Source organism: Wolffia australiana, chromosome 2, assembly GCF_029677425.1.
Source record: "Wolffia australiana isolate 7733 chromosome 2, ASM2967742v1".
In the NCBI taxonomy this organism is placed as follows: domain Eukaryota; kingdom Viridiplantae; phylum Streptophyta; class Magnoliopsida; order Alismatales; family Araceae; genus Wolffia; species Wolffia australiana.
The window spans coordinates 7,111,875-7,183,963 of NC_135836.1; the positions used below are offsets into that span (position 1 = coordinate 7,111,875).

The 72,089-nt window shown below is 43.2% G+C and overlaps 3 protein-coding genes and 1 pseudogene across 8 annotated transcripts; all 4 read right to left on the reverse strand.

Moving 5' to 3' along the window:
* Nucleotides 1-2,728: 2,728 nt before the first annotated feature.
* Nucleotides 2,729-29,070, reverse strand: LOC144716663 (uncharacterized). Of its 5 annotated transcripts, XM_078591858.1 has the most exons (16): nt 28,935-29,070; nt 28,753-28,860; nt 22,976-23,042; nt 20,236-20,279; nt 20,061-20,150; nt 19,699-19,877; nt 19,518-19,626; nt 18,970-19,068; nt 18,755-18,898; nt 18,483-18,653; nt 12,569-12,784; nt 12,253-12,452; nt 11,804-11,900; nt 4,540-4,719; nt 3,040-3,222; nt 2,729-2,931 (listed from the first exon to the last, which is right to left on the reverse strand). In XM_078591858.1, exons 1-16 carry the CDS (start codon nt 28,950-28,952, stop codon nt 2,821-2,823), a joined length of 2,016 nt encoding a protein of 671 aa, XP_078447984.1. In that variant the 5' UTR covers nt 28,953-29,070; the 3' UTR covers nt 2,729-2,820. The 5 variants fall into 5 exon arrangements, with proteins under 5 accessions (XP_078447984.1, XP_078447985.1, XP_078447988.1 ...); XM_078591859.1 differs by lacking the exons at nt 28,753-28,860; nt 28,935-29,070 and adding an exon at nt 23,159-27,899; XM_078591860.1 differs by lacking the exons at nt 2,729-2,931; nt 3,040-3,222 and adding an exon at nt 3,272-3,900.
* LOC144716662 (uncharacterized) lies at nt 7,754-11,772 on the reverse strand (annotated as a pseudogene). The gene is made up of 2 exons (XR_013584965.1): nt 10,973-11,772; nt 7,754-10,887 (listed from the first exon to the last, which is right to left on the reverse strand). The product of XR_013584965.1 is annotated as an uncharacterized LOC144716662 (transcript).
* A 6-nt stretch (nt 29,071-29,076) lies between the features above and the next one.
* On the reverse strand, nt 29,077-43,240 carry LOC144716664 (uncharacterized). The gene is made up of 10 exons (XM_078591863.1): nt 43,132-43,240; nt 42,773-43,041; nt 42,338-42,687; nt 40,623-40,740; nt 40,406-40,529; nt 40,236-40,316; nt 29,856-30,075; nt 29,373-29,429; nt 29,206-29,274; nt 29,077-29,108 (listed from the first exon to the last, which is right to left on the reverse strand). The coding sequence occupies exons 1-9, from the start codon at nt 43,136-43,138 to the stop codon at nt 29,268-29,270; spliced, it is 1,233 nt and encodes a 410-aa protein (XP_078447989.1). The 5' UTR covers nt 43,139-43,240; the 3' UTR covers nt 29,077-29,108; nt 29,206-29,267.
* Nucleotides 43,241-67,106: 23,866 nt separating this feature from the next.
* LOC144715062 (LOB domain-containing protein 30-like) lies at nt 67,107-69,560 on the reverse strand. Its single transcript, XM_078589934.1, has 2 exons — nt 68,824-69,560; nt 67,107-67,479 (listed from the first exon to the last, which is right to left on the reverse strand). Exons 1-2 carry the CDS (start codon nt 69,124-69,126, stop codon nt 67,150-67,152), a joined length of 633 nt encoding a protein of 210 aa, XP_078446060.1. The 5' UTR covers nt 69,127-69,560; the 3' UTR covers nt 67,107-67,149.
* Nucleotides 69,561-72,089: the final 2,529 nt, after the last annotated feature.

Here is a 72,089-nt window from a genome sequence, read left to right on the forward strand (position 1 = left end):
GCCGAGCTCCATGCTTCGAAGGGGTCGTCGGGTGATGGTGACAGTGGCCTCTCGGACCTCTTCAGAGGGGACGACGACGTCTACGGGCGGAACAGAATCAATCCGCAGGGCTTGCATGTAACGAACGGACTCCTCCAAACCGGTAAAGACGTTCAATTGTGTTCGTAGTTTTCTCTCAATTTTCCTCGCTCACCTTTCTAGCCCGAGCGCGGAGGAGCCAGTACAAAAGTAAACTGCAAAGGATAATATAACAAGCGGCGTAGAGATGACGTACCTCGTCGGTGAGCGGCATGTCGTGTAGAGTCCTTGTTGTTGGCGACAGCCAGGAGCGGGTTGAAGGAGTCGAGGGAGGCACTGAAGCAAGAGGCGTGTGCCGTTCCCATGGCTCGAGGGGTCAACCGAGCTCGGGAGGTGCGGGCACAACCCTAGAGTGGGTCAATGCTAGCGGGGTCGAGCGGCAGATGCGAACAACGGTCGACAGTGCGAAGGCAGAGCACGGTCCGGAGGGGCATGGCCATTGTAGTGATGGTGTGGGCGTAGTGCTGATGGTGGGATTGTGCAGACGTGGCACTTTGGTCGTTGTGGTGCAGCCCCACGGGTAGATCGAGCAATTAACAGTTGTTTGCGGGCATCCTGGCATCTGGGCAATGGTGCAACTATCCCCTGGACAGTGTGGACTCACACGGCGCGTGAAGTCGTCACACACTGTCATAGGAGCGTGCAGTATTGACCCAGTGTGGTAAGGGCAACACACACGACCCGTTAGCACTGTCAGAAGTGGGTCAACATCTCATCAGTGTAGGACGGTGGTGGCTGTCCCAGGCAGGTCCGGTGATGAGCGCGTCCGGAGCGTCGAGTGCAGCCGTCGTTACAGGGAGATAGAGCGAGCCGTTGGTCAGCGCGAGACAAGCAGGATGGTGCAACCAATCAATGTGGATGGTACGCACTTCAGTAGTGCGTGCGATGAGTATTGACGGTTTGACCGAGCGACGCAGCAACCTAGTGAGTGCCGCGACTCAACCGAAAACCCAACATCGGGCGCGGCAACACGCACAAACCCAAGTGGCGACTGTTGACCGTGGCACAGTTAGGGCACCGGCGTGGCTTGGGAAGTGAGCAGAAGCAGGGGCGGCGGCTTCTGGCGACAACACACTCTCCTCTTTCTCACTTCTCTTCTTCTTCTTCCTCTCCTCCTTCCTTTCTCCTTCTTCTTCCCTCTTTTGTTCTTTCACGGTGAGATCTGAAACTGCGTGTATCTGCAACAAAGAGAATTCCTGATCTGCATTAACTGGTACCCATCATGGCCTTATATAGGGCCATGATGGGCCCTTACAAGAGGGTCCAACATGGAGGGTCCATTAACACAAAGACCCTCCTTAGAACAACAATTAAAGGAAAGGACTCAAACAATAGATAGACGGCGACGACGAAGACGAAAATGACGTAGATGGTGACGAAGACGAAAACGAAAACGAAGAAAGCGAAACGAAATCAAAACGCGAGACAGATAACAACGTGCTTTTCACCCGGGGTATTTGAACCCGGGCGCCTTCGCTTGCGCCTTGGCGTGCAGGTGGGCGGAACGCGAGCTGGCAGGGTCCATGAAGACGATGAATATGGCTTTGAAGACGTGGTGGCAATCTCGAGCTAGCGCTCTCCATCAGATACCCTTTTTTTTATGCTCTGATATTATGAAATCTAGTTTGGGTTATGTTTATCTGCTGACAAGAAGATTCATTTCATGTAAAATGATAAAATATACAGTCAAAAGTTCTTATAGAATATTCTATAAGAACACATTGGATATTTCTATAAGTTCATTCAATTAAAATTGGATCAAGTGGCTTAAATAATGGTCAAGTCCTTGGAACACATTGGATATTTCTTTGGTATCCTAGTAACTTTGAGATTGAGAATTGACATTTGTTATGGACTCAGGTTTCACTTTATGTTTACTTATTTACTTTATCTTAAAGAATTTACTCAACTCTCCTTTAGAACAAGTAATAACTTGGATGAAATATAATTTCAAGATCAATTATCAAGAATTGAGTCTTTTTCTGGTATTGTCTTTTGAGATAGAACCAGAAGATCACCGTCAACTGTGAAATAACTTGTGATCAAGATAGTTCATCCAATTTCCTTCCTCCTTGAACTTTGTTCTCGTGCTACCCTCCCCCTCTTTCTCCCTGCAAATTTCCTTTTTATTTTCTCAGTTCATCACATGATCCTAGCAGTGCAGGTGTTTTTATTCCTTTTTTGGGCACAAGATTCACAACGATGCACACATTTTCCTCTTCTCTGTCTCAGCGTCTATTGACTTGGCCATTGTGTTAATGAGAATCTATGAACCCCAACAATTCAATAGAAGAAATTACACAAATAGCTTATGACAAGGAATCACTGATTCGTATATCGACGATTTAATTCAGCAGTATTGCTTCTATTTATAATTTATATCTGTTATTCATGCTATACACCCTCACATACTTAGAGCAAAGAGCAGTTTTGATTATTGAAAATCACAAAGCAATAGCTCTTGAGTAGAAGAATTGTTGCAACTGGATAATGATAGTTCTTGTGATACCAGAATATGTTAGTTTCAAATAATAATCCAGTTGATTATGAGGGCTGATTCGTGTGGATGAATAATAATCCCTAAACTAGAAGAAATTGCAAATTAGATATCATTTTCCTTTTTGAAGAAAAAAAATTTGCAAATTAGATATCATATCCACTTCTGAGAGTGGCCTTCTGAATAAAAATGGCTGTTATTACATAACTATCATGGGATTTACACCACAATACTATTTTCAGATACTACAGTTGTTGAATATCATGATCAAAAGAGTCAATGATGGCTTCTGAAATATTAAAACCGTACTCGATGAGCATCATTTCCTTTTGATGCCGCTTAAGTCTTTCTTTTGCCTACAAAAAGTGCCAGGAATTATAAGGGTAAAACAAAGATAAGTTAAATAAATGAAAAATTAAAGGAAGGGAGTTTCAAAGAGAAGGGGGGGTAAGGAGTATATCAACCTTTTGAGATTCAGAAGAGACAGGTGGAGGAGCTTGATTAGTCCAGAGCTTCAAGCCGAGAACTTTGGTGCCCTTAGAGTCCTGCTCTGTTCTCTGATCAAGGGATCTCAACGCTTCTAACAAGTGCTTACTGGCAGAGGCAAACCAGTTGAGCTCTTCAAATAGCCTCTCTCCACCTGCGACCTGAAATTTTTATTCGAAAACACGGATCTTTCTGTTAGAAGCTGGGGTATTCATGTAATATCCATTTTTAGGATTCACATCCCTATTTTGGGGGAAATAATATAATATCCTTCCTTTCCATAAAAAAATATAAGATCCTTCCTAGGACTTTAAATGGTACTAAGATAAGAAAAGGAAACTTGACGTGTTCGATAAATCAAACACATGGGAATTCAATTGCGTGAAAGAGGTGGGAAAGACAAGGGCTACAAATAAAATCAATGACGGGCTAATATGGAGGAGGTTCATTTTGAAGGAGTCAGAGTTGTGGTTCCGATTAGAAGAGAGATCCTTTCAATTCTGGAGGGGGGAAGAAGACGACCCAGCAAGATCCTCCACTACTATTGTTACCTCTTATCTCTTTTGCTCTGTACTCTTCTATTGCGTGCCAACTCATTAACTGATTAGTGTTCTTGATGTGAAATCCTGCTGATACTCAAAAAAGGAAAGAATATATCTCATTTGTGCCTACATTCCATATAATACTGAGGACCGTAAGAGGAACCCTCTAGCTTAATTGAGTTGGTTCTTTTCACCGTCTCTCCATCTACCCGAACCCAGAAGCAAGAGAGTTCCTCTAGCCCCCTTGCTCTGCCCTCTCTTCCTTGTTTTTATCGCTTCTGCACCATGTCTTCTTCCCTATGAAATTCAACACTTGATAATGGTACAGTGAAGGTTTACATGTCATGTATAGCATAAAATTCAAGTTATACTGTAATTCAATAAATGAGGTTTGAAAGGATCAAAAAGAGAGGATAAATGATTTTTTACAGAACGATGTTATATCACAAGACACCTTATTAGCCTACAGGCAAACAGATTTGAGATGAGACAAATAGAAAAGGTGTTAGAGATTTCCATTGCAATGAATTTGAAGGCTTTCTAGTGGAAATTTTTCAAAGGTACCCCACTTGCATTATGAGGACAAACGATTGAAGTTCTCTCTTTATTAAAAAATATAACTTAATTCATAATCTAATCCAGTTCTCTATCGGCTATAGAAATAGCATATTAATCCATTAGGTTTATAATTTCTATATTCATATGAAAAAAACAGTAAAGTTATGACCTTAAACTTATGTTACCGTATACAAGACATTTATACTTTATTCCCATTATTAAACCAAGTTGGTTTAGCTTTCCTAGGAAATTTATCAACCTGTCTAATCTGCTTTCAATTTTTAAAACCCCACAGGAATACCACATGATACGATAAAACCAAGAAGAAAACATAAATGAGATGAAAAATCAAACATCATAAGATAAAAATGTTAATACCTTGAGGATGAGGCAGAAGCCCATTGAAAACCCATCGTTTGGAAGATGGTGGTTTCCTGACTCGCGCTCCCTTAATGACTTGTCCTTTTGAACTGGCCTCATCTCCATCAGGTAAACAGTGAGAGCGGGGACTAAGAAGCAAAAATCCTCAAGATGGAGGGCCTCACCCTTCTCCAGCTCCTTCACCCAAAAGAGAACATGATTGGAATTTATTGTTCTCATGCTGCTTAATAGTGCAGTATTGTGGTTCCATAAACAGTAATGACAGAGATGATGAAGACAGAAACTAGACTCTAGGCTTGTCAGGAAATGAGAAATTCATCATCATCATCCCCAGATTTTGTCACCTGCTTTTTATGATGAGATGATGAAAGATGATGAAGATGTATGACCATGACGATAACCAGGTGATCACTATGATAGTTCACCATCGTCATCATTAGGGAATGACGCTTTAGATCTCGGTATGGGTTTTGTGGAAGATTTAGATCTCGTACAGTATCTGTTCTGCCCAAGATCATTTTTGGTTTGGTAAAACCTACAAGTTCCATCACTAGAATTGGAAAAAATCAAGTTCAAATTTGAAAAATCAAACTCCAAGCTTAGGACAAAAGATTAATTAAAAGACTTGAACAGTCAACTTTGGTAGTTAAAGATACCCTTTCTGTCGTGGATACATAGTAGATTCCTCGCTCCCGCTAATGTAAAAAGATACTTCAGAATGAAACCCCAAACTAATGTGTCCTTCCGTCTTGTCAAAATATCGGGGAGTGAAACACAGGGAGAGATTTGGAGAGGGGAAAGGAGGGACAAGAGGGTGCCGGCGTTTCAGGTGGAGTCGCGCCGCGCAGTTAACCCTTCGAGCGTTCCATTGCCTGGAGGAGAAAGGCAGGAGAGAGAGAGAGAGGTAGGTTAGGGTTCCGGAAAGGTTCAAGGGGAGGGGGAAAGAGAAGAGCGCACCACTCTGCTGACTGCCCTCTTCCCCGTCGCTTCCCCCTTTTTCCATCGAGTGCGCCTCCGCAATCTCTGCCCTGATGGGCTCCGTTGAAGGTCGTGGGCCCTCTTGTGGCCCACGTCGTTTCCTCTGGTAGACCCGTAATGGGGTCCTAACAATACTCCCCCCTTGCAGAGCCAGCTTGTCTGCAAGTTGGAAATCCGGGAAACAGTCCTCGATCGTGATTGCGTCCTCCCATGTCGACTCAAAGTCTGGAAGGTGATGCCACTTGATAAGTACCTGGGTCCCTGTTACTGAGTGTTTGAAACGAATCACCCGTTCCGGGGTGAGCTGCCATTCCAAGTCTTCGGAAAGTGTGGGGGGGACTTGTTGTGGTGTGATTTCTGGCCCCACCGCCTAGCGGTGTTGAGAGACATGAAACACCGGATGAATGGTGGTATGGGCTGGTAAGTCCAGTTTGTAAGCCATCGGTCCCACCCGCTGCAAGATGCGGTAAGGCCCAAAATACTTCGGCCTGAGCTTCTCATTCGGCCTGCAAGCCAAGGAACGCATGCGGTAGGGTCTCAATTTGAGGTATACCCAGTCCTCCACCTCGTAGGTCACATCCCGCCGATGTCTATCCGCAGCGAGCTTCATTCGGTTCTGAGCGCGGAGGAGGTTTGCCTTCAGTAGATCCAGCATTTGATCACGATTGGCTAATAATTTATCCCCATCTGCTACTGGTGATGTTGGGGAACCATAACGGACAAGGGTGGGGGGTTCTCGGCCATAAACCAGTTGGAACGGAGACGTCTTGAGAGACGAATGATAAGCTGTATTGTAACTATACTCAGCCCAGGGTAACCACTTGTGCCATTCCCTCGGTTGCTCACCGCGAAGCAACGAAGTATGTCTCGAGGCCGCGGTTGACCACTTTAGTCTGGCCATCCGTCTCTGGATGATACGCGGAGCTCATGCGGAGTTGAGTCCCTTGGTGGCGGTGTAGCCCTTTCCAAAATGTGCTGATAAAAACTTGCCCTCGGTCAGACACCAATGAGCGAGGTATGCCATGCAGGCGGACCACCTCGCAAATAAATAATACGGCAATGTCTTTTGCTGTAAAGGGATGCCGAACCGGGGTGTAGTGACTATACTTACTCAACCGATCCAATACTACCATGATGCAATTGAATCCCCCCGAGCGAGGTTGGCCCTCTATGAAATCCATGGAAAGATCCTCCCAAACTTGATTGGGAATGGATAGCGGTTGCAGCAAGCCCGCCGGCGCCAGGTGAGATGATTTGTTCTGGAGACACGTGTGGCACTGGTTAAACAGTTCTTTGATATGTCGCTTCATGCCCCGCCAGTAGAATTGCTGCTTTATTCGTTGATAGGTGCGCGGGAATCCTCCATCTCCCCCGTCCGCCTGAGAATGGAATGCCTCCAAAAGTGCAGGGATGAGTGTCGAGGAAGAGGATAAAAAAATACGTCCCTTGAATAATAATAATCCTTCTCTGATAGTGTAGTCTTCAATGGTAGTACTCCCGTCCTTGATATCTGCCATGAGTTTCTGGAGAGCCGTGTCGCTCTCTATTTCACTGCGAATAATGTCAACATCCTGCCAAATCGGTGCTGAAATGGAACACAAGGTAGCTTCTTCCATGGCGGGGGATCGGGACAACTCGTCCGCCACTTTGTTCAATCGGCCTTCCTTGTAACATATATCAAACAAAAATCCCATCAACTTTAGAACCCACTTATGAAATGGACCCGGTACTTCTCGTTTTTCAAATAAGTACTTCAAGCTGTACTGATCTGTGCGGATTATAAAACGCCGAAATAAAAGATAATGCCGCCACTTCTGGACTGGCCACACAATGGCCATGAGTTCTCTCTCATAGGTGGAGCGTGCTCGGACGGTGATGGGAAAGGCCTTGCTGAAGTAGGCAATCGGGCGTCCTTGCTGCATGAGGACTGCACCCACGCCTAGCCCGGAAGCATCAGTTTCAATGCAGAAGTGCTGGGAGAAGTCCGGCAAGGTCAAAACCGGCGCTGCCGAGAGTGCTCCTTGAAGGGTGACGAAGGCATGTTGACTTCCGCATCCCACTTGAAGGAGTCTCTCTTTAGCAATTGAGAAAGAGGCCATGCCAACGAGGCATAATTAGCCACAAACCGCCGATAATAGCCCGTTAAGCCCAAAAAGCCCCGTAACTGGCGCACATTCCGAGGAATTGGCCACTCCAAAATGGCCGCCACCTTGTTGGGGTCAGTAGCGACCCCTTAAGCAGATACCACGTGACCCAAATACTCCAGCTGGCCTTGGGCAAAGTGACATTTCTTGGCGTTCACATGGAGTTGGTGGTCCGATAGGACCCTAAAGACGGTGTGGAGGTGGTGCTGGTGCGACGCGATTTCCTTGTTGTACACCAAAATGTCATAAAAAAAAACCAGTACAAACCTGCGCAGGAAGGGCTGGAGTATCCGGTTCATGAGGGCTTGGAAAGTGGCCGGTGCATTAGTGAGGCCAAAGGGCATCACGAGGAACTCAAAATGCCCATGGTGCGTGCGGAAGGCTGTCTTGGGGATGTCCTCCTCATGCATGCGTATCTGATGATAGCCTGATTTTAAGTCCAATTTGGAGAAAACAGACATACCATGTAGTTCCTCCAACAGCTCTTCTACCACTGGAATTGTAAATTTATCAGGAATGGTGAATTTGTTCAGGGCCCGATAATCCAGGCAGCAACGCCACTGACCCTCCTTCGGAACCAGCAGCGCGGGGCTCGAATAAGAGCTGGAAGAATGGCGGATTATCCCCTGAGCGAGCTGCTCTTGGGTGACTTGCTCCAACTCATTTTTCTGAGCGTGGGAATATCAGTAAGGCCGGACATTGACTGGAGCCACCCCTGGCTGTAATACGATGCGATGAGCCACTTCACGTGCCGGTGGCAGCCCCATCATCTCTCGAAACACGCCAGGAAAGGCGTTTCTTATTGCACCCTCAATAGAATCTATGCTGTCCTGCAAAAGAGCAAAAGAAACACGGGCTGTTAGATGGAATCCTGCAGGCTGTGCCCCCCGCCGACGACTTCTCTTGCTAGCTGCCAGTTCAGATGATTCTGCATGATCCCCACACAGCGTGTGGAGTATGCCATCAGCACTAAAACGCAGCATCAATAAATCAAAATTTGCGTCCATCCATCCTAGTGTCCGCAACCATTGAATACCCAAAATGACCTCGACCCCGTTTCTTTCCAACGGTAAGAAGTCTTGAACGACAGTCAGGTCTTGCACTAAGATCTGCAGACCCTTGCACATCTGATGCCCTTGTAGTCGATGTGCGTCCCCCAAGATAATGTCATATGGAGGGACGTCCGTCAATGGAGCGCCCAGGTCCCGCAGCAATTGCCTGCAAATGAAGTTGTGGGTCGCCCCACTGTCAATCAAAATCGCCACCTGCCGCTTTTGGATTGTCCCCTTCACTCTCAAGGTGCCCTGAGAGGCTACTCCCAATAAAGCATTTAGCCCCGCCTTCGCCATTACTGCCAGCTCCTCGGGTGCTTGGCCCTGGGGCGTCTCATCCTCATCCGAGGAAGGGTGGAAATCCTCCTCTCCTTGGACTAAGTAAAGCCTCAGCTCTCGCTTACAGCGGTGTCCCGGCGTAAATTTATCATCACAATGGAAACAGAGACCCTTCTCATTGCGACTCTTCCATTCCTCTTCCGGAAGTCCCACATATGACTTGCGAATTCTTTCCGTGTGCCCCCCTGTTGTCGCGGTGGAAAAGGGGCGGTTCCCCTGGGTGGACAATGGGGGTCGTTCCCGGCCTCCGCTCTTCGGGACCATTGGCAGCTTCTTGTGGATGCTCTTCATTACTGCAGCCAATTGTTGTTCCGCTTCTAGGGCCAAATCCTGCAATTCATCCAAGTTCTGTGATTTGGCACGTTGGACCTCGGAGCGGATCTCTGGGAGTAGGGCCGACACAAAGGCTTTTGCAAGGATATGTTGGGGTACATCATGTGCATAGCCGGCGAGTTGCTCAAATTCAGCAATGAGCTTGTCCACTGACCCTGTTTGCTGAAGTTTGAACAGGCGATGGTAAGCCTCGTCTGATGAGTAACCGAAATGCTTGGCAAGGCGGTGGCGAAAGTCGGCCCAATTGCGAAATCCAAACTGGTCATCGCGATAACAAAACCAATCGAGTGCCTTACCTTCCAGGTGCATCGACACTAGCTGTAGCCTTTCGTGCGGACGAGTCTGGTGATGGCGAAAGTACTGCTCCACCTGCCTTAGCCACCCTTCCGGGTTCTCCCCATCAAAAAAAGGGGATGTCCCCTTTGCGGTAAAGGCGCTGACGGTCTTTGTGGTCGTGGCGGAACTGGTGACCCCGCCCCTCCGCCTCCCACTCAATTGGGGGTTCGTCGCCATGTGCCTCCTCCTCAGCTCCCCCTTGGGCCTCCCACGTCCCTCCGTAGTGCGGCAAGACGCGAGGTGGCCGTCCCCGAGGGTCACCCCAGTCCTCTCCCCCAGGGTTGACCCGGCCTCGAGGTCCCCTACCCCGACCATTCTCCGGGAAGAAAGGGTGTCGATTTGCCATTCGGAGCCCCTCAGAGTTCCAGTCTCCTGGTTGGCGATCCCCCACCAGTGGGTCGGGGTCCGGCTCTCTCCGTGCTGGTCCCATTGGACATTCTTCTCAACCTCCTTGAACCAGCGCCAGTGAGCGAAGACGAGGATGGGGGGGTAACGGCGCCAGCGGGGGAATGCGGTCGCTTTGTCCCATCGGGTAGGACGAGACGCCCATAGTGGCTCCGATCCCCCCCCAGGTGTGGTTCCGCTACGCGGGTTGGCCGGAGAAGGTACGAGGCACCCACTGGTCGCCCCGATCACAGCAGGATCACTGGGCGCTGATTGGACCAACAGGGCTGCATCAACTGGGACAGATCCTTCCACCGGGGACCTTGGACCTGTGCTTGCATCCCCGTTGTCCGCTGCCCGCTTTCCGGTGAGCATGGCACAGATGCTTGCCAGAGCGTCGTCGGTCGCCCTTCTAGATTCGGCCATCTGCGTCGATAACGCCTCAATGGCATTGGTGGTGTCGCGGATGGAAACAGTCAAATTCTGGACCTGTTCCTCCACTTCTTCCATCCTTGCTACCGTAAGTCCCTTCGTCATGGCCAAATAGTTAGCAGGGTCGTCGCTGGCGCTCTGATACCAAATTGGTAGAGTCCTCGCTCCCGCTAATGTAAAAAGATACTTCAGAATGAAACCCCAAACTAATGTGTCCTTCCGTCTTGTCAAAATATCGGGGAGTGAAACACAGGGAGAGATTTGGAGAGGGGAAAGGAGGGACAAGAGGGTGCCGGCGTTTCAGGTGGAGTCGCGCCGCGCAGTTAACCCTTCGAGCGTTCCATTGCCTGGAGGAGAAAGGCAGGAGAGAGAGAGAGAGGTAGGTTAGGGTTCCGGAAAGGTTCAAGGGGAGGGGGAAAGAGAAGAGCGCACCACTCTGCTGACTGCCCTCTTCCCCGTCGCTTCCCCCTTTTTCCATCGAGTGCGCCTCCGCAATCTCTGCCCTGATGGGCTCCGTTGAAGGTCGTGGGCCCTCTTGTGGCCCACGTCGTTTCCTCTGGTAGACCCGTAATGGGGTCCTAACAATACAATACACAATGAAAGAAAGTTTTGGCATGACCTGTCCATATCAAAGCTTCATGAGAAAAAAAAAACCAGAATAAGGTTGGTTCAAGTGGCCTTAAACATATCAAAATTTTGGTTGTAGGTGGTGGCAACACTATGGAAGGCACCGACAATGAGCAACCAGTGCAGTTGCAGAATCTCAGGGTAGAAAAGTTTTTCATGTTTATATTTATGTTTGATATTTATATTTTAAAGACATGGAGTGGGCCAGCAGGTCATAGGGCCTTACCTACCACTGGGACATTACCAGGTTACAAAACCGGCAGGTGCAATAAATCTATTGTACTTTCCCCTCTCTGCACAGCAGTTCAGTTTCCATTCTGGTTAGCGGTTTGTAACCACATTGATACCAACCTTTTGGTTAAACTTTTAATGACCAACCGACGAAATCAGTTTGGTCCAGTATTACCAAAGTTCGGAAAAAATGGCAAACACTAGACATCATCACTCCCAAATTTTGTCATCCATTTTGGCACACAACTATGCCTAGACGATGAAGAGATGATTCATTTGTATGACCATGACAGTAATGGGATGATGATGATGATGATGATTGGCCATTGTCCTGAGAAACTGAACCCTAGACTAGAGTCCCAAGCAATACATGAATAACAGAAGGTATAACTAAAGCAGCTTTACCCTTGATATGGAGGATAAGATCCAGTTTATAGGGCTGAAATCATTAAAAGTAGCATTCCTGTCATTCATTTTGCCATCTACAGGCATGAATGAGGCCCTGCAGGAAAAAAATTAAAGAATAACTCAGAGAATAATTTTAAAATAAAAGAAAAACGGTAAGAATACATCCAGATCAAAAGGAGTTAAGTGAGTACTAAATATTAAATGAAATAGAGAATATCAAACAACTACAGTTATTAGGAAAATATTGAGAAAATCAATCATGATAGTTAGTATTAATACATTACTCTTACATTCCGGGTATGAGATCAAGGAAAGCGATTAGGCAACTCAAAATAATAAATGAAAGGCTTGAATAGAATATGATAATCAACAAAGGAAGAAAACAACTGCAGAGAAATCATGGACTTCTAAGTGTATCCAACTTTTTATCAAATGAACTTTCTCACCCAGATGTTTCGTAGGCATGGCGGGTTTCTCCAGTGTAAAGAAGCCTTGCCAATCCTAGCCCATTTCCGATATCCATTATCATTGAGTATAACTGGCTTATAATGTTGGTGCTTCCATCGTTTGATGAAATCTTTTCCATGGTTGCGCTTAGTTGCTCGGCACGCACAAAAGGATACTTACCACACATTTGTTTCTCCCCCTGAAGGAAACAATAGATAACAGCTTTTAAAACCATAGAAAGTGGCATCATAATGGTTGAAATTAAATTTCTATTCCATTAATGAATAATTGCTAATCTAGTATGAGATATTTAACCTTCCACAGCTTTTCCTTCAATAAAAGTGACTTCAAGATGTCATCTTCTAGATGATCAGAAACCTCTCGCAGCTTTTGCACCAAAAATTGTACAATGTCCTCGGAAATAGAAAGGATTGTCGTACTTCCATAAGCGGATATGGCCGATACAACATGATCAACACCAATAACAGCTGATTTGTTTTGTGGACCTATGGCCACTTTCTTGATGAAACACTAAAAAAGGACAAAGTGAGAGATAGAATATTCACAAATTCCAAAAACCCAGATTAGAGAGAGACAATGCTTATGAAGGAAGACGGAAAATAATTAGTGCTCGAAAATAATTAATGCCCAAGATGAAGACCTACTCTTAAACATGGTTGTTTTGGATCCACTACCCGGAGGATGGTGGATCCGAGAGTCAAATGCCAATCTTCAAATGTTGGGAGGACATAAAAACAAATACACAAGATTTATGATAAAAATAGAAAAAAAACAGCCTGTTCTGCTGACACTGCCCCCCCAAGCTCGAGAATCTATTATTCTTCATTCCCTGCTCACAGATGAGACCGAAGTGTAGGGCTATGGAAACCTTTTGTTAGTATATAAGCACATTGATCTTTAGATTTATGTAGGATGTGCTGATTAGACCTCTCTCGCTCGTCCTTGATTAAGTGCCAATCTACCTTCATGTGATTGGTCCTGTTGTGTTGACTGATTTTCAATCACAAAGCAGTTGGATGGGAGTTTTAAATAGAATTTTAAGGTCTTCTGTTAAGACCCCGATCCAGAAATACCAACGTCAGCAGGGGCCCAGATGACCCCCTGTCTTTTCGGCCCACGAAAGGGGGGCCGAACAGGCCCAAACCCAAGAAGGGTTATGACTCACGGAGCCCCGTGAGTCATAAGGGAAGGGGGGCCCGAGGAAGAAGAGAAAGGAGAATAACCCTAGTAAGCCTCTCCCTTCCCTACACTCCCTTTTCTCTCTCTCGCCTCCCTAACCCTTCCCCTTCCTTGCCTTTCCCAGGAGCTCCAGGCGGACGTATCGGCAAGGAGGCTTCCGCTCCCTCTCTCTTGGGCGTCTCACTCCCTAGACATGCCATATCCTATCTTTCCTTTCTCTCGAACTTCAGTTTCCTTCCCTATTGTTCATGGAGAATACTTGTTGCAAATTTGGGATTCTATTGAATATCGTGTGAGCAGACGAGGAGCTTATCATCTTCTGATAGAGTCCCTATGAGGACATATCATAGGACGAAGAGGAGCCGTGTACCAAAAGACAACTCATGACGGGGACGACGCAGGCGCGACGGATGACGCACGAATGGCGTCAACCTAACAAGCCGGTAGGGTTTACTATAAAGCAGGCGTAGGAGGATCGACGTGGTACGGAAGAACTGGTATCATCGAGTATTGGAGATCCTCCAGCTTGAGCATTGCCGAGACGCCCGATCCAGCCGTCTCTCACTCCCCATATCTCTACCTCTCTTCTCTACTTCTTCATTCGAGCTAGCTTCTGACTAAGCTTCGGATATCTTATTATTTCTTCTGTTCGGGAACTTCAGTTCGTCGTATTGGCATTGTTTGCTTACGGATGAGATACTTCTCTTTATCATTTTGGATCGTCTAAAGCCCCAATTTCTCTTTAGTATATCTGTGCAACTATTATTGGACGACTATTATCGGGCGTATATCATCTTCCAAGATGGATTTGAGCCATATTGCATCACATATTCCATGAGCCATTTCTCTGAATTCTGCATCTGCATTTAATCTCCCCCCCCAGCCTCAGCTCACGCAGCCTAATTGCACAAAATGGTAACTGCCTTTCTTTCCAGGGACCAGGCTTACTTATAGTTAGGGAAGGTCCAAAATGTGCGAGCGATTCCGATTCGTGTGTTTGTGCGGTACGGTGCGAATTTCGCACACCGCACCGCACATCGCTCAAGGGTCGGTGCGGTGCGCACAACTCCCCCCCCCCCCACTGTGCTGCCCGCGGCCCCCTCCGGGCCTCTCCACCGCGCCGCCGCCCCCTCCCCCCTTCCACTCCCGCTTTCCTCTCCCGGCCACCCGCCCCCCCCTTCCCCGCCGCGCCCCATCCCCCCTTCCCTGCCGCGTCGCCGGCTCCTACCCCCTTCCCTGCCACGCCGCCACCCCCCCCCCCCCTTCCCCGCCGCTCCCCCCACCCCCTCGCCGCCGCCCGCCATCCCCTCTCTCCAGCCCTCCTCTGCCTGCGGCTGCCCCTGCCCGTCCCGCCCTCCTCCCCCGTCCACCCGCACACCCCCCCTTCCGCCTGCAGCACCCCCTTCCACTCCTGCCCTCCTCCCCCATCCACCCACACACCCCCACTTCCGCCTGCAGCACCTTCCACTCCGCTTTCCTCTCCCCCTTGGCGCTGCCCGCACCCCTCCCCGACCGCCTGCGCCCCTACCCCTCCCGCCCGCGCCCGCTGGCCCTTCCCGCCCGCCCCGACGCCCTCTCTCGCTGACGACCGCCAAGACCCCAGCCGCCGCCCGCGCCCGGCTCCACCCCCTTTTCCACCGCCCCTGGCAGCCCGCAACCATCGTCGGCGGCCTCACCTTCCTAGTCGCCGCCAACGACCGTGCCCCCCCCCCTCTTCAACGGCGTGCGAATACGTGCGCTGTGAATTTCCGCATGAAGCCGCACTGCACATCGCACAGGCCCTTTTGTGCGTGCGAAAATTCGCACACTCGGTGCGAAAATTCGCACCGCACCGCATGACCTTCTCTATTTATAGTAGGTCGCATGTGCGACCTGCCTTGGTGCTGCCTCTTGGGGCCACGCCTCTGGTACGTTCTTGAAAAGAACGTATCAGTTCCGTCCCAAGTAAGAGCAACGTGCAGTGGTAGACTGCCGATCTACAATATTCGACATAATCAGCATAGGCATAAATTTCAAGTTCAATATGATAATTTTTACTAAACTTGATCCTAAAAATCCTGGGTTCCCCTTCAATTATCTGAGTATGTGAAGAACTGCCTCTTCATGTACAATAACGTTCTGCATAAAATGGATAACTTGACCAATAACGTTCACCACATGGGGTCTGGTGTGGGATAGGTAAAACAGTTTGTATCTTTTGTATCTGACCTTATCTGTGGGTGGATTGTCCTTTTCCAAGTCAGCCTTGATCAGGATGAACTGGTGTCGGTGTAACTTTATCGGCAGTGTATATTTGAGGTGAGATAACACTACTTCTCTTTCTGAATATGCTACACATATTCCCCAGAAGTATGACACGTTCTTGAACGCATCTGTGAGGCTTGAACCAATCGTTCTTGAATTTTCTTGCAACACTTCTTGATTCAAAATGCAACCACAATCTAACGTATTTTCAGGAGTCTCTTCACAAGGATGAGTAGAAGGAGATGTAGGACGAGGTGTAGGAAAAGGATGAGAGAGTGAGGGAGAGAGAGATCCAGCTATGGAAGGGCCGATAAACGTCTTCGGAGCAGCTCCACACTCCCACTCGAGGAAGTCATTATTCTGCTGGAAGACTGCAACGGTGAAGGTCAAGAAGGGAATAAGGATGGGCAAGAGGGAGGAATAAGGAAAGTCAGAAGAGAGAAGGGAAACTCCCGATGAGAATTCTTGTCTGCCTTCGTAGTCTTCCGGTCCCCGTATACATATAAGGAAGGAGGACCATCGGTTTGGGCCTAATTGGGCTGATAGAGGGCTTGGATTCCATACTGGGCCAGCGTTAGCATAACAGCAGCCTGGTATGGGAAAGTCTCTTGTCATCAATGTCCTCTGAAAATATTTCATTCAATTTCTCTATTTCCCTATGATGATAGCCTGTAATGATCATGTTTTCCACATAGACAAAAAAAATAGAAATGCCTTGCAATGTATGTCCTATACAAAAGTCTGGCCACCATGTCTTTGTTTATAACCCAGAAATATCATATGGTTGGTCAATTCACCAAATCATACTGGCAGAAATATCATAGCCTACCCTTCTGTCCAGTAGTCCGGTTCACAAGAATACACTCACCTTTAGTAATCACCAAATCATGTAACCCAGATTTTCTAAATCTGCTTTGTAAAATCAATGTTGTTGAAAGATGTAAGGCCATTAAGGGTCATTTCAAAAAACCCAACGCTGAGAATTTTATTAGTCCTTAACCCAGCGATGGGTATACGATGGCCTTGGCAGTGTGGCCATTTTGCTTTTCAGATAAAGGAGTATGAGTCTCATAAAAAATTAACCTGTTTCATGAGATCTGTCACACCAGAGTTTAATAAGATTCGCATATCATCACTACACCTTTACTGTGCAGGAGGAATAGACGTAGGGGCCAAACTCATATAAGCATTAGACGGCGTACCGGTGGATGCATTGGAAGGTCCAAGGAAAGCTGTCGTCATCTGTCTCATCCTTTTAAGCTCTTACCACAGCTCCCCCCCCCCCTCCCCCCCAGAACCCCCCCTTCCCCCAAAGTATATGCAGCACGGGAGATAATGGAGAGGGTATGAGCCTCCCCAATTAACAAGCCCTAATTTGGCTAATGGTGCCCGTCAGAGCACCATTAGCCAACCTTAGGGCATTTGTGATAAATAATAGCTCTGTTCTGCCCAAATTGAGGCTTCACATCAAATTTTCAACAAGTCTATAACAAGTCCATGTTTTCTGCAGTGACCGCACTAGAGATGTCCCTTCCGATCTGCGCCAGTAAGAGGTTCCTGAATCCCCTGAGTTGGTGGGACTACCAGAACTCTTCATGTGAATTGTCTTCATCACTAAGGCAGAGGTTTCTGGGGAGAGATAAAAATTTGGGGACTGCAGGCAGCTCTCTTCACGAATGGCCGAGCTGACAGCTTCTTCAGAGATAGGAGTCCTTTCTATGTCGATTAATAAAGCATAAAGTGTGTAAGTGGGAGTTAAGCCCAGAAATAAATTTGTGAATGTGATCTTTTAGCAAATAATCTCTAACTTCAGAGTCAGTGTTTTTGACAGGCTGGTAGACATCCAACTCATGACAGATGGTTTCCAGGGAAAAAGTATATTCAAATACTTAAATATATTAGCAGTATTAGAATATAAAAGTATTTGGATATGCTTCCGCTCTGGAAAAAGATCAGCAGATAGCGACAAAAAAATCACCACTTCTGACAACAGAGACTACTTTCAAAGGAGTAATAGGCATTGCATGAACAGAAGATAAAATACAAAAAGATCCCCACTTCCCACAGCAGGAACTACAGTCAAAGGACTGTAATAGGCACTGCATGATCAGCAGATAGCAAATGAAAATATCAGCACTTCCCACAAGAGGGACTAGCACTTCCAATGACAGGGACTATGGACAAACAGGTAATAGGCACCCCAAGATCAGCGTTTCTCGCAAAAGGGAAATTAACAAGCACTCCCTGTCAAAGAGAGCTATGGCCACAAAACCCCCGTCTAGGCTTTTCCCTGCAGTATATGTGGATGGGAATTCTGAAAACCCCAGGAAAAACACAGCTCTTCCCTGGGAATGATAACATCACAACAAAAATAAGAGGAAAAATGTGTGCACAGCTTTGGAACAACGATGCATGGCATCCTGCTCACATACCAAAAAGAAAAGGGGAAAAGAAACAGTCTCTCAAACAGGGAGGACAGCCCATGGATTGCACACTTTGCTGATACAGCGAGATCCACAGTCAGCTCACTACGTCAGCGTTGAAGCACAGAGAGGAGGCACCGAGAAACCAGAAAATCCAATCATTTGATTACTTGAGACGAATGCTATGCATAAAAGGCAATTTTCGATCCATTTCATAACAGATGGTGGACCCGAGATAAGTTTCAACGATCATATAAGGGACATAAATGCAAATACATAATATTTAGGGTTAAATAAGGAAGAAACAACAGCGTCTTTTCCAGTGACAACTTAAGATTTTTATGTGTTCCACATCATCTTACCTGCTTAATAAGGTCATAGGAATATTTCCTCGAAAATGTGGACAAATGTTTTAGGGTTTCAAAAAAATCAAAGCCATGACCAGAGGGGTTTCTTAGAAGACCAGGAAGATTGTTATCGTCCAATAAAAGCCCATACTTAAGTTCAGCAACCTGCCTCATTTCTGAGTAGACCTGAATTTTTTTGGGAAAATAACCAACTTTGTAAGTTCACTTGTCCCAATTCACTGTCATTTAGAAATGAACTATATATCTTTCCCAGTTGAGCTACGTACCTTCCAGTCATTAGCAGCCATTGCAGTATGGCAGTAGAAGTTGGAATTCAGGTAGGACACAACAAATGCTCTTATATCAATGCAACTGAATGGGAGATAAAGAGGTCTCATTTGCAGATACCATGACAGATTCCGCACGCCCGTCTAAAGATGAGTTGTGAAAATTTTTTTTACAGAATTGGCCTCAAATCGATTACGACAGTGATGAAATCTACCTTCGTCAGGTTCACATTGGCAGAACCGTTCAGATAAGCAGAATGTACATGCAGGCGTAGGTCATTCTCGATATCTCGACAAAGAGGGTAAATAATTTCCTGTGTTTGAAAGAACGAATAATAATATTAATCCTATGATCAAAAGATGTAGGAATAATAATAATTGAAGCATTGCTAGATGGATTTCGCCAAATTTTCAACAAACCAAATGAGGAAATGAATCATGAATTAGGCAAATCATCCGCCATTAGTTTCTCAAATGATTCTTGAGATCAGTTTTCCTGTATTTGAAGGAAATATTAATTCATCCACGATCATAAAAGTAAAAATAATTCCGAAGCATTGTTAGACAGAGTTTACTGGTATTTTGTAACAAATTTAACAAGGACATAAATCATACATAACATAAATCACCCTCTAATTCGTTTCTCCAATGATTCTTGGAATTAATTTCCTGCATTTGAAGGAATCATGCCAATCCCACGATCATAAAAAGTAGTAATAATTCATCCTTTATGGTGACAAATCAAAAGAGGAATGAATCTTACATTGGTCAAATCATCCTTTATTTGTTTCTCAAATGATTCTCGGGAATGCTGACCAACATTGCCTTCATCAAGAAGCCACAAGCTGTCACAGAAAGCATCGAGAAGATTCCTGGAGGAAAATTTTGAATTTTTATGAGATAAAATATAAACTATGACATGATAGAGAAAAACTTATTCTTACTGCAGCCATGAAATTTTGTCATCGATGTAAACCATGCTCAACCAATCTCTGAGCATGTCTTTTCTCCAGTAAAGGAAGCTGCAATCCGTGACATCTTCAACAATGGCTTGAAAATCAACAACCAAGGCGAGTTTTGATATTGACTTCCTAATCCTCATGAAGTCCACTTCTGCGTAACCCTGTCACCCATTGACAGTCATAATCTAAGAGATTCAAGGGATAAAAAGTATTTACTCTTTTAAAAGTCATCTGAAAAACTTTTTTCTTTAGTAAATTACGCAGAGAAATGGCCCTGGAGATAGAAAAGAGAGGTAAGCAATAACGTAAACAAGGAAATTAAATACAAAAATAAAATCTCTTACAATGCTTTCTAGAACATCAAGCGCCACACATAATAATTTTTGTCGCTTCAAGTTCCCATTTCCTTGAAGTAAACGTATTGATAGCTGGATCTGTTAATTAAAAATAAGAGTAAATTCTAGGAAATGACAGAAAATAAAAAGGAAACTATTGTGTACAAAGAGATAATTAACTTGCCAATGAAAGGGAATCAGTTAGTTTTGAGTCTGCATCTTTCCCACCTATAGTAATAAAAAGAAAAGATTGCCAAACATGCAAGGATTAGTTACATTTCAAAGAAAGAAATAGTTATTCGATCTCGAACATTTTTTATTTAGTTACTATGCCACAACATTCCATGAAATAATTTTCTGACAAAATCTTGAATATTTTTTTCTTTACTACTGGTCTCTCAAGATAGAGACAGATTTCTATCTGGATAACCAGAAATGTATCTTATTTCTGAGCAAAATCATTCGATCGTTTAAGCAACATAACTAAAATGATGTTCCCAATGAATGAAGTGGGAGTCTGAAACTCTGGAACAATTCATTATTGAGCTGAGTTAACTTGAACTGTAAGTAGAATTAAAAATATAAGCCTATAACAAAGAAATGTGTAAGAGTCTAATATGAAACATATGGACTATCTTAATGTTATAGTGAGTCTAATATTAAACATTAAACTTTTCCGCAGTGAAGGCACTTACATCACAGAAATAACCTAGCCGTCAAACTGAGCAAGAATTGAAACAAAGTCTTATTTGGATATCCCTCTACTTCAATAGGAGGATAGAATGGAAGAGAATGCATAAAGAATAATATTTTCTCCATTAGAGCAAGAAATCCTCACGGCTATAGTTCTCCTCGATAACCAGCATCAAGAGACAAAAGGTCTGAAAATAAACACACTTTACATACAAAGCGTCTAACACCGTTGACTGGATTTACTCGTCATACTTGATTAATTTTTACATAAACATTCGCAGTGTTGCAGGCTCTCTACACACTCAAAAACTGAGGGCTCGTGCATTGCCCAAACCTTTGAAACCAGAACAATTGGTCGTAGAATGGTCCCATTTGTTTTTGTTTATTCTTGTCTTTAATTTTTCCTTTGTAATCATATCCCTAACAGCTTTATTTTACCGTAGTCTCTCTTGAAGCCTATTACCTCTCTGTAAAACCATATTTTACAAAACAGCAGGGATTCAAAATAGGCGAGTTTTATTTTTTACCCCGTCGAAGAAAACGCTTGTCAATGACTATGACAAATCTTTAAGATGGCACCTGTGAGAAAGCCTGGTGAGACAATTGGGATTTTTATTTTGAATTATCCCAACACATTTCACAATGTGCCTTTAATTTATACTCGAGCCACCGTGTGGATCGAGATTATTCTGTATGTTCATAATCTGAGATGAGGACATCAAAAGTTTGGGTAATTTAAAGGAACAAACTCTAAGGGTAGTTTTGATACGCTCCTGAAGGACACAAGATGATAACAAACAAATCTTGAACCAAGAATTCAAGATATTGCTCCAAATGATAACAACTCAAACCAATGAAGTCAGGAGTAGAGTTCTTGAATGAAGAATATTATGCAGAAGACAGCAATATGACGGACCGGTTCGGGCGGTCATCCTCTGGAAAAGGGAGGGTCTCCCTAAGCCAGACAAACAGGGGCGTTGGGGTGCCCGCGAGCTCCCCTCCAAGAAAAGTCAGTTAGCCGTCGTCTTCTATGGTTGGTCCCCTCATTTTATTTATAATGTCAACCCTTGTTTCTAATAGTCACTCGTGCACGGCTCCGCATGAGTGGGCCTGGCACGCGCACGTAAGTGCGTGGAAGAGTCATATCAAATTTACACGAACAAACTAGAGTTTATACCAGTTTTCAAGAAGGATATCTTCGTTTCTAGTACACATATATCACTATCGAAAGAGGAGAGAAATTATTTTCATCATCTCATGATTTCTATTCAAATTCAGTTTGCTGACTGAAACCTTTTCAAACGAAGAATTAGAATTTATAAAGTGGATAGAACATCAAAGCTAAAAATCACATTACTTCAGGCTTATGGATGATGCAATTCCCAGCCGAGTGTGTGAACAACGGCATCTCAAGAAAGCCCAATGGGCCCGACAGGTCCAGGACCGACCCTTCCAGAGCATATAATGCTCTCTCTCCACCTAAGAGAGGCAAGAAATCAGACACCATGAGTACCCTTCTCCCCTCTCATCTCGAGCTTGCCCCTCTTGTCTCTCACTTTTTGACCCTTTACCGCTTTGGCATTGCAGATTCCCACCACTCCCCTGAACCTCCAACTGGATTGTCTCCATGGGCGCCATCTCCCACACATTCCTCTTCTGTTTGCTCTTTGCTCCCAAAGAAACTCTCTCATCTCCCCTTCATCCCCCCATCAACCACTGGAACCTAATCTTGCTCCTTCATCCAGGATGATACTTCACAAACAATTCAAAAGAAAAAAAAGAGAGGCCATGCTACTTGTTAAATGGGTTCTCCTCAATGGGCTTGGTCAATTGGCACACAGTTTCATGCATCAGCCGTTAGACTAACTGTTACCTTGATATTGGGCCTTCTGTTTATTTGGCCCAATAACACATAAATAACTTTGAACCCCAAATGGGTGTTGTAAAGGTCGTTCTTGAGGTATCAAGTTTCTTTTTCTTCTTCCTTGAGGTTCCCTCCCTTTTCTTACATTCTTCCTGGAGAATCCCTGCTTATGACATTACTACCATAGTTCAAATTATAAATGTCCACAGAAATGTGAGACAGGTAAATTTTACAATTTTATAGCACCTTACCGTGTCACTGCATTTCCCAATTGTAAGACATATCAAGCATAAATAAATGGACAAATTCATCATTTGTGAGCAAATGAATAATGAGAAAAATATCAAGACCGAGACCAGTAGAATACCAAGAGTAAGAAAGTCCATTATCTTGATTTTATTCTTTTGCCCCCCCTTTGTAGCTTCTAAACGTAGCTGCATTACATAAGAACGTTAATTGTTTTTTTTTGAAAGAAAAGTAGGACAGACCTCCCGTAAACCGGTGGTCCACCTATTCCATTAAAAATGCAAAGAATATGTACACATCATACACAGATATGGCACATTAAGGCCTTCGCTCTATCCCCTCGACCCCCAAAAAGATAATAAAGCCGCAACATCCGAGATGACGTTTTCAACCAATGCCGTCCTTCCCTTGAACACCACGTCATTTCGTTGCATCCATATTGCCCAAAGTGTTGCTAGTATTCTGCCCCATACCGCTCTGCTCCGGTATCTACCAGTCGTGAGTGATGCCCAAAAATCGGTGTCTGAGGAAATATTCACCCCAGAGATCTGTTGTGATGCCCATACTCCTCTGGCAATAGGACATGCAAAAAAGAGGTGTGAGCAGTCTTCATTGCCCCCCCCCCACACAGAGGACACGAGACGGGCTCCGTCGGTGCCCATCGCCTGCGGTAGACCCGTGTGACCAGTCTTCTCCTCCTCAGCAACCAACCGAAAAGTCTCACCTTCAGGGGGAGTTTTTGCTTCATTATGATATGGCATGTATTACCGGTTGCGATGTGGCCCCTCGCTTCCCCTCAGATTTTCAAGTATGCGTCCTTTACTGAGAAAGGCGGCCCGCGCCATACCCACCCATCCCCGGAGACTCTTGAGGGGCTGAGAGGTAGGATGGTCTCATGCCTCCCCAACAATTCCACGAAACGATCCTCCAATAAATTCCCAGGAAGGTTAGGGACCCAAGCCCCTTCCCAACATTCGCTGACGGCGACATTGGGGTTCCTTGCCAGCGCAAAAAGTCTTGGAAACTGCATCTTCAGGCGGCCGTGCTTTGTCCATTTATCAGTCCAAAATCGGAATCCTCCCCCGTCCCCCGACTTGGGGTCAAATAAATCCCCGATGTGAGGAATGGTTTGACACAGACTATTCCAAAAAGGGGACTCCCCCCTCCTGTGTGCCCAACCCCTCTCCCAATTCAACGGCGAATCATATAAGTCTCTTAACACCTTGAAGGCTAGCCCCTCCGTCGATGACACCATCCATTCAACCCATTTAGCAAGCAATGCCAGGTTCATAGATTCCAAGTGGAGAATACCCAGCCCTCCCTGTTTCACGGATCTACAGACCACATCCCAGGCTACCAGGGGTATCCCTCTACCTCCTTCTCCATTCCCTCCCCTAAAAAACTGTCTCATTAATCCTTTGAGTCATTTGGCCACCCCTACCTGCACCTTAAAAATTGAAAGGTAGAAAATAGGGATAGCGGAGAGCACCGATCTCAAAAGTACCATGCGACCCCCTCGTGATAGTACCATGCTTTGCCATCCCTCCAACCTCCGCTCCACCTTATCGATCACTGGTTGCCATTCTGCAGCTAAGATCTGTCTCCCCGTGAGAGGGAGCTCCAAATACCTCATCAAAAGAGAGTCTCGGGGTGTAACCTAGCGCGCGAGCGCATAGAGTCTCCTCCTTCAAGGATAGGCCGAACCCCACGAACGCTGACTTTTCCCAGTTGAGACATAATCCCGAGAAATCCGCAAACAACTCCAGCATGGACGAAACAGTGTGAGCTTCTGTTACCGAAACTTCCATAGAGAATGTTGCGTCATCTGCATACTGGAGCAATGGGATGCTCCCCGGATAGCTCGCCGTGTGAAATCCTCGTAAAAAGCCTCGCTCGCACGCCTTAAGGGTACAACTGGCCAATGTGTCTACCGCAAGGACAAACAGCAGTGGTGCTAAAGGGCAACCCTGCCTGACTCCTCTCTGTGGGTGGATCCACCCTCCTTCCACCTGGCCATTGACTAAGACTGAGAAAGAGTGGGATGTAACACACCGTCGTACCCAGGTCACTCACACCTTAGGAAATCCCCTCTTTCTCATGACGGACCATAGGAATTTCCAATTGAGGAATTTCCACAACCGCGCTCTCCTGAAATTGCCTACTCGTGATGAAGGCCGATTGGAATGAACCGATTAGACCCCCGATTATCACCCTCACACGGTTAGCCATCACATTGGCAATGATGAGGTAGATGGAGTTCGACAAAGCAATGGGTCTGAAATCCCCCACATTCACCACCCCGTGCACTTGGGCAGCAGAAATAAGTATGATCGATTAAGTCTTTCCAGGCCAAAATTGCCCCTCTGGAGTTCGTCCAAGGTATCCATCACGTCATGGCCGACAGCTTCCCAGAATTCGCTGAAGAAAAAGACAGGGAAGCCGTCAAGGCCCGGAGCTCCCTCTCCATTCAATCCTTTAATCGCCGCCCTCACCTCCTCCGCACTAAAAGTCCTCACTAGCTCATCTTGTTGTGCTTGTGACAACCGGGATAACCCCCGACCCTCCCATCGCCACTGGTTTCAGGGTCCTCGTTTAGTTATCGTTTGGAAATAACCCGCTAGTGCTTTTCCCATTGCTTGTGCCCCCACGAACTCTTGATCCCCCACTTTCACTATGGAGATGTGATTTGACCTCCGCCTTCCATTCGCCGCCATATGGAAGAACCAAGTGTTGACATCTCCTTCCCTCAGCCAAATCTGCCGCGATCTTTGCCTCCAATCCATCTCGAGCTTCTAATCCTCCTCCACCACCTCTCGACATGTTTTCCCTTCCTTGAGTTCATCTTCAAACAGGCATCTCGTATCTTCCATGGCGTCCAAATGCTGAACCCTCGATAAGGCTTCATCCTGTCTTCGGTGTCTTCCCTCTCGAATTTGTCTCTTCACCCAGTTGAGGTAATGATGCATGCCCGCCAGCTTGGTGGCCAGCCTCATGCTATCACCTTCTCTTTGAAGCCCCTCTCATGTAGCCACGATCGGCCCAATTTGAAGTAGGTGGGCCTAGCTTGCCCAACATTATCCTGCCATATATTTGGGGCATGATCAGATAAAGGTCTGGGGAGTGCTTGTACATCTGCTAATGGGTGTGCCTCCAATAGTCAACCGAACACAGGAATTGGTCCAAGCGGGAGAGCATGGTAGGACCTCTCATACTACGCCATGTGTAGTTACAGTTCATCGGTCCCATTTCTTGCAGACCCGCCCCCGAGTTGAATGCCAAAAACGCGTCTGATCCTGGGTCCTGCCCTCCCAAGCCATTCCGTCTATCACTCAACTCCAGAGTGACGTTAAAATCCCCGCTAAACAGCATTGGGGATCCCTAAAAAGAGGGAGGTGACTACGTCCAATTCCTCCCATAATCTGTGACGTCGGGCTGCAATGACCGGACCATATACCGATTCCACCATGCATTGAAATCCGTCGCTTCTTCTCCTTACTTTAACGGCCGCCACGTACTGTCCTGTCCACGACCCTTTCTTAGCAAAGGTCACCGTGTTCCATGCCACTAGTAAGCCCCCCGATCTGCCCATGGCATTAACGGCCACAACACCCTCCAGAGAACCCCTTCCCACCGAGTTCCATACCTTAGTGTCCCATCTCTCCAACATCCTCTCTTGTAGGCACACCACATCCACACCCCATTGTTGCAAATAGCTTCCCACAACTCCCCGCCTCCCTTCGTCCCGTAGTCCGTGTATATCCACTATAGACACTTCATTGATGATCCGATGCTTGCCCCCCTTGCACCTTCTCCGGGGTTATTCCAACCTCCTCGGCCAACTCAGCCATCGTCGGCTGTGCGCCATGGACCTCCTCCGTCGCAGCATCCTCTGTGCGGCTAGAGGACTCTACAGCCTCTTCCCCACTGTTTCGCTGATCCCTTGGCGGGGATCCATGTGGCTTTCGACGAGCTGCCATCTTCTTGGATCGTCCGTCGGCGATTAGGCGTATCTGACTGTTGCGCCCAGACACCACCCAGGTCTTCTTACCATCTGCCTCCGTAAGCGCCAACTTCCCCCTCCGGTAAACCACTCCCTTAAACTGGCGGAGATCGTCATTAGTTATCTGTCTCACCCTTTTCCTCCTTGGGTTTTGATCTTTGAGGTCTTCTTGGTCATTACATGGTCGAGGCCGGCAGGATGGCCGATGATGTGCCCTCCATGTGCACTCCTCCCATCCTATACGTCTTCCTCCATGGAAGCTCCGTCCTCCGGTACTCCCGTGGGGGAATCACCCTTCCTCTCAACCGCCTCCTGATGGGCATCCGGTCTTCCGAAAACTCCTGGAGTGGCTGGAGGGGTCTTGGCCCTTATCCTGGCTTTGAATGCTTGTGTGTAGCCCTGAGCCCCGACTGACTCAGGGAACTCCTCCCCTTCTATCACTTCGACCTCTAGCAGCACCACATTTTGGTCCCCAAATTCTAACCTCGTCGAGATGATGTTTTTAAGTTGGCCGAAAGAGGCGACCAGGTTTGCTAGCGTCATCTCTCGACGGTGCACCAATGGGACCCCATGCACCTCCACTAGTATCCCCATCTTTTTAACTCCTTCAGCCCCATCAGAAGGGAGGACTCGCCGCCACCTCACCTCCGTGGTATCAGTGACCTGTCGCTTCCGTCCGCATACCACGACATATGCGGCAAGTGAGGCCCCTTGAAGGAGCAAGGAATGTGTATCTATCCTTTACACCTCCGCCTGGTCCAGCTGAGGGAATTTCTGCCATAAGCTGATGTGAACATTCTCGACATTGGGATTGTTCCCGAACACATCGCCCACCAAGCACTTTTGGAGGATGCTGGAACATGTGTCTTCTCCGTCTACTTCTCCTTGGGCCGTTTGTTGACCTGGGCTTCGGACCGGATGTCTCACTTGCGCTTGGCGATTTCCCCCTTGACGACACTCATATTGACGGCACTCATATTGCCCCCTTGCGCTTCGGATCAGGTTCTGTTCCGGCTCTGCTAAGACTTGGGACAATCCCCTCCTAGCTCCCCCCTGGCCCCCAATTCCTCCCCCCACCCCTCCCTCCATGCGGAGGTGTGTGGGGCCCTTTCACCTTGGGCACGGTGGAACCCTCCCCCATGGACGTGGTGGAGCCCGCCGTCTGGATGCAACCGTGATGATCGGTAGTCATAACTCCAAGAACTTTGTCGCAGTGGTCCCCGGGTGCCCTGTCGGAGGTCCTCCAACCAGAAATTACCGCCTGGATGATCCCGCCGGAATCTTGCCCTGTCAAGGACACGGGGTAATCTTCTTTGCTGGTCCAGAGGAGATCTCCCGCCTGCTTGGTTGAAGGCCTGAAATTCGTCCCGATGCCCTCCAACACGTCAGGATGTGAGGCTACCGACCCCCCCATAAAAATCTTTATGGTATGTTTTCCACGATCGATTTCCTCCCAGATGAACGCATCGGGGTCCCCTTTCGACACATCTGCGCTGAGCAGCGGCGTGTCTTTTCCCATCAACTCGTTCATCTCGTCCGACACGACCGTATCGTTCCTCGTCGTACAACCCCTTGGCGTAGAACCTGGCGTCGCAGCTCCTCCGACGCGTATCGCTGTCGCGGCATTCGTGTTGCCTGAAATTGCCGCTTTGGTCGCCGCCTCGGTCGCTGGACTGGATCCATGACTTGATCTGTTCTCTGTATCTCTGAAGTTTCATGATCTCCTTCTTCAACTCCGCCTCAATCTTTTCCTTCTGGTTCGCATAATTCGTGGCGTAAACCTTTCTCCGAATACTGTCGACGATGTAAACTCCTTCCTGCACCCTCTTCAGGATGCGATCGATCTCTCCTTCACGTTAAATTTTATAGTAGGAAAAATGATATGACAGATGTTCAACCTTTGCGCCTACGAGAATTCCTTCAATGTCAGCTTGAATAAGATTTATTACATGAGGCACACTTTGAATCAACTGAAGCATTTTGGTGCCGAAGGTATTTGCAGTGACCTGATCATGAAAAGGATAGGTCAACGGGAAGCAAGGTATCTTGAGAGGAATTAAAGAGGAAAATATTTTCTTACTTTCATGATTACAAGCATGTGGCAAAGAGCTTTGAACTTTTCCTTCTGAACAGGAACCTGCAAGTTATATTGCCAGAATTTAGACAGCAAAAGTTTCACACTGTTAAAGATCACAGAAACCTAATAAAACGTTGTTGAGAACCTCTTGGCACTGACTGAATCGAGGCTATGCATCTTTCCCACCACAATTTAGATGAAATCGTAAGATTTGACGACATCACAAGAACATGAAGTAGATGTATTGATGAGATTAGCACTACATAAGACTTGCCTCGAGGTGTGAGTGCAGATCAATCTGAGACAGTGCTAGCGTATGCACTCTACTGGCCAAAACTATCCCCTGAATTATATTAGCATGTAAAATTTGATATTGAATGCTCAAAGATGAGAATCTAGAGACCCAGGCAAAATGAAAAGGTGAAGATATTATTGACGTACCTGAATAATTTGCTTAAGCTGGAGACGGAAGTCAGAATGTGATAATGAGGAGCCATCCTGTTGCCAAGATATTTCATCATAAACCTTCTAATCCAAGATATTTATTTTATAATTGGCATGCAGAGTAATCACCGCAGGGTGTAAAGATGTTTGGAATGTCACCAACCAATAACATAATGATTCTTTAATTGTCTGCCATTCCCTGAAATAGATATATTTCTTTCCAAATAAAATCTCAAAATAAAGAAGGCGTCGAAGAATTTACAGGCACACAACTGCATAATTTTTCTGAAAAATAAATAGACTAGAACAATAAAAAACTAGGATTAAGAAGAATAAATATGACTATCATAGTGACATCTATGGACAAATCAACAATTATTTCCTCGAATTTATCCATTGGATATTTCATGCCAAATACATAAGATCCAATTCAATTCAATGCATTGTTCTATGACAAATGGACAAGTCTTTTTAATATACCGTGAGTGTGCCTCGCTGAGGTAACATAAATAGTTTCTCAACATAATATCAGAATCCCTGGTAGATCCTCTCAGAGAGGACCATGAAGAGAGCAACCGAGGGCAATGCTTGCCAAGTAAATCTAAAATTGTGAGCCTGACTCCACATTCAATGTAGATTATCGGAGCCTTGTGTAACATATCTGCTATCACTTTCCCCCATTTCTTCTCAGGAGCTTCATCTGATCGTTCACCCAAAAGGAAGTTAAGATTACCTCCATATTGAATAATTAAAATATCATAGAAGTTCAAAAGATATCAGCTGCAGATGCATAGGAGAAACTACCAAAAGAAATTAAGATAAAGAGATGAAAATTGAAAGTCTGAAAAAGAATGCACACTGTCGGCAAATTTGAATTTGATTAAACACTATACTGTTGAAGTGGGCCATCTTCTTCTTGAGACCCACTATTTTTAGTCAGTGCTGGTCCTATCGGGCCATTACTTCATTTATACCTATTGCAGTCTCTCGAAGAAATAGGGTTTTCTACAACAAAAGAGTTAATGATGTTTATAATTTTTGGATCTCCCACTTGACTCTTACGTTTTAAAATCTTTCTCTTCTTCATATATAAAATTTTCAAAAAAAATGAATGAAACAATAGATAAGTCCATATGAGAGGGCTGCCTATAAGTTGTAGATATGGGCCTATACATGAACACAATAAAAATACACTACTTTTGGATGACAAGGGACAGTGCCCAATAAGTCTTTAGGTATTTTTATTCAATCTGTAATCGCCTGTCTTCCTACTAAAGGAAAATGGAATTTTTGTTTAAACATTAAAAGGGACGATCACCCTGATCTTTTTCAAAAAAAAATAGGGACGATCACCTATTGAGTCGGTGACCCTCCCAGTAAAACTTTACAGGCCGATCTCATTCAATCCAAACGTGTTCAAATCCTCCTCTATCCATCCGCAACCCGAGGAAACCACACCACCTTAAGTCCCTCCAACTCCTGGACAGACTGATAGACGCTACTCCAAGACTTACCGAAGAAGGAAGACCAGATCTGGTCAACGGTCGTTTGACCAAACCAAGTGAATTGGGCGGGAACTTCCCGCATAGACCTATAAATAAAGGAGTCTCCAGGTAAAGAATATTGCTTTTCTTGATCTTGAATCCTCAGTCTCAGAGGGGAAGGGTGGAGCTGCGGTCGCGGCTCTGCTATCGGCTTGGAGGGAGGAGTTCTACCTCAAGGAGGGAGGACCGCCAGATCGAGAAGGAGCTCCAGAGGAGGAGGAGTCGTCTGGATCATCTCCAAGATTTATACATTTCCGTTATAACATTGTCAAACTATCCATTTCGGTGGAGAGTGGAACTTCATTGAATTTCTATTTCTTGATACTTCGTATCACAGACCCATCGGTAGAAGCCATCCTTCCCCTGAACAACACCTTGGTCTATGCAGCCATATGGCCCAAAATGCCGTCAGTACCTGCCCACACCTGCGGATTAAGCCCCAAAAACCTCTTTCGAATTCACGTCCCTCAGTGATATCTCTTGGTTGGCCCAAATCGCCTGAGCAAAAAGGGCACTTGAAGAATAACGTGGGCATTCTTCTTCTCTTCTTGAGCATAACACATGTCAAAAATGTATCTGGGTATAGCCTTTCGCAAAAGGCCGAGGTCATTTGTCTTCTCCATAATAGAAGTCAGGCAAAAATTTGAACCTTGATCTGGACTTTTTTCCACCATATTAACCTACATGCACGGATGATTGTCGGGTCCTTTTACCCCTCTCGAATCCTCTGTAAGCCTTTCACACTGAAAAAATGATGTTGACTCATATCCAGCCATCTTTTTTGCTGCACCTTGGGCTTAACTGTGCTAGGGACTGCTGCATGTCTACGGTCTGCAACCCTCTGGTCCGACATGGCACCAACTAAGATCAGGTTCCATACTCCATCCCAACAGACCTGAACCTTTGCATTCGGGCTCGAGTGCATATAAGCGAGGGAATGCTTCATGCAATGTGTGTAGTGGCAACCATGCATCCAATCACTATTGAAATACTGAGCCATCACCTAACTTGGCAGAAATGAAGTCCTGTACCCAGGGGAAGATCTGTCTGAGCCCCTTGGAATGGACCTGCTTTTCTCTCCCAGTGGAACCCCTTGCCATAGTTGTCCCACCGTATTAGAATGGTGAGGTTGTCTTGGAGATTCATAACTAGGAGTGCTGTGCTGTGGTCCCAGCATAGTTGTCCCACATCGTTAGGAGTGCTGTGTTCATATTTAGCATGTGTAAGCCCCCCAATCTCCCAAGTTGATAGGTCAACACACAATGTCCAAGGCAGCCATCGCAAGCCCACGGCTTTCTTCTGGGCCAGATCCTATCTATAAGAATCGTCTCTGTCAGCCAGAACGTTTCTTTCTTTTAGTCATTCCCTTCTTTTATTCATTTCCATTTCAGGTACTTTCTTATATTTGGCCTTCAACTATTAGCCCATGTAAAGGTACAACTTGGCACCTATATAAGCCAAGGAACCCCATTGAAAATATTCATCAAGTTAGTTGTTCATTTTCTTGGATCTCGTTTCTCCTCTCCTCTCTTCCCTTCCCTACAGTGTCATAGAGAAATTGTGGAGAAGAGGGAATTCAAGGTACATTGTTCAACAGTCTCATCATGATATCTGTTGATCTGAGTATTACATGTCTTTATTTTCTCTCTCTTGTTAGCCCATTAAGGGCCCTCTCTAGTCAGCCCATTAGGGCTTCCTATAAAACCCTGTAATCTCTTTCATTTGCTATCAAGAATTGTTCTTTTCTTGTTTACATGGTATCAGAGCCCTAACCCTAACCCTAATCTGGGTTTCTGGCTCGACCTTGCGCTCGATCTTGGCGGTTCTCACGACCGCCTGATCTCGCGCTCCGGTCTCTGCCGTCTCGCTCTGGGCCTCCCAGCGCGCCGCTGTTCTGACGTCCGCCCGTCAGTGTCTTCCGCTCCGCGCCCGGGCGCGCCGCCTCGGCTCGCGCCCTCCGGCTCGCGCGCCCGCTCGCGCCCTCCGGCTCGCGCGCCCGGCGCCAGCGTCCGGCGCGCCGCGTCCGGCGACCGTCGTCCCGCGCCCGCCGTCCAGCGCCGGCCGTCCAGCGACCGTCGTCCAGCGCCCGCCGTCCAGCGACCGCCGTCCGGCTCACCGTCCCGGCGCCCGACGTCTCGGCGCTGCAGTCCCGCTTCGTCGTTCCGCGCCTTCTGACTGTGGTCTACTCTGCTTTCATCATGACGAACCCGGTTGAAGCCCAAACCTCTACTGTCACGCCAGACTCGACGCCGTATCTACGCCACATGCATCTGCGGTGCCTCTCAAGCCCGAATTGGTCGTCCTCCTCTGGACCATCCTCTTTGCCTCGGATGCCTCCGGATGGTATGTTTACTGATTCAATCTCCTACAATGGCGCCATGACGTCCCAGATAACTTTAAAGGGCGTCTCATGCGCCATCTTCTAGAAGACGGACCTTCGGACCGATCCCAAGTATTATGACTGGCTGGACGTTGAGGGGGTAGTTCATCGTTGGCTCTTGGACAGTATTTCACCTAGTGTTAAAGGTGAATTCATGTCTCTAGAGTCGGCTCGGGCGGTCTGGGAAGCAGCACTTGAGAGCCACTCCAAGAAGCACAACATTGCGACTGCACGAATTGGTACATCGGGCCGCTAACTCGCGTCAAGGGGACCGGTCTATCATGGAGTACAGTACGGAGCTCATTTCGTTGTGGAATGAAATTGACTACTACATGCCGCCCGACCCCCATTCGGTGGACCGCCAATATACTCTTCAACTTCGGGTTTTCCAGTTTCTTATGGGACTGAACCCGGAATATGAAGTTGTACGGGCTCAGCTTATTTATCGGGAGACTGGTCCTACCTTCAAGGATGCGCTCCACAGTGTGCGGGTTGAAGAATCCCGCTTTCAGCAGGCCCAGAACTCGGCTTCGGCACTTGTAGCTCATTCCTCTTCGTCTGCACGCCCATCGTCGACTCCACCACCCGACTCTTTGCCACGTGGTCCGACGGCTCGGACGGAGGATTCTCCAAAGGGTGATCCTTCGCTGTTTTGCAATTACTGCAAGCGAGGTCACTCTAAGAAGACGTGCTACAAGCTTCAACGGAAACGCGCACAACCGAGCAACCTTGCTGCAGCCGCCGCCGTCGTGCCCCGGGTCAAGTGCCTATGCTGTACGGTCTTCGCCCGACTAGTGCCTCGCCCGCTAGCTTCACTCCGGAAGAGATGGAGCGTCTACGCCGCTTGCTTGATCCTCCAGTCGTGGGCTCATGCTCCTTGGCCCACGCAGGTATGTCCACCAGTCTTCCCACACCTACATCCCCTCCTGGCCATTCTTTTTCCTCTTCCACTTGGCTTCTTGATTCCGGTGCCACCACCCACATGACCCCAAATCCTCGAGCCTTTCAAACTTATGCACCCGTTTCTGGCTCCTCCAAAGTTAAAACAGCCTCCGGCGATCTTCTCACCGTGGCGGGTATTGGTCGTGTGGCCCTTTCCTCTTTTATGCATTTATCTAAAGTTCTTCATGTTCCTCGCCTTACTCATCATCTTCTCTCCTATCTAGCCTTGTTCGCGACTTGAAACAAGACCTTACCTTCTCTCCTAATTCATGTTTTTATCGTGATAAGGTGTCGGGGAGGACGATTTCCATTGCTGAGGAGCATGAGGGGCTCTATCTTGTTCGTCCTTGTTCGAGTTCTCTTGCTTTTGCTGCTGCGGCAGTTTCCCTTTCGGCTTCCCACGAGCGTTTGTGGCTTCTTCATCGACGTCTCGGCCATCCTTCTTTTGCTACTCTTTATCGTCTCTCTTTCCTAAACTCTTTCAAGGCCATTCTGTGGACCGCTTTGTTTGTACTGCTTGTCGGATTGCCAAACATCATCGTACCACGTATCCTATCTCGTCTTCTCATTCTTCGACCCCATTCTCCCTTATTCACACCGATGTGTGGGGGCGTTCCCCTATTCATAGTACTTCCGGTTCTCGGTGGTTATGCATCTTTATTGACGACGCTACTCGATTCACGTGGGCATATTTCTTGAAGAACAAATCGGAGATATCTCGTGTCATTCCTCAATTTTACTCCCTTATCCAAACTCAATTCTCTATATCCATTCGTCGCTTCCGCTCCGACAATGCTAAAGACCACGCTAACACCACGTTAAGCACCTTCTTCCAAGACAAAGGCATTATCCATGAAACTTCTTGTCCCTATACACCACAGCAAAATGGCGTTGCGAAAGAAAATTCCGTCACATCTTTGAAATGACTCGAGCCTTATCTTCCATATGCATGTGCCCAAGTATTTTTGGGGGAAGCCGTCTCCACCGCCATCCATCTTCTTAATCGCCTTCCATCTCGAGTGCTTGACTACTCCACTCCCATTGACCGTCTTCAGCATTCCTTTCCAACTCTCTCTCTCGAACTCATCTTACTCCTCGTATTTGGATGTGTATGCTATGCGCCCAACCACCAACTTGGTCGTGATAAACTGGATCCCGTGCTATCAAGTGTGTGTTTGTTGGCTATTCTTCCACCCAAAAAGGCTATTTATGCTATCATCCACCCTCTCGTCGGTTCGTCGTCACCAAAGATGCCACGTTTGATGAATTGCTTCCCTACTATTCCTCCTCCTCTCCTGAACCTTCATCGTCCCCATCTCCCTCTGATCCACTCGAATTCCTCATCCTCGTCCCTCGTCCCTCTTCACCGGCCCCGCCCGACGTGTCTCCGCCTGTTGCTCCTCCAGCAATTGTGCCTCCCGACCCGCCTCCGGCCGCCGTCTCAGTCCCTCCTGTGGAGCCTCCTCCAATATCTGCTCCTGCGCTCGACCCTTCTGCTGCACCTTCTTCGATTCCTCCGCTCCCTATCCGTCGCTGCCCGCCTGAAAAACGCTACGGTATTACCCTTGCTCGTCGCAAGCCTCGGCTTCCTTCTTCGTCTCCTGCTGCCCCGTCTCCCTCAACCTCCACCCCTCCTGCCACCTCCTCATTAGCCGTGCTGCCCTCTTCCCGTTCCTCTCCCCTCTATCCGTTGGCAGAATCTATCTCCTCTCATCGCCTCTCACCCTCTTATCATGCCCTTCTCACCTCCCTTGATGCCACTTCCCTTCCCAAGACGGTGGACATTGCCCTTTCATTTCCGCATTGGCGTCAGGCCATGGCGGAAGAACTTCAGGCTCTTGCTCACAATGAAACGTGGGATCTGGTTCCTCTACCGGCCGGGAAGCATCTCGTGGGTAGCCGTTGGGTGTATGCTGTGAAGCATAATTCTGACGGTTCTATTGAGCGCCACAAAGCCCGGGTTGTGGCACAAGGGTTCACTCAGAAACATGGCATTGATTATCAGGAGACCTTTGCTCCCGTCGCCAAGCTGAATACTGTGCGGATCTTATTGGCCCTTACTACGGATCGGGGCTGGATTTTGCAACAATATGATGTGAAGAATGCTTTTCTGCATGGAGAGTTGACTGAGGAGATCTACACGGCATTACCTCTTGGCTACACTTCCTTAGTGCCATCGTCTCCGCAGTCTGTTGTCTGTCGCCTGAAGAAAGCATTATATGGCTTGAAGCAATCTCCTCATGCCTGGTTTGGTCGTTTCACGACGGCCATGCAGCGTCGTGGATACCGTCAGTGTAATGGTGATCACACCCTTTTCTACCGTCATTCCACGTCAGGGGGAGTTGCTATTCTTCTTGTGTACGTGGATGACATCATTATTACGGGTGATGATACGACGACCATTATTGAGCTGACTATGTATCTCTCGTCGGAATTTGCTATTCGCCATCTTGGCCCTTTGAGGTACTTTCTTGGCATAGAGGTGGCCTATTCTTCCAGCGGGATCTTTATTTGTCAGAGAAAGTATACGGTGGACCTTCTCTGTGAGCTTGGAAAGGAGGACGCCAAGCCTGCTTCGACACCGATTGATGCGAACCATCGACTTGGTGCCGATGCGGATGAGGAGCTTGCTGAGCCTGGCCCATATAGAAGACTTGTGGGAAAACTGCTTTATCTCACCCACACTCGCCCGGACATTGCATATTCAGTGGGTGTTCTGAGTCAGTTCATGCAGACTCCTCGCATGAGCCATTTTCATGCTGCTCATCGTCTCCTCCGTTTCCTGAAGGGCACCATTGGCCGTGGATTATTGTTTTGTCGCCATACCGGCCTGCGTCTTGAAGTCTACACCGATGCAGATTATGCCGGCTCTGTGGTTGATCGTCGGTCCACATCTGGTATTGCACCTTCTTGGGCGGCAATCTGATTACTTGGAGGAGCAAGAAGCAGAAAGTGGTCTCTCGATCGAGTGCTGAAGCGGAGTTCCGTGCCCTTGCGCATGGTCTGTGTGAAGCACTTTGGATTACCCAGCTTCTTCGTGAGCTACGGTGTCCAGTTCCCTCTCCTGTCCAGCTGTTCTGCGACAACAAATCGGCGATTAGCATTGCTCATGACCCCGTTCAGCATGACCGTACAAAGCACATCGAGATCGATCGCCATTTCATCAAAGAGAAGCTTGAATCGGGAGATTTTTGCACGCCTTATGTTCCGTCCGCTGAACAGCTTGCAGATATCTTCACCAAAGGGCTTCATGCCCCTAGGTTTGAGGAGCTCTGTTCCAAGCTGGGTGTGGATAACATCCACGCTCCAGCTTGAGGGGGAGTGTTGATCTGAGTATTACATGTCTTTATTTTCTCTCTCTTGTTAGCCCATTAAGGGCCCTCTCTAGTCAGCCCATTAGGGCTTCCTATAAAACCCTGTAATCTCTTTCATTTGCTATCAAGAATTGTTCTTTTCTTGTTTACAATATCTAGCCTTTTCCCAATGCCCGTGGACATCTCCATTATGAATTGCAACAACATCAGGTGTCCCCCCCGGCAACACCTTGGCTAGCCACCCTACCTTTTCACCAGTCACTTCCTCGTTCTCCCAGATGTCTGACACTTACCAGATAAAGACATAGAGCCCACATCACCAGAGTTAGTACCAAAAACAAGGACAGAGCTTCCTGCAGCCCTCATAAAACATGATGATTCATTATCTTAAGGAGTTTTAGAATAGTTTTGTTTGGATGATTCAATTATTGAATAATGAATTGGCGTTTGTTTGAGTAAAATAATGAAATTTTTATTCAATTTTCAAATATGCAGATGAATTTACACGAATTTCACAGGATATATCCAATTTTCAAGGATTCAAAATGAAGATTAAGTATCTTTTCTTTTAGTCAAAAGAAAATTCATTTTAATCCACATATACTTTTCATAGAAGCTGAAACAGTTCTGCCGTCAACGTTCATGCCAAGAAAAGCTCCAAAGCCCCTTACTGTCATGAAATATGCAATTAAATTATCATTGGAGACCTGATAGTTTAGCTTCGAAGCTCACTAGCAATGAATGTGGCAGCCATTGATGTCCCAATACACGTTGATTCTTCTTCAAGAACTAAAGATGATAACTGAAGAGGAAGACAAACTAAGAGGCGACACATGCAACATACTTCAGCACGTGTGAGATCAATAACCCTGAGAAAAGAGCAGGAAAATTCTGAGTCATTTGAAGATTTGCAGTTGTGGGGAGAAACCAAAGGGGTGCTCAGCAGGATCAGGCCAGCTGATCAGAGGGGAGATCTTCACCAGGCAGAGGGGATATCTCCACCAGCACATCTCCGTTATCCACTATCTTTTTTTTTTTGAAGAAAATAAGGAAGACCACCCGGAGCGCGGTGGTCAACCTGATGCTATTAAAATATGAAGCTGTGTACAATCCATTTACAAAATGACCAAAATGGTCTGCCCTTCACCTCCCCCCAAACCAAAAAATTATTAGCGCCTTAACATCCTGAATGCCATTCTCCATGGAAGCCTTCTTCCCCTTGAATACCACTTCATTATGGTGCAGCCATATCACCCAGAGCACCGGTAGGAATCTACCCCAATCCAGCTAGCTCCTGTATCTACCGTCACCAGCTGAGGCTCAAAATGCCTCATTGGAGGACACATTCACCCCCCCCTAACTGCTGTGACGCCCATATTCCCTGGGGAAGGGACATGTGAAGAATAAGTGGGAGCAGTCTTCATCGTTTCTGGCGCACATAGGGCACTCTGTGGAAGCCGTGGGGACCCATCTATTGCGTAGGACTCTTGTAACTAATCGTAGTCGCCTCAACAACCAACTGAAGAGCCTCACCTTGAGAGGGACTTTTTGTTTCATCAACATGGAGCATGTGGTGCTGGTTGCTAAATCCTCCAGCGCTTCCCCTCTGATCTTTATATAGGCCTCCTTTACAGAAAAGGATGTCCCTTGCCACACCCATCCATCACATGACTCCCTCGCCGGGCTAAGATGTAGGAGGACTTGTTGCATCCTCATTAACTCCAAAAACTGTGGCTCTGATAAGGCCCCTGCCATGGTTGGGGTCCAAGCTCCCTCCCAACACTCACAGGCTGTAGCGTGCGGGTTTCCACACCAGTGCAAAAATTCTTGGGAATTCTAGTTTCAGGATGCCTTTATTGGACCAGTTTTCTGTCCAGAAAAAAAAATCAGCACCATCTCCCAATTTGGCATAAAAAAACTTGTGAATACACGGTATGGCTTGACATAGACCATGCCAAAATGGAGACTCCCCTCGAGTTTTTGCCCAATGCCTATCCCAATCAATCTCTGAGCCATATCTGTCCCTCCATATCTGTCCCTCAGTACACTCAAGACCAGGTCCTCTTCTGCTGATGCAAGTCTTACCACCCATTTGGTCAATAATGACAAATCCATGGATTCTAGGTGGAGGATCCCCAAACCCCCCTGTTTCATGGGTCTGCATGATACTTTCCACAAGACCAGATGCACCCCCTTGTGCTCCTCATGTTCATTGCCTCCCCAAAAGAACCTTTTCAGCAATCCATCCAAATCTTTTTCTACACCCTTTGGCATCTTAAAGACCAAAAGATAGAAAACTGGGATTGCTGAGAGTACCGATCTACATCACCAGACGACCCCCTTTTTGATAGCACTCTGTTCTGCCAACCTTCCTATCTACTCTCTTCATTTTCTGGATCTCACATTCTCTCATTTCTCCTCATAGTTCAAAATCCAGATCAAGAATCTGGAGGTTATTGAATGATCAAGTGTTTTCTTGGTACGAAACTGACATCCATTGTTGTGAGAAGCTAGCAACAGCAATTGCCACACCAAGGACAACAGCAAATGCCAACTCAAAAGCTGACATTCACTCTTTGAGAACAATAAAATTGAATTCACTTGCACTTAATTTGTATCTAATAAGAGAGGAGTATAACCAGAATAAAGAAATGGAAATTAGTTTGGCGATTACACATACCAAAAGCATTAGCCAGAAATATAAATATAGAAATATGATGCAGAAGTCTCTGACGTTGTGCTGGACGTTCCTTCCACGTATCTAATCATAAGTGGGGAAAATAGCAGACTTTACTTCAGTTTGAGTTGGAACACCACATATGTGAGTGCATTGCATATAAGGAAATTTACCAAGTCGATGAAGAATATCGAGGAACCCTTGAAAATTCCATGATGACATTGCCTCAATAAGTTTCCTACTGTACTTGGCCTTCTGCAGGGTATCATTCAGATTCAATCCTTCGAGCCAAGTAGACTGAAAATCATTAAGATAAATTGTAGCCACAGTCTTCTCCACACAAGTTCAAAAAGCCGAAAAGAGGAATGAAATTCAATACACAGCACACACCGAGAATAAACCAGCATCGAAGAGTTTTTCCACCTGGATAACAACCTGCTCAAGGCACTCAAGATCTTTTACAGATAAGCTAAAAGCATTGATCTCTAGTTTCACCTTGGCCAGCATCCTGCACAAAAATAGTATTGAAATACCAGATAAAAACTGAACATCACAAGGCACTAATTCCAAAACTGACAATATTTTCCACAGACAAAGGGCAATATTCTTGCGGTGAAAAATCCAAAGGATCTCAAAAGGAAATAATCAGATTTGGTGCATTTTAAACTCTCCCTGTCCAACAGCTCATCCAGTACTTTAGCCTCCTACATAGAGCTTAAAACTTTGAACATACAATGCTCTCCAAAGAGCAAGCATAGGAACAATTCCAAAAGCTTATCCTTGAAATAACTCCTCCAGAATACCTTTAAAAAGATTAAAGAGCCATCAGGGGAAGTGGGGGGAGGGGAGGGAGAGGAATATCATGAATTGAAAATATATATCTTATAAATTACAAGTATGATCATGGGCGGATAGCATGAAACAAACCCTCGTTTTTTCCTTGGCAAGTAGACATTTTAAGATTAAACCATATCCACTTTTTTATGCACACATAAAAGACTGACTTTTTGTTACTGCTCGATGAGTGCACATCAAAAGCTTATCCTTGAAATAACTCGTCCAGAATACCTTTTAAAAGATTAAAGAGCCATCAAGGGGGGGGAGGGGTGGGGGGGAAGGGAGGGGGAGGGGAGGGAGAGGAATATCATGAATTGAAATATATGTCTTATAAATTACAAGTATGATCATGGGAAGATAGCATGAATCAAACCCTCGTCTTTTCCTTGGCAAGTAGACATTTTACGATTAAACCATATCCACTTTTCTATGCACACATAACTGACTTGACTTTTTGTTACATCAAAACCATATGAAGTCTTACCATGAGGTCAAATTCTAGCTCTTCCAGAGAGGTATCCTGCTGATTATTGAAGTATGTCCTTTGGAGATACACTACTTTCCTTAAGGTCTTAGATCCATCTTTTAGGGGACACATTATGCCTTAAAAATTTTATATCTCCGTATGTGCTCTCCATGCAGAGAGAACAAATCTTCTAACCCCTCCGACACAACTATCCAGGTATTTTTTTTCTCTTATGGAAATAAGTGTGATACACTACCTCTCTTTTCGCTTATCACATTTTATGTGTCTGTCGCTGATTGCATGATCAAGAAGAATAAAAACCAAGTTTCTTTATTGAGTCAACACCAAAAGAGCATTTGAATTCGTATATCAATTTTTAAAGAAAACCGAACGTTTTAAACAAACTTCATCCAGGGATACTGTTTCTTAAAAAAAAACTTGAACCTTTTTAAGAAACTTCATCCAGTGATACGGTTTCACCATATTCTTATAATTACAAAGAAAATGGACTAAAATTAGGTAGAAGTAACGTCCTTCATCTCAGGTGCTGGCTTCTAAACATAAACTCGTTTAGCAATATTAAGACCTTCTTCGTGTTAGATTTTCTTGGTTGTTGGTAGTTTCCCCATTTTTAGGTATAATTTAGAACACGTTTGGCTTTTCTTGAAAGAATTTCATGATCTTCCATTAATTATTCTTCGATTTCATACGATTTTTCTTCAAAATCATCTTTTATATTGTCTGATCATATAGAAAACCAACATCCATGGCACAATATGTGAATGAAGAATGAAAATGATACCTTCTAAATTGCGATAAGTGCCCTTTGATCCGAGGGTTCTGTCTCAATATCTCATCCAACATCATTAAGCTGCTCATCCCCTCAGCCAAACTTTCAAAAATACACCGGAGAAAGATATTGTTCATCGACATACATGGCCTCATGTACTTGTCTTGTCGGGAATATAATGAATTCAACTGCTGAAGCAAATTTCTATTGACAGCGGCCATCCGGCTGACTGTCTCGTACAAATCCATGAAAAGAGACAGAGACTGACCAACTGCCTGCTGCGGTTCTCCTTCCAGAAGCACTTCCTTGGAGGTTGATCTGTGCCCAAACAATATCAATCTTTTATACAATCTTCTGGAAGCCTGAAAATATTCGATCCTTCATCAGATCATTTCGAAAAATCAAACGAATCAGGAACAAAATAACGCGGGGAATTCGATCCCTCACGTGAAGACGGAGTTTAGAAATCTCGATGCAGTCGTAGGATAGAACAATCAAGAATTTCTCCAGGTCAACGATATCGCAATCGATCATTGAGTGGATCCCAGAATGCTCCAATGGTTCAATGCGAATTTCAACCGGTCGAGAGTTCGCGCCGCGAGAATCTGCAGCGAGGGAACAAGAAACCCCGTATAGATTGCTAATAAGCTCCTGACTCCGGCCTCGCCAACCTTCGACGGCCCTGCGAAGCTTCTCGTGCTGCTCTTCCAGCTCCGCTGATGCAAAAATACGAAGAAAAAGAGCTGAATTAGGCAATTACTATACCATAAAACGTTCATCTGAAGAAGGAGAATCCAGAAACGCACACGACATGATCGTCTCGTTCAAATCTCTCGATGAACTTTCAGAAATTCATGCCTACGCAGTGCTCCCGAAGAACTTTCATGAATTCATGCAATAACAATTGAAGAACACTGTTAAATGCCACTAGCTGAGGCTAGAAAGCCCATTATTAGCCCCCAAAATCTAAATGGGCCAAGCCCATTTAAGGGTTTGGCACGTGCCGGGGAATCGATCTGATCGATCAAATGTTCAATTCGATATAGGGAACGGTACGTCCAAGACGTGATGCCCCGGAAGTGACAGGACTGATGATGATCCGTGACGGACGGTGACGTGACGAAAGTTTCATCACCTCACCGTCCCATCACACGTCCTAGGATTTCAGAAAAATCCGTCATGTTCGCGTCACCGTCGTGGTTTGCGGCATCGCCGTCATGCCCCCATCACCGGACGGCATCACCGTCACGTGTGACAGGAAAAACAGCCATGCGGAGGAGAGAGAATTAGATGGGCATATCTCCAATTGTCTTTGGACAGTATCCTTTTGCGCATGTGAATTAATGCAGGGCCTTTTCCGCAAAATGCCAAGAAATTGAGTTAGCGACACCACGTGGCAAAATCTCAGCCGTCGAAAAGCTTAAATATAAATGTTTTTAAGCTTTTTTGGTCATTTTTAAAAATCTGTCATGGCCGTCATCCATGATGGCCGTCCCGTCACGTCACTCGTCCGAGGCCCCCCGTCACCGTCGTGTTACTGTCATGCCCAGTTCATCATCCGTCACCATTACCGTCACGAGCCCCTAATTTTGTCACCATCACCATCACATCATCCGTCATGTTGGTGTCACCGTGACGTGTGACGTGACGGATGACGGCTGTCGTTCCCTATTCGATAATCCAATCCTCGTCATCTAGGTCCACCCATTGGGTCGGATCAAAATTAAATGATCCGGCCCAATGTTCAAATCGAATAAGCTGGGTCAAATCAATTTGAACAGTTTGGGTCGAATTGGATCGCATCGAATTCGTCAATTAAATAATCAAAATATGTTGACCTCTCTCTTACATCTTTCCTCTCACCATCCTGCATTGTGTGTTCTACATTCTGACTCCTGAGAGGAGGAGAAGGTAAGTTGGCTCAAGATCAAGCTCTTATCTAGTGATAGATTTCTTTCTATTTTGAAACGACGGCGAATTGAATATCATTGAATGTCGAAGGTGTTGTGAGAGAGTAGGCCAGATGTACTTCTCTATAGTGCTGGTCAGATTGAGATCAGATCAATAGAGATGTGACCAATTGAATGGTTTGATCGAGGATAGATCAAAATATTAGATCAATGAAAGTAGGACTGTAATTGTAATTGACCAATTGATTTGACCAATCCATTCAAACACAACTCTCTCTCTCTCTTTCCCACTATCATCAATATATTTCTCTCTTCCTTTGTCATGATGTTTCTCTCTCTTCAATATCTATCTTTATCCATTCAATATCCAATATGCTCAATTCATTATTAGAAATTTCACTAAAGATCATACATTTGGTTTAAATATTTTCATTGTTGAAAATTCATTAATTTCTTAAATTTTTTTGATTTTTTTGAACAGTTTGATTAACCTTTAGATCAGTTACAACTATTGAAATTAGATCAATCAAATCTCTATAATTATCTCAATCCAACTTAGTGTCCAATTGAGAAATTCAATCAAATCAGATCAAATTGGGGTTTGATCCATCATACAATTTGATCCAAACTGGACAGCTTTGATTTGATTCAATCCCAATTTCCAAAGACAGACTAGAGGTGTTTAAAATGTTGTCATCTCATGTCATGCAGCCCTGATTTCAGAAAAGGATGTCACAAGCTGCCACATGTCACATACCCTTAACATGTCATCACCATCTAGACATTATTGTGGACCATCATGTCAAATATCTTCTCCATAAAAGAATTCGGGAGGAGCAATATTTGTATCAGAAATATTAATTTTTAGAGATAGGTCAAGAAGGCAAACACTATTCTGAAAATCCCTGAACACAGAAATCATCATAAAAAAGTTTTGGGATGGAGAACTCTGAGATAGAGAATGAACACAGAAATCATCACATTATCCCTTTTCCTTAGAGAACGAGGTTCGACATATACACCATTCTATGTACAAGGCCTAAGGCAGCATATGTTCTAATAGTTTTGAGCACTTAAATTATATGGGGTGCATTTTTGAAGCATTGATACAACCAAAGGACATACTTCTAGTTCACAGAGAAGGAAGAATTGAAACCCAAGGCTACACAATTTAAAATTTTCGGTAATATCCTGATGACATAAATTCTAGATTTGGCCTCACGCTAATATAGCATGTAGGTATAACCTACTGGACAGGTTCCAAGTTGGAAACCTGAGACTTGATGATGAAAGCTGAGTAAATCACTGTACTGGATGTCTTTAAGTAAAAAGTGTGATTAGATGTTGATCACCAACTTTGGAGTCATCCCTTTGATCATAAACCCTATTCCATTGTTATGTGACACCAGTGGTGATATAACACAAGAGAAAGAGTCAACGTCTCATTAGAAGTCAATGAACTTATAAGGCACTTTGCTTGATCAAGAAGATAATCAAAAAAGGATATGTGATTGATTAACAATATAGCAAACCCATTATCTTCACATATTTTGACATGAGATTGATAGAAATATATGTGGTCATATATTTTATATCTCGTTCAATGTTCATTAATATGGTATGCATTCTTTATAATGCATGAAGTTCATGAATAAATGCTAAGAATAAGTGAATTCTGATGAGATTATCATACGAAGAACACTAGTGTTTAAACATGTGTTCTAAATACTCTTACTCAAAGGATACTAAAAAAGGACATCAAACTATACAAAAATAATACAACTATCAAGTCATAGTCACATGGTACATCCCATGACTACTAATGTGGAGACATTAAGGACATAAACTGGGTGCTATTTGGGGAAATAGTTCATTGAATCGATCTGTATGAATCCATGAATAGTATTATACAAAACTATCAATCAAGTTAATTCACATCATAGGCCTGTGACACTAAAGGCATATTGTGGATATAAGATTGTGAATAGACTACGACCTACATGTTTCTATCCATGGGATTCCAAACTGCCTTAACTCATTGATGGGCACGCCATCTTAACACATCGAATGCGTCATCCGAACTGCCACCATCGTCGTCGACTGCCTGCCGATTCGCGTCCAGCCGACCGGCACGCCAAGGGGCCAACAAAGACACCCGGCGCTGACAGCTCGGGTGATGCTTGCTTTTATCGTGTTTCGATTTTATTCATCTTCTTTGTTAGTCCCACTTCTGTTTTCTAGGTCTCGTCCAGTCGCTTCATCGAGTCGTGAAGCATCCGTCGTTTTGTCCATTTTGTCTTTGTCGTTATGTTGGGAGGGGTCCTTAGTCATTTGGACCCCCTCCCTTTCCCCTTCTTTTTATGTTTATTTTCTCTTATTTTTATAATGGGGGGCCCATTATATAAGGGCCCCTCTTATTGGACTACCCCTCCCCCCCTTAGGGACCCTTAGGCCCATTAATTTCCCCACTTAAGGGAAGAGTGGCACCCTTATGCACTCAGACCAGGAATTTTATCTAGTAGTTTGTTCATCATGTTCTTGGTTTCACCGTGAAAACAAAAAAACGTGAAGAGAAGAAGAATCAGAGGGAGAAGAGGAAGAACGATGCAGTGAAGTGGAAGGAATTCTCACCCCTTCCCTCGCCGGCTCACTCCAGCACCATCGAGAACCGCTTGTGGTCCGCCATACCCCCTTACACTCTGTCGAGTGCGCGAGATCGTGCTCTGTCGTGTGCATGAAATTGGGAGGGAACGACCACTCCGCGGGGCGGCGGATATCCTAGACAGCCAATTCGCCCATGCCCCACTTGCGCTCGCGTTGACCGAGGCCCACGACCGCCGTGTGACAAGGTCACGCCATGGTTGTGCTGCATGAATTTCCGCCCCTTCCCTTGACCTTGTGATGCTCAAAGGAAGTTCGCGTTTGCCGGTAGACCGATCAGGGCCGTTGCCATCGTCACATCTCACTAGGTGCTCCCAGGGCTCAAAGAATCTCCTCACGGGCGAATTGTGTCCGATGGGTGCTTGGTGCCGTGACCATCTTTTTGCGACGAGAAGAAAATCAGGCCGCACGATTGTCCTGATTGACCTCCAAACTGGGGTTGACTTAGAAGACGGCGTTGAGCGTGCCGCCCAAGCCGCTTCGTCACCCTGCCAACGGTGTTCATCACATTCTCAACCTTGGTCGATTCGCCCTCTGAACAATCACTACTTGCACCACTATGGCCCTCCTTGTTGTCGCGCGAGCCAGCGCGTGATCAACATCGATAGTCTCCCAAGGGATTCGCTAGTGCACTTCCCCATGTGCTCTTTGGCATCCTGTCAGGCCCGTGGCATCCATCATCCTGGCGGTTGGCTGTGCCGCTGAGTTGTGCACTACACCTTGCGCCAGTGCCGCACGCATTGACTTGGGGTCGTGATCGCTATTGGCTCCACTCTCGCCGTCCATCATAACGACGAGTTTTTCAAGCTGAGCTGTCACTCGAGCTGCTACGCCCCCTGGGTGCCCTATCGTTCTCCCTCGACTCTTCATTTCCAAGCTCCACCTACCACTCCAGCTTCGAGCCGTTACTTGTTGTCGAGCTATCTCTCCACACTCCTCTACCTCAACCAATCGCACGAGCCTTCGGCATCGACGAATATTCTGCACGACAGGCACCCCAACATCGAGGTACATTGTCCTCCTGCTCGCCTGTTATATTACTCCCAGTAGTGTACTATCGATAGCCTCCATCGCGCTCGGGCTAGATAGGTGAGAGAGGAAAGTTGAGAGGTAACTACAACTATTGAGCGTCTTTACCGATGCAGGTCCCCTACTGATTGATTACGTTCGGCGTCATATTCGCCTTCGTCCCTCCAACGAGGCTCAAGAAGCCATCGTCACCGTCACTTGGTGAACCCTTCGCAGCTCAGAGTTTGGCACTCTCCCTCGAGTCGGGGCCTTCAAGTACGACACATTATCTGTAGGTGCAACATTTCATCGTAGTTACATTACCCGTTAGGGTTATCCGTCGGATGACGATGCCGTCGACATCCGACATCACTATCTAGGTATCCAAGCATCGTCTCGGTACCTGCCAGATGATGCCCGACATCACTCATGTGCATCAAAAAGTTTAAGAATGTGATTGAGTGGTCAAGATGGGATCTGTCATCCTTGGCATGAGGTATCAACTCAAGTGAGACAATGTGATGAAATCCTAGTCCAAGGTAGATATGTATCAAAGAAGAGTTCTATAATGATTTGTTAGTTGACCAGACCCTAAGTCATCCTAGGATCATCAGGCAAACGAAGGATTTTACCTATGTGGTATATGACAAAGAAAAGGCTCCATGAGAGAGGTGATTTAACCTTTTGTATCTTTTAAATTAAAAGTTATCAATTGACCCCTAAAGTAAAAATTAACACCCCATGACTGACAACTCAACATATCGATTGAATGTTGATATAGTTTATTAATAATATTGACCAGAAATTGTTATTGGGCCATTGTAGGTATTAACTACATTGATATAAGGGCTCATAGGGTCACACAAAAATGGTATTTTAGTTGTCAAAATTTTAGGTGCTTTCCAAAAAAATCTTATTTAGAATAAGTATGAGAAAGCCCTAGTCAAAATTCACCCAAGAACGAATTCTTCATGTGGTTTCATTCTTCTCCCTTCTCTCCCTAGGCTGCTATGGATACGTCTAGAGGCTGCACACGAGCAGTGCAACATGCCTTGCTTGAGGAACTAAAAAGTCACATATTTGATCTGCACAATGGTGATTTGATTGTCAGGTTTTAAGTTTCCATTAGAATTCTGTTATATGTTATCTACTGCATGAATTGTAAGAGTTTTGTGTCAATCATGGGAATATAATCTAATAGGTGGTGTGGATATTGGTGATATGGGTGTTGGTTTCTAAGACTTTGACTGACTATTTAAAATAGTCAAAACTATTTTAAATAAATGAAATATTTAAGGCAAGAAATTTATGTAGTTTACAATAAGTTATTATTTTAAAAAAATTGGGATATATTTAAGGCAAGAAATAATTTTAAGGACAAATAGAACCTCACCTACCCTTCTAATGGCAAAATTTCCAAACGGGGGTGTGCCACTGGGTAGCAAGGGTATTGGACAAAAAATAGTATAAATTTTGCTAGAGGAGGAAGTTTTGAGAGACGTTTGATGTGTTGGGAAGCTTGAAATATACCCTATCCACTGGATTACTTACATACAGAAAACTGAGAGAAAATTCAAATAAAAATTCAGGAGATCACACAAACCTTGTTGTCAATTCCCTTAAAGGCCAAGGGTACTTTTTTCTCCAAGAATATTGATCACCCATGAACTCTCTCTCCCACACTCTTGTTGAAAAGAATTGAAAAGATCTGATGCACAAGGATGCCAACAAGTTTGAGCAGAAATCCTAATTGTGATGTAAAGAGAGGGAAGAAGAGATTAAATAAAAGTGTTCTAACTCTCCCAGCCATTGAATTTAATTCCCATTGTATAGAGGGCTACGATTACTTGATTTCTAGTCTAGATCCACATTCCCTCCCCATATTTGAAAAGAGGCCTCTAAAATTGAAATTTTGGGTTAATTTCACAATTCTTGCCTATAGGTGACCCAGTTCTTAAAGAGGTTTGAATGGGCTTTTATAGTGGGCTTCTTGTGTATTGGGCCTTTTATTGTTATCTAAGAGATAGCTTCAGTTTCTCCTTTCCTCTCATTTGCATCCTATATTCACAATTTGGTTTACCTAAGTCTTGTATTTCAAATAAAACTCCAAGATGTTGTGAGAAATCCATAAAATACATAAATAGATATTAAGTAATAAATCATAAATTTCTCATTTTATCCTTAAACGGTGAATAATGTTAGTGAAAATCTAAAAATAAGTATGAAAAAAAGATGTATAAAAACATAATTTTATTGATCTAATTTGATATTATCACAAACCCTTTCTCTTCATTCCACCTAATACTGATGCATAACAAAGATATTCGGACAATATATTATACACAGGACGCGCACCAAGAAGCGCGGGGGCCAATCAGAACAGCCTTAGATGTCTTCGGTGCGCGACACACACGTACACAGCATCGTGCGTGTCGTGCACCACATGCAGCATCATGCGGGCCAATCAGAGCAGCCCTAGGCGTCTTTGGTGCGCAACACGCATGTACACAACATAGTGTGTGTCGCGCACCACACACAGCATTGCGCTGACCAATCTCGTGCGACTTAACTCACCCTGTGTGATGCAGTGAGCTAAGTCACACAGAGCTTGCATGGACCAATGGGATGGCAGATTGCCATGGTCCACACAAGCAGCGCCCATGCGAAGCACCTGTACACCCGACACTATGCGTACGAGGGGCGACGCATGCGTGGCACCAAGTGGCCCAATCGCGATGCATCGCGCACCCTGCGTACAATGCGCAAAAGATAAGAATAATAACGGAATCGAAAGAACTTGTTCTTCCGATTCTGCTGCGATAAAAGGGGAAAACAAAAAATTGAGTGGTCACTCTTGATTTTAAGCTCACGGAAAGAATGCCTAGCTTCCTTGAAGACTCAAGAATCAACTAGGAGCAATTTGGAGCTCGATTTGGGCAGAAATTTCACAGATCCCTCGCCGCATTTCTTCCCCAAGGTCAAGCCAAAATTCGTGGAAAATTGGGTGTTCGTTGCGCCCAGATTGATTCTCTGATCATCTGTGGTACTTCTAGGCTTATTTTGAATGCATTTTACACTTGATTTGGCGTTCAATTTTCACAATTTTGTAGTTTCTTTCATGTTCTCCATTTTTCCTAAATTCCGATTTTAATCCTCTTAATTCTGAAATTTACCTTGTTTTCAATTCAATTAGTATTCCTTGAGTCTAGATTAACCATTTGGAATGATATTAGACCTTTAAACCACTCATTTTAGTCCCTTAGTTCTCAAATTAGCAAATCATATTCACGATTTGCTAATTTAGGACATCTTTACCATTTCGAACTAATTAGGGTGAAATAAAAACTCAAAAAAAAACCTTCTTATCATTCTAAATCCGTGAGAAATAAATTAGATAAATATGCAAAACATCATAAAATGTTACCTTAGGGCTTCAAATCCGTGAGAAGTGTGGATAAATCTTTACAAAAATATTTGTAATAAACAATTAGGATTAACTATCTTCTCCAAACCATTTCTAATTCACTAAATAATCCAAAAACACAATTCAAACTGAATTAAGTTTTAGGGTAAAATAACAAAGAATACTAGTGGCAGATTTTGATTTGGGTTTAGTGATTAAAATAATTTGGTAAAAATTAGTGCTAAGATTCTAAACATCTAAGATCAAATCAACACATAGTCAATATAGTAGGAGATCATTTAGCAATTGTTATCAAGAATTACTAGCTAAGCATAAATCTGATGCTTATTGATAAAAGAATATAGAAAGGTATAAGATTAAATACATATTGCAACCATTGTTTTCATTTGATTAAAAAGGATTTCATCTTAATCAAAATTAGAATTCTAAGTCCTCCATCAATAAAAAGTGAATTTTACCATCACCTAACTAAGGTTTGACCCCTTAAACAATAAGGGATAAATATATATTATTGATTAAGTTTGGAAAACCATTAAATAATGACATATACACACATAAGTTTTGAGCTTGTCATCGTTCAAGTTATTTGAGTCATTGCACGTATTTTAGCATTTCATTATAAATATCAAATATTAATGAATGTATATTTATTTCATTACAAGGTGGTCGTTGAAGGGGGGGTGGAGGCGGAAGGGCGGAGTGGGTTGGGAGTGAGTGGTGTCTAATGATTAATAGTTGATAAAATGATTATTTAATTTTTTCAACACTAGTGGTACTCAACTGATTTGCCTTTATTTCATGTTTATTACATAGTTTGGTATGACTTTCACAAGTCATGATGTGAATATTGATACAGGTCAAGTATGTTACTGTATGATGTTCAAGAAGTCCAATACAATGGGTCTGCTTACTATGTTGAGTACAAAGTTGAATTATTATTGAATAATTGGAGAGGCGTAAAGACAAGTCTACAAACATATTTTCACGATATATATAGTTCAAAAATCATAGAATCCATGATGAATTCAAAGGAACCAGTTCTAAAAAATGCGCATCCATAACATGTATGGACAAATTAGAGCAATAATGAAAACCCCAGAGAGAATGAATGAAATTATTGTTGGGTTTTTGGGCTATGGTTAATGGTGCATGAGGTGAATTTAAGTGTAGTGTAAGCTAACATGGAAGAAGATAGGAGAAGCACCGCTAGCATGGGCACCAAAAATTGGTGCCCCCCTTATTTATACTTATTAAGAATGAAGTATATCTTTCAACATCCTTTTAGTCTTATGCATGTGACTCTCTATGCCCATATATCATTCAGTTAAGAATTTTAAATGCTCAATAATATTTTTGACAAAAATTTTTAATTATCTATATCAACTTATGGATTAATTAATCAAGGATTTATTTAACCTAATTGATAGGTTAAGTTTTAAGCCAATGGGAAGCCAAGCTACACCTTGTGCTCCAAAAGATATACATTCTTTGAACTCTCTTATAGAACTTTGTATATCATTCGTTACCATGTACAATGTTGTCTGCACGAGACTCATGTGCGACTTAGGGTGTGGTTAATCATCAAACCCTCATATGCTATTCAGTTTGTACTGATGAGTAATGGGGATCATTGCAGAATGCCTTATCCAATATCCTTAGTAATGTGGCCAGGGATTTATCTATATCATCTTCCGTGATTCAATCGCCTCCTATTTTAAGGGTGGAAAATTCCACATTCACCACTCAGTCTCCTCCATGTACTTCTTACTACATCCTAGCTAAAACTTATTTGGATCCCATGATGAGGGACTCATAACTCGTAGTCTATACATAGTTTTCCATCTACCTCATGTCCTTGGTATTTCAAGTCAATGGATCACTTAAACAACGATGACATGAATCAACCTTATAGATGTTTAGGGATAATACCATCCAGGGATTCATACAGGGATTCATGAACTCTTTCTTGAAAGAGCACCCGCCATCTGTCCTTAGTGTCTCCACACTAACGACCACAAGATCAATGATGAACTCAAAATGAGGCTCTAAATTATACACACTTAATGCAACTTTTGGTATCATTTTATTTATATTATCTTCGTCTTTATATGAATTTTCATCTCATGGATTAAATGGAAAATTTGGTTAGAATAACCAGTAGCGAGAATTTAATCCATTAAAATTAATAAATTTGAAACTCATTTTCATAAAAATAGTTGGACTTCTAAATTGTGCAAAATTTACATTAAAAAATAAACTCATTCTTATATTGGACTTCTAAACCCTAGGCCCTAAATTCATTCTTATATTGATTAAATTATCCCTAATGGTTATTCTACATCTTCTAGGGCAGAAATTAAACAAGTAAAAGGATAAAAGGGGTTTTTTAGTTAAGAGTAGCCAAGAGCCAGAAACAGAGCTCTCAATCTAGTTGCCAGGAGAGTGCAAGATCCCACCCATAGCTGACGAGAGAATTAGGATTAGGATTCCCACCAAATCCACATGGAGTCCACAAGGAGCCCACATAAGCCCACGATAGTCAACCCCGTGCACTCACGCGAAATGGAAAGTTGTTTTTTATTCAATATGGATTTCCACTTAATATTTATATAGCAGCCTTACTTTTAAATGTTTTTGATATGGGAGAATCATTAATCAGTTCTTTTCATCTATGCGCCAGGCCAGGCTGACAAGTGACAAGATGGATTGCGGTCCAATGGACTGCAAACATAAGAAAACAATAGAAGTAAATAATGACCAGGTTTTGTGCCCACCCTCCCTGAAGCCCATATCATAACAAGTTTATTTATGGGGATATGATCTCTACTGTCCTATATTCTTAAGGAAGATCAGACGGTAAGATTTAAAACACACTATTTTAATATTATTTTTTTCTTTTTTAAGCCTCTGATTGGACACAATGGCTGACAAGGACGGCAAGGCACTTCTATACCATATGAATAAGGTGAAAAGGCTGATGGGCTCCCCAACGACTCCCCAAAGGAGCGGCATGACACCTCCCCAATGGCTTGAAAAATCCCTGACAGTGCTAGAGAGAGTCCAGGGAGACCAAAATTTGTGACAGCACAGAGTAGAGGAGATAGGTAAAGCAGATGCCAATGCTAGGTAGCGGCAATCAGCGCGTCCACCCTTAGCTCTTTGAATCAGGGAAAATCCATTATAATTTTCACTCGACGTGGTTGAGAAATAGTTTATGAACATATTTAATTACATAGATTTATATTACACTATTTTCACTAGTCCTTCTTAATTTTATTTTCTAAAAATAAATAAATATATGTTCAATTAATAAACTATATAGACCACAATATGCTACTATATAGTATTCCCTAGAAATATTAATGTGTATATTTAAATATTAATTAATCTTTTGTATCCTTCTATCTTCTCTTAATATTTCTTTCTTAATTTAATTAACTAAACTCTTTTAAAACTAAATAAATTATATTCTCTCCCTATCTCCCTTGATCTTAAACTCCTGTATATGTTTCTCTCCTCCATTAATCTATATCTCGTTAAACATTCTCCATTAATCTATATCTAGTTTAACGTCTTGTTCATGTCTTTTCTTATATCCTAATAAAATAAATACTCCTATGAATTAACCCCTTACATCTTTATCCTCCTTTCATTATTGTATCTACATACCCTATCTTACATATAATCTAGCCAACATCCTGCGATCATTCATGAAAATAGTGAAATTGTGCCCTTTCATAGTATAAATCATCATGGTGATAATTTTCATGCAACTCATGATAACGAGAACTATGCCCATAATAGTAAGACATGGTTTCTTCGTATGGGTAGAAATGGTTGTCTATTATAAAATAAAATTTAATGAAGAATATTTTAGCTTAAAAAGTAGCACTTTCTTAAGAATTAAATAAAGGTTTTGAAATAAATCTTACAACTCTTAATTGATAGAATTGGAAAAAAATTGAAGCGTTGCTACCCTGGCAACGGCACCAATTTGAGTTATCCCTTATCCCTTATGCCTTAGGAAATTTTATTATCCCTTATCATTGTTGATTTCAGCTTATACAATAAAATTTATAAAAACTTAACTTAAGATGTATAATGACAAGTATAGGTATCGTCCAAGGGAAGCTAGTAAGGAATTCAATCAATTATCTACTTGAATAATTTGACCCTAATTTGAGTTAATTTAAACCTCAATGAAGATCAAATCACCATAATCAGATTAAGAATTTATAAAGGAGGGTAGAGGACATGGGAAGAAGAGAAGTAGTAAGGAGTTCCAGATTGACTTCTTTAATCCAATAAAAGGGATCAAAGGAGTCATGTAGAGAGGTTCCGAGAGATTTGATTTAGTTGTTTTGGGAAACTTGGGTATCCAAAGTTCATGAACTACTATCTAAGGAACATAATCCTATCTTCCTAGAAATTAAACTTTTTTACAATTTTTTTGTTCTTGATTGGCAATTGGAATAGTTAGGTCAATTCAATGCTCACTCTTAATCTTAGTAAGAACTTGTTCATTCCGCTCAAGCCTAGCGATTTAGAAATTCAGACCAAGATAAAAAAGAATAACCAACAAATATTCACTAACAAATTGTCCAAATTACATTAAAAATTCAAATACAATGAAATAGAAAGAACCAAATACGGTTCATCCAAGCTGGTTTTCATCTCTGTCTTGGAGTTGTGAAAGAGCTCCTTCCAGAATGACCACCTCAACTCGAATTCTGCTTTTATACTTAGGTTAAATGGTAAAAGATACCATTTTACCCCCAATTATTAATTAATTTTTATTCATCAATGTAGGCTTGATCTGAATGATCCAACCATATAGATAGAAATAGGATGTCTAAACGAGCAAATCCATAAATATTTGACCTTAATCCGACTTCAGGATAAAAAGTTACCGATCTGAGTCGTTGGATCAATTTTCATTTATTTAATTTTATTTTTTCATACACACACTCCCGTGTCTCTCGCTAATTGGCTGGCACATTATAAACTTTGATTGGTAGGTTCATCCTTGATGCGCCATATACCCCCTACGGGAAATACAAAAAAAATAGAAAAAAAACATAGTACATTGCGCTTTGCACGTACCCGTGTGCTTCTACCAGCGCGATCCACATGCGCACTTCAAAGCTGCTGGATTATACTTTAAAAATTGCTTTTGAAGCTCCTATTTTTCTTATAAATATATCCTTTTTCTATTTCAAAAACATTTATTTCTGTAATAAATTCCCCATTAATTCGATAAAATTCTAGAAAATTCTAGAAAATCAAGTAATTCATCCGCACATTAATCAAAATTAAAATTAAATTTTAAACTTGGAATTTTTATTTAAATAGAATTATTCCAAGATTAAATAAATTCCATAAAATTCATAAATTAACAAAAATTAGGGAACAATGAGAAATTACTTGGAAAAAGTAATTAACATGAAAATATATGATAACAACCCTATTTTCAACTCTTTAAATGCATAAAATTGTCATAATTACTTGAATTAAATACCAAATTTAGGGTGTTATAAGTCAAAGAGGTATGTAAGATGAGTAAGATAGATGGACAAATAATAGAATATTCTTAATACAAGATAATAATGTTTTTTAATTATATAATAGTAAGTTGTATATGAGATAGGAGGTAGAAATAATAATAATAATGAATACTATAATTCCGTTAGATATTGAATAATATTTTACTTTAAATAAGGTGTAATAAGTTATTTTATAGGAGTACTTATTTTAATAAGAAGTAAGAAGAAGAAGAAGAAGAAGAAGAAGAGGAAGAAGAAGAAGAAGAAGACTGAAGAAGAAAAGAAGTAATATTTATGATAGGGGAAAGAAGGGATTATATTTTAAGATATTGATTAATGGATGACAGAAAATATCTGTATTTTGATATGCTTAGAATTTAATATTAAGAGGGTAGATAGGACAATAATGATTACCTAATTCATAGTAAAAGTGAGTAGCTAGATAAGGAGGATAATTAAGGTAATTTAGTTAACTAGGTAGATCAAGAAGGATAAAAGATAAAAGGGGAATAATAGTAATTAATAGCTTAGTATTTGTAGTATTATATGGTTGAAATACCTTGTAATAAAAGAATACGACATATAAAAGCCTAAATGTTGAGTAAATGAATTTTTTGTTTTTTAATAGGATGAATTTGGGGCAAACATAGTGCAAAATCATGAACAATACTCCATGCACAGGACATGCTCGATGGAATGCCTCAAAGAGGCCGAGCCGGAAAAGGACAATGACAACATATTCCTCTTCTATTCAAATCAAAGTTTGTGTAACCGATGTTGTACTTAAACTAATTTTCAACCAGGATGAATCAAGATCTTACCATCTCGGCCCTGATTACGGCAAACTGAGGATGGAATGATGGTCACCATTCCCAACGTCAGTGTGCATCCTCTCTCATCTTCCTCCATGCTGGTATAGATTTCAATCTCCTTCTACTCTCCCTAGAGCTGTCCTAGGCGAATGAAGTCATCAGAGGAAGTGCCATTGCTTTCCCTTGGTCGTTCCGCCGCAGTAGGGGTCTCCTGTCACTGATTGATTAATTGATCAGAAGATAGTGAACTTGGGGGTTGTAAGTCCATTTTAAGGACTCTTGAGGGCCCTTTTGAGCTGTAGATGAGTTGTTTTGGCTATAGAGGTCCTCCAGGGGCCATAGGATCACTCCAAGTGGTCGTCCTAGGCAGAAAATCATAGTGCAGCCATTGGAGGTGGCAACCACTGGCGGTGATGGACATATCTACCCTGATCATCAGATATCCTTAATAGGGAATCAAGCTGTGATTAGATTTCAGCCATAGAACCCTTTTCATTTTGGAGCACCCATGAGCCAAGTCAACACCCTGTCATCAGCCTCTTCAGTCATTTCCTCACTCCCGATTTGTCGTTCACATGGGTAAGACGTCCCCGTCAGTCATTGTGGCAAATCAAAGCCCTAAAAAAGAAATAAGAAAAACTAAAAGGTAAAATATGGCATGGAATTTTGAATTCGTGCTATATTTATGATCATGATTATAACATTACTTATGATGCATCTGATTATGACGCGAGCTTAGGGCCGTGTCAGCAAAAGCTCAATCATTGCTTCTTTCTTCTTTTCTTAAGATCACACAACCAAAATACGTTCTGCTATATAAATGCCATTCGTTGGGCTGCGATCCATCTCTTCATTTTTCGGCCCAACCTATCGCGAATATGAAAAATCCAAAATACATTATCCTATATAAATGCCATTCAACATTTTTAATTGAGTTAAAGTAACTTATTCCCTAGGCGTGTGTGTGGGCTACACTCTTAACTTGATCTGCTGATGGTTGGCCTACAATGGGCCTTGTGGGGTAAAACTTGTGGGCTCCCTATGATATTGATGGGGATTGCGTCAATACTTGCTGGCTGCGGGTAGGCTTGAGAGCCTTATGCTGGCCTGCTTGTAGCTGGCTTGGGCGCTGCTTGCACTCTGACTCAACCCTATCTGCCTCACTTGTAAACCAGTTTTTATATATACTTTCTCCTTTTATATCTCTCAGTATCAGTCTTTTTTTCTTCAATTTTGACATTTACCATTCAAAAATGTAAACTGGCATTCTAGAGAGACCATTAATCTCATTAAAATTAATAATGTTTTGAAAACATTTTTACTAAGAAATAATTGGACTTGTAAAAAATGTAAAAATTACATCAAAACGCATTGTTTAATCAAATGCTCCATTTGATGCATGAGATGAAAATTCTTGTCAAGATGAAGGTAACATTACTAGAATAATGCCAAAATGGCCTTAAAATATGTATAATTGCATGCCTCATTTTGGGTTCATCAATGAAGCAATGAGATGTCCATATAGTTAACATCATTGAGCATGCCTTCTTGTGGGCATTGCATGTTTTACTGATAATACCTCCTTCAGGTCACGAAGGGGACATCAATCCATGATGGAGATCACACTGTAACCCTTGATAGATATTTTTCTGACATTGGGAATGCCAAGGCGTTGTAGGGTGACATAGTGGTTCAATATTCTAACTTCCTTATGGGAGATACTGCTGCCCAGCTCAAGAAAATTAATAATATGTGAAGAGATGAAAATATATATAACAGAGTCATAAACAGATCTCATTAGATTTGCAAGCATGGTGGAAAACACACATGCATGTTGAACACTGCATTGGAGAAACACATTGTCATTGATTTGTAGCCGTACAACTCTTGGAAACAATGGATAAGGACATGAGAGAACCTTGTGATGAGAGGGAGATATTTTCTAACTTGTGCAATATCCTGGAATAATTTCATCGAATGAAAAACATTTTTAGTAGATGAAATATAGTGAGAGTCCTAAAAGTCCACATTCTGAAGGCATTGATACCCTTCTACAATAGATTTCTCACCTCAAAGAGAAAGTTGACCCCTAGGTAAGTGTCATTGAGGCGTGAAGAAAAATATTGGCTCACCAAACTCATTGATTGAGTACCTCCCAAAGGAAAAGGGAATGACAGGAAACCTCACCAACCAAATTATTATACACTAACGTCCACGCATCAAAGATGAGGACAATTATATAGTGATATGATGGTAGGAACGCATTGACACACAAACTTACCCTCAACTGGCTATACTTGGGGAAAAAAATTATTTCTGATTGTGTGTCTAGAGCCCCAGCCAATCGTTTTTTTGCAACCAAGAATGAAGTCATCACATTCAGAAGGATGCAATTTTTTCAGAAGTATTGACCTGGTTTTTGCTGTGAAGGTTAGATTATGTACCGATAATGTGATGGCAGAGGTGAAAAGGAAATTTCTGACAACAATTAATATCAGGCAGAGCTTCTCATTGACAAGTTTTCCATTACTCCATAAAGTTATCAGGCAGAGCTTCCGTTTATTTGTGGAAGTTCATAAAACTTGGGCAGCCTTTATGTGTTAAAAATCAATTAACACATTAATGGCACCAGTTCTATTTTCAAATATAGCGTGATTATTAAATTACATATTTAACTTACAAGATAAAAGGAAGGCAACAAAATGATGTTTCCTAAAACCTATTTTATTTAGAAATTAGATTATTAAAAATATCCAGTCATCCTAAGAGCTCAATTCACAGAAATATACCATTATTTTCATAATGATTGGACTTTGTGAATTCATGACAATACACTTGTGTTTTTTAGTATTTGTAAGTTTTATAAAATTGTGTGCAATCATTTGTGTTTACTCTTGAATCAAAAACTTAACTTTCTTATCTATGCATTTTATTATCCTTTTCCTTTCCAAAACTTGTAAAGTTGAATTATAATTCTTATCGAGTCAGCCACTATAACCTTTTTACACGCAGTTCACTTTTAATGTATTATCATTGCATTATTTTATTATAATTAATCTATATCATTTTTTGGTGCATCATCCAGTACATATATTAATATCCCACTCAATGGGATTTTTATCTATGGTGTTTAAATATGTACATTACCTTCATAGATATTATAATATAATATTTTCTAAAGTTTTTTCTTCAACTTTGTTATTTTCCCCTCTATTTGGAAAAAAATAAATTATTCCCGTATTTGTGATTTGTAAAACCCTTATTCCTTGTCATTGGGACATGATGACCTATCACATCACCTGTCCAGACCCCTAGTCATCCATCATAATATTGTCATATGGGCAACATGTCATGTATTCTATCACTATGAGTCTCCCAGACCCATCTTTTGTCACTTCTTTAACCCTCATCACACATCTCATGATACAATGGAAGAAAGTCGCTGAATTGATGGAGCTCGCCCAAACGACATCAATGAAACGTCATTGGAGCCACCCTGGCCATCATCAACATCAGCACCGGTCCGTGTCAAGCCTGACCGGCACACAAAAGCACCCGTGAAGACGCCCGAGTTTAAATACCCCGGATAGAGCACGTCCATGCACGTTTTCGCATTTTAATTATCTGTTTGTGTTCGTCCAATTTCATGTTTTGTGTTCATCATGACGAGTTCACCGTACTCGTCGTGACGCGTCCGTATCGTCACATTTTACCTATCATTTTATTTCGAATAGTTTTAAGTTTTCCCTATGTTTTTTTTTCAATTAAAGTGTTGTTAAAAAAGGAGTCCCTTATTGGCCCCTTATGTGAACTCTGTAATGGGTCCATCATGGCCCTTTATAAGGCCATGATGGACACAATTTCTTTCAGATCTGGAAGTTGTTTGTTGCAGTTACAGTCATTTTCAGATCTCACCCAAGAGAAGAGAGGAAGAAGGAAAAGGAGGAGAAGAAAAGAAGAAGAACCAGTGGGGGGAAGAAGAGAAGGTGAACGTGGGAGGGTGAGAGAACACCACATTCATCCACCATTTGATGGTCTGTTTTCTTGGCGGTTTTGCGCGTGCATTGGATTCTGGCTTGAGTCCCTTTTGGCGTGTGATATCATCGCTTAGACAACTCCTCTCGCAAGAACGGTGAAGCCTCCATTGCATTGACCAATCTTGGATGGTGCATGATAATCGGCGCCCCATCATGCCAATCGTATCCCTCTCCCGTGCATAGATCTGGTCAGACCATAAGGGATAAACCGCGGTGCAACCTGCTCCGCCCTCGCCTTCAAAGGACATGGTCGGATTCCACGCTGCGTCTGGTCAATGCGTTTTTTGCGATACTGCTTGCCGAATTTCGTCGCTGTTCCCTTGAGACCCCAACAGTCGGCGTCGATCAGTTTGCAATGTGTATCATTGCATACTGCTACTCCGTCAACGAGGTTGAGTATTCCCTTGCTCGACTCATTGCTGGAGTCTGCCCATAAGTACGATCGTGCAGGCTCCTACACTGGCGACACCGTCTGCAAGCCATTGCTGGGTCAATATCACTCGGCTGTAATGTACCTTCTTCGGGTACAACTATTTCCACCAACACGTGCACAGGTGATCATCCGAGTCGACGGTGCTGCACCTGAAACTCCCGGTGGTCAACAGACTTGCACTAGAGAAAGGTCTGAGCAGTCGACGTTTGGGCTCCTGTTTGTCGGGACCGTGCCTTACTGCACCATTGGAGTGCTGCAAAAAACCTTCTAAAGTCGCCACTGGACCAGTCACGCCCACCCCCTACCTGCTCTATCAATTGCTTCTTCGGACCACTGCACTTTATACTCGTGAATCGATGTGCCGCTGTGCTTGGCGCTCACATCCGCTGCTCGACTCCGCCCCTACTGACCGGTTGCCCAATGTTGCTCTGCCAGATCTAGCATATCGCTTGAGCCACACCATCCTCGAACGTCTCTTCCAACTTCTCTTTGCCTCCGACCTTCAACTACCACTCCATGGCTGCTCTGTGGCTGCGTGTTGAGCTACCACGTGCCCGTCTCTAGCACACTCCTTCACCTCACTTTCCCATACCGGTTTGTGCCGGTGAAGACATCGACAAAGAGGATGCCGCCACTGATGAGGTATGTCGTTCCCCTTGCTCGTCAGTTATATTACATCTTCTAGTATATTTTTTACTGTACTCCACTGTGCTCGGGATAGTTAGGTGAGCGAACATATATATATATAAAAACTACGTCACGAGTGAATCTCTAGGTATGGGTCGAGCTCATTCATTACATGTGAGCCCCTATAGAATTATTCTGTTCGGTGTTGTAGTCGCCGCCGTCGCTCTGACGAGGGTCAGAAGGTCAGCGTCACCATCACCGGTCGCCATCCCGTAGCTCAAAACCTGACGAACCCCATGAGTCGGAGCCTGCACGCACGTCTCATGATATCACGTAGTTACATCCCCATCAGGGAATTACCCTCGGAAGACGTCATCGATGACGTCCAACATCATGAACCCTTGCCCATTTGAACCAATAAGGCTGGACTAATATATTTCAAGTCACAATAAATATTTACAGTATATTTATTTCTATAGGTGAAATATTTAGACACTAAGATTACTGGTCCATGGAAAATGATCTAGATCCCTATATTTAATCTTCCTTTGTGTAGTATGTAGAGTATAATATGGATGTACAATGGTATCTCTGCATCAAGATTTTTACTTGACATAAATTGTGAGTTCACATGTTATTGATTTTGTATTCCAGGTTTGGGATGTGTAGTGTAAGATGCATTAACAAAGATTGAACTCTCTCCTCTCTTTCCCTAACTTTCCGCTCCTCCACATATCCCTTTCTCACTCTATCTCTGTCCTATCACCTCTCTTCACTCCCCTTTCTCCTCTCTGTATATTTTTCTCCTATCTCCTCTCTCTGTATCACTCTCTCCGTATATCTATCTCCGATATCTTCTCTCTCTATCTCCCACATCTCCCTCATTCCTACCATCCTTTATTTTTATCTCTATCTCTATATTTCTCTCTCTCTCTCATTATCTTTTATTTTATCTCTATAACTATCCTTATATGTCCCTTTCTATCTCTATTTCTCTCATTTCATCTATCTCAAGTAATCTCTCTCACTATCTTTCTTTATCTCTCTGTCAATGTAGTTATTTCTCTATTTATCTTTCCTTCACCTCACCTCTATCTATATCTCTTTTCCTACTTGCTACCTCTTGCATTCTCTAGTCTTCTATATCTCTATCTTCTTTCTCCCCCTCAGTTACTCCCTCCCTCTCCCTCCTATCTCTCTCTTTTTTCTCTCGCTACCTCTTTTACTCTACCTTTCTCTCCTCTCTCACTTCCTTTACAAATACAGCTATCTATCTATGTTTCTCCTCACTTGATTTTTCCCTATCCTTCCTTTCCTCCCTACCTCTTTATCAATCTCTTTCCTCTCTCTCTCTCTCACTCCATATATCTATATCTTAATATTTCTCCCTATCCTCTCTCCTCTCTCCCCCTCTCTTCTATCCGCTGCCTATATCTCTCCCCCTGTATATCTCAATCTTTTTCTCTTTTTTTTGTCTCATATTTATATGGTTATCTGATAAACAAAAATTTGGGTTAAATAAGTCATTTTAAGGCTCTGTTTTGTGCAACAATATTTCCACAATTTTCCTTACTTGAAATAGGGTAATTAAGGGTCGAATCCACAAGGAACAGGTAATGAGAGTGTAAATTGCATTTAAAATATATTTTAAAATAATTATTTAGGTGATTTATATTTTTTGGATTTATATGTATTTTCTATACAGGAAAATATATGAAGTAAATGAAAACTAGTAAAAACTGTTTTAAATAAATGAAATACGTATTTATTTTGATTTAGATAAGTTTTAATAATTAAATGTGATTTCTTTAGGAAATATTGGGGAGTTTTAGGGCAAGAAATAAGGTTTAACGTTGAAGAAAACCTTCGACCACAATTTTGTGGGCGTCGGCGCTTCGTCGGGCAGGTAGTAGATTGAAAGCACTGTAACTTTTGCTGGAGGAGGAATTTTTCAGTGTTGTTTGATGAGTAGGAAAGCTTGGTCTAGGCTATCTACTTTGATGTTTACCTAGAGAAATATGTGAGAAAATTCAGATCACACATTCAGGAGATCACATGAACCTTGTTGTAACTTCCCATAAGGGCCAAGTGGTGCTATTTCTCCAAGAATCTTGATCACCCTTGAATGGATCAAAGAAATCTGATGCACTGAGCCTCCGACAACAAGTTAGGAGAAAAAATCCAAGATGAGATATGAAGAGAGTGGAGAAGAGAATAAATAGAAGTACCCTATATGTCCTAGCCATTGGATATCATTCCAAGGGTTTAGAGGGCTAGGATTTCTTCATTTCCAGCCCGGACCCACATTTCTCCTCCCCAAATTTAAAAATAGGCCTTTAAAATTCGAATTTTGGTTAGTTCCACAATTCTTGCATTTAGTTGACCTTGTCTTCAAGGATATTTGAATGAGCTTCTAGAATGGGCTTTTTGTATATTGCGCCTCCTCGTATTATCTATTAGATGGCTTAGGTTTCTACTCACCTCCTATTTGTATCTCAAGGGTGATCAAGATTCTTGGAGAAATAGCACCTAAGTCTTTTTTGTCAAATAGAACTCCAAGAAGATATGAGAAATCAACTTGACTCCAGAGAGTCAAGTGGGGTTAGTCTCCAAAATCAATAAAATATATAAAAATAGAGCTTAGTAAAACAAATCATAAATTTCTCATTTTTACCTTGAACGGTGAATAATGCTAGTGCAAATTTAAACATACGTGGTAAAAAAAGAAGTATAAAAGCATAATTTTAATGATATAATTTTAAAAAATTTAAATTTACCACATTTACAAACTAAATTTTCAATGAATTTTTGTTAGTAATGGAAAATATATAATCTTATAAAATTTTCTTAAGTTTGAATGATTGGAAAAAAAATTTACGAGTCTTGATTGTTAGTTAAATTTGAAATTTAACACACAAGGGTTTTGGAAGGGGGATTACGGTCTCTATAAGAATTTATGAAACTTCATTTAAGTTAAACTATGAAGACATATCCGAAATTAAGGCAACATAATTGTCAATGACAATGAGTTGGCGCATTCGTCGTGTGGAATATTATCTAAACTCAAGAGGTATTCTATTCATGAAACCCAAAGGTAAATGGAGATTGTATCAATGATTTCTTAAAAGAAAGGTGTACAGCTGTCCTATCTCAAGAGAAATAGTATGAAAATTTCTTTCACTGAACGGTTTCTTAACATACAACACAGATTACAAAGAACTATAAGCGCCTAAATCCCTATTTTCCTTTTATATGGGTATAAATCAAAACAAATCGAATCTGGCCATTGAGCCTGCTCCTCTTACATGCACTTTTACATGCACTGAATTTCGTCTAATCTACCATGTGCTGATCTCGAACATGAGCAAGAAGAGAAAGGGAAGACAAGAAAGGAAAAAGACAAGGAGAAGGAGAAGGAAAGACAGGTGCATCGAGACACTACGATTAGATCGTTGTATTCCCATGAAACTGTCGTTGACATATGGTGACTACTTATAATGCTATATTATTTCAAAATATAGTAATGTTGATTTGTTTTAATCTGAGCCATTACAACTGCTTATAAAGCCTATTCTTTTATTTAATCCTGTCCCCTCACATGCTACTTATTTAGGTTTACTTTTAGCTGTTATTCCTGGATGAAGCTTCTAAATTTTTACCTATCTACGACTTAATCCTGACCTTCTATATTTGATCCTGTCTATCATTTATCCTACATTTGATCCTGGACACTAATGATTTTAACAGAGTACAGAATATGTTTAGCTTTCTTACTAGCTAATATTTAGTTTAAGTCTTATTGGGCAGCATTACTATTGATCCTGGACTCCTTTACTTCAGAAGATCCCCCTACAGTGTAGATAGGGTTCTTAAACGGCAGACAAACAAAACACAATTCGCAATTCTTGATCCATCCTCAACGAGACTACCCTTGATTCATCCTAAACAGTTACGAACTGTCTCATCCGTCGCCGAACTCTGCATGCAGATATTAATAGGCTGCGATCAAATCAACGGAAATCAAGATCAAAACCCGTCTTTCATTTGGCAGCGGGAGGAGAAAACATAGAGTATGTGTTGCTTTCTTACTAGCTAATCTTTATTTTTAGTCTTATTGGGCAGCATTACTATTGACTTGGCGCTTTGCTGACTCCTTTACTTCAGCAGATCCTCCAACAGTGTAGACAGGGTTCTTAAACGGCAGATAAACAAAACCCAATTCGCAGTTCTTGATCCATCCTGAACGAGACTACCCTTGATTCATCCTAAACAGTTTATCTCATCCGTCGCCGAACTCCTGCATGCACATATTGATAGACTGCGATCATATCAACGGAAATCAAGATCAAATCAAGATCAAACCCGTCTTTCATTTGGTAGCGGGAGGAGAAAACGTGGGCACGGTTCGGTGGCTGGCGACGAGCTCCCTCGCCAGCGACCGCAAGTCGTCGCCGCGGAAGGGTGGCTCGTCCGCGGCGAACTGCCGGCGACTCGCCGGCCGAGCCACTTGCGTTTCGAACAGCGTCGCCAGGTCAAATGGCGAGCCCAGAGCCGGCCCAGGCGCGCTCTCCGTCACGGGCATGGCTATCGCTGAAGACAACGGCGGCAGCGGCGGTGGCGGCGGCGGAGGAGCGGCGGCCATCTCAAAAGTTGCCAGATGAGCCCTCAGGAACGATAGCTCGCCCTGCAAACTCAATACCTGTAGAAAACCAGAGAGTAACGTCAGCCCATGTCATCTGTAGATGGGAGGTTTCCTTTAGTAGAAAACTCCGATGAAGACGTAACGTTTCATGGAGCGTCAACTCCGAGCTCACATCATCAAAGATCGAGATAAGGAGGCACTGGACATGACTGATTTGATCGTTTGTGGAGAAAAAATATTTTAACAGATCCACTCGGACGCCATGCTGACGGCATAAACTGCTGACGGAAGCTCCATTGAACAGAGATTTGCAGAAAGAATTATAATTCATCGACCTTTCCCCAGAAAGAGAATTGATTCCCGCGACTAACTGCTTACCAGTTTCCGAAATTAGAAGCCTGCCACAATTCGCAATCTCTCTCTGCCGAAATGGAACTTCGAATATTTGAAAGCTCGAAAGAAGTTTGCAACTCAGAAAATGTAAATAACTTTGGACTTCTTATGACTTCATGTCTAGATAATCTTAACCAGACTTGAATGTTCAGTGATAATACTTGACAGAATTTAATGGGAAAAGAGGTCGCTTCCAGTTACTAACTCGTGTTTCTTTCCGCTACTGAATCTCTTTTAGGAAAATTATGTTCCAAGGAAGTTATAAACAATACCCACGATAATTAATGATTGTGGGCGTTTGATGTTTAGATCGTCTGCTGATCCTTCTTCAAAGAGAATTACGTAACTGAGATTGCAAAGAAAAACAGTAGCTTACAGTCACTTAGTCGTGTTGATATGGATATCATGAAAGTTTCTTCCAGCCCGTTCAGTAGCAGACGATTTATATCGATAACTCTGACATATAGGATTCGATCAAATTATGTCAACTACATGTCTTCGAAAGATTCAGTGCGTGAAGATATTCTACGAGAAAACCCAAGTTGAAACACAGGGATGAATACACAATTCATCGAAACAGGAAAGATACAAGGTTGATTTCCTGTCAAGCGAGAGCTTATTCCTGGATGATGCCTGAAGTAGGGCAAAAACGGAATCTTCGTACGTATTGCGTTTTATGGCGTCCATTTGATTAAAACACAGGGGAATATATACTTAAAGTATCATCGCAAAAGAAAACATAGGCGAATATAGACTTAAAAAATCATCCCAAAAGAAAATATTGACAAATATAAACACTATAACAATCATCCAAAAATCAAGTAGAGGGGAATAGATACTAAAAGAATCATCCGGAAGAACATAAAGGCGAGTAGATACCAAAACAAATCATACCAAAGGAAAGGTATACGCGTATATAGACTGAAAAAACCACTCCAACAGATAGTTTTCGGCGAATATACACAAAAAAGGTAAAAAAACTTTTCACAATTTAAAAAAAAAAATCACCTGTTGTTGAAGAGCGATGATGTGGGCTACGCAGCCGTAGATGGGGTCGCGAAGCCGGGCCTGGGCTTCGTAGCAGATGGTAACGACAGCGTCGAGACGCTTGTGAGTTGGAATATGCATAAGAAGCTTGGAAACGTTGCTGGCGCCGAACACTTTGTGAACTGCCGAGAAATTAGCTGCGCCTTGCTCGGAGCCAAAGTAAGGCGCAAAAATACACCCAGTAACGCATTTTCGCCTCAGAAACTTGCATGCGCCGCAGGGACCGCTACCGCTGCCTAAAACTCCGCTACCCCTTCCGCTCATACTGTCATCTCTTCAAGCAAACCAACGTTTTCAGCGGTCGGTAGAGAGAGAAAGTAGAGAGATGAAGAGGGTTTTGGTGTCTGCAGAGCGTGTCGGGTCAGTGCTCCGCGTTTAGAGAGAGAGAGAGAAAGAGTTGAGGGTGGCGAGGAAGAGCAGCCTGCTCTTGCTTGCCTTTGTCATGTGGTATAGAGTTGGAAAGCGATGGCGTTTTTATTCCGACCCTTTTTTGTTTGATATAGATGTGAGGCTTTTAAGCCACGCGAACCAGCAAGGGAAGCTTAACCCGTCTCTATCTCTCTTTCTACTGACTCTATCTCTATCGCTCTCCCTCACTCATTCACTCTTTCTCTCTCACTCTCTCTCTCTCTCGCTCATTCCCACTCACCCTTTCTCTCTCACTTAATCTTTCTCACTCATTCCCTCTCCCTCACACCCTTTCTCTCTCACTCCCACCATGTCTCTCTACACTTCTGTGCTCCCTCTTTAAGTGCCCGTCTATCGATTAACTCCTCTACATGTCTGCTTTTTGTCTCTTGCGTGAATCAAATTCAGCAAATTCTCTCTCCTCACTTGTCTGCCAACTCTTTTCTGATCTGTGTCTTTGCAGGTGATGGATGCTGAATCTCCTTTCGTCAATCTGTCAGCATGAGCTTTTGCCATCTTTATTTAAAGATCTCAATCTCTCTCCATGATCTTATTTCAGATTCAAGGGGCCGGGGTTTTGTTGGGGAGAACCGAACAGATAGACAACTTCAAGATGCTTTCACATGCCTAAAACCAGCCTAGACTGAATGAATGGACACTGGTTTAGTTTCAAGCTTCCATCTAGCTCGTCCGGTCCAGAACTCAACCCTATTAAAGAGCTTTTGGCACGTTAAAATAAATTCTCCATATAACATAGCATCTAACAGAGATTCTTCGTTTCGACTTCATAAAACTTTTCGGGAAGCTGGACACATGAGCAACCATTCTGGCGCTTTGATCATTATAATATTGCTTCTTGTGTCATCTCGATTTTGATGATATCCAACAAAAAAAGATGCAGCATTTTTTGCTCTTTTTATATATTACTTCGCCATTCTCTCTTATCTCGATGCATATAAAAAAATCCAGTTTTCACAGACGAGAGGAATAGAACCGCGGATAATTTTTGTAGGATCGTTAATTAATAATGTTCACACCATAGTCAACTTGATTTAAAGTTTACACTGCTATTCACGAAGCAATTTTTTTTCAAGTTGTGTCTTCGCATTTAATTACCATAACATTTTCCCACAATTCTCGATAGAATCTAGCATATGTATTACCATTCATCGAAAGAAACATTGCTTCAATAGAAATACGCGCTTCTAAAACATAAGTTTCAACATCTGAATAACTTTACGATTGGTCCCGCTATTTATGGCTCGTCGAAATTATTACACTAATCGAGGACCACACGTAGTTTGACAGTTTTGACCAAATAAAAACATTAAATTATCCTTTACAAGATCATTGAATGTCGGATCCCATCAATCTCAAAGTTTTCCCGGGTATATTTATATAATAGGAGCCAAATACCCCAGCGCATAATTACCTCACCCACGAGCGTTTTAACAAAATTTCTCCCCTAAAATTGCTCATTAAAGATTCATAAAGTACAATTTTCCTTCGATTGTTTTGACAAAGCAGTTTCTTAATTGAAACAAATCGTAGACGACCTTCAAACATTAACCTTTTGTTTTTCGAAACGGAGTAAAATACAAAAAATTGATTGTACCTGTCGATTGGATTGTCATTTTTGAGATCGTGTAAAAGTTGCGGATTCGCAGAACAGTGTATGACGCGAATTGGCATCCGTTGCAAGAAACCCTACGCAAGGAACATGAGAAGACTCGTAGTGGGGTTTCTGCTGCATTACAGGACGAAGCAGTGGCAGAGGAGAGGGATGGAATGGGGAGCAAAGCGTTTTCACTGGCGACTTTGCCGTGAGCGATCACCTCCTGCAATCTTCGAATTGTCTTATCCCACATCGGCTCGAAGATGCCTGTGATAGTGAAGCTTTTGCAGGGCCATACAGCCGAGGATAATCAGAACTGAAAAGCGGGAATAAATCTTTTGATAATCGATCATCATCCTCATATCTCAGTATATAATTAAATAGTTTTCCCACTTAACCTCCTCCTTCCAGAAAACCCAAAACCCTATTCGTTTTCTTCCATTTTCCACACTTTTCTCTCTCTAGAAAGCCTATTTCATATCCCTGATCGTACCCTAGAAAACCCTAAAAAATGTACCCAAGAACATGAACAGAACGAAAGCCTGAGTTTGATGATATTTATCTAATGTGCGGCTTAATTTTGGGATTTTTCATGGAAATGACGTCGATCAATCATAATAAATTGTCATCTGACGCAGGCTTATCAAGTCTTTCATCGGTAATCCGGCAGAGACAGATTAGTTTGCATGCAACATTAATAGTATGTCTGAGGAGACTGTTACTGCAGTGGAGATAAGCGTGATTGGACAGCGTCCTGTCTTTGCTCCTGACAACTGTGATATCCATATGAATCGGTCGAGGTCATTTTTCAGGAGATCTTCACCTTAGGGTTGGTCTATGGGGAATCACAGCTCCCAGCATCGCTTCCCATATGACACTTGTCTTACCATGATTCTGGGAATTAACATTAACGTGCGGTTGTGGTGAACTGGGTTCTCTCTCTCTCGCTCTCCTCTCTATCTCTATCTCACACACACTCTCTCTCTCTCTCGTTCTCTCTTTCTTTCTCTCTTTTACTCTCTCGCTCTCTATCTCTCTATCTCACAACACACACTCTCTCTCTCTCTTTAACTCTCTCGCTCTCCAATCCTCTCTTTCTGTGTCTCTTTCTCTCTCTTTTTATCTCACACTATCTCTTTCCTTTACATATCATACTGTCTGTTTTTCTCTCTTCCTATCTCACACTCTTCTCTTTCTATCTCAT

Bases quoted from the DNA above. Each gene is read 5' to 3' on its own strand.
- LOC144716663 (XM_078591858.1), bottom strand. The intron at 20,151-20,235 runs GCAAGTTAATTA...TTTAATTAACAG, and splicing joins TAACTGATTCCCTTTCATTG to ATCCAGCTATCAATACGTTT. The intron at 3,223-4,539 runs GTATTAACATTT...TAAAAATTTCAG, and splicing joins GCTTCTGCCTCATCCTCAAG to GTCGCAGGTGGAGAGAGGCT.
- LOC144716664 (XM_078591863.1), bottom strand. The intron at 40,741-42,337 runs GTATCATTTTCA...ATTTTTGTGCAG, and splicing joins CACTTATCGCAATTTAGAAG to GATGCTGGCCAAGGTGAAAC. The intron at 40,317-40,405 runs GTAAATTTCCTT...ACTTATGATTAG, and splicing joins CGATATTCTTCATCGACTTG to ATACGTGGAAGGAACGTCCA.
- LOC144715062 (XM_078589934.1), bottom strand. From the start codon at position 69,126: ATGAGCGGAAGGGGTAGCGGAGTTTTAGGCAGCGGTAGCGGTCCCTGC. The intron at 67,480-68,823 runs GTGATTTTTTTT...GGTTTTCTACAG, and splicing joins TCATCGCTCTTCAACAACAG to GTATTGAGTTTGCAGGGCGA.